Genomic DNA, 55,125 nt, shown 5'->3' with positions numbered 1-55,125 from the left:
AAAAAATAGAGAGTTCGAGTCTTAAATTTTAGATTTAATTGCCTATATTCCACAGAGAGAGATAGAAACCAGTCTTTAAAAATACGTTTATTTAGTATGCCAGCAAATCTAGCAATGAAGGGTTCCCCTGATATACAAACTAAATCCTTTAGTTAGGTGATTTATCATCCAGTATACCAGATAAAAACAAACTCTGTTATTCCTTAACCCTTTAATACCCAGCGTATCAGATATGCACACCTACATGATATACATATTATTATAATCCCTATGGAATATTTTAATTATCACTTATTCCCTGTTAAATAAAAATCGGTCACCAGGTGCAGCTGTACAACTTTAAGGACCCTGGCCTCAAGTGTCTGGGACCAACTCTACACTTTCTGAAATGCCAATAAAAGCTCTTGAATGATTTCAATTAAAAAAAAAACAGTAAGCAAAACATCGGAAATAAGTGGTGGGGACGCGTCCCGGTGTCCCCACCGGGATCTGCGCCCATGTGTACTTCAATAACAACATCCATAAGATTGTCCTGTATCCCGAACCTGTTAAAGGCTTGGACAGGATCCTCATCACCCTTCCGACTTCGGAAGGAATTTAATTTTGAATTTTGAGGAACGCCTTTACCAGAACGTTCCTTGTTGTTTTTTGGTGGATTTCCACCTTTTGCTGGAGGAGTGTGTGTAGGGGGGGGGGGGGGCACAATCTCCTCTATCTCAGACACTCCAGACTTTTTAACAGTCTGGGTGCTGAAATAATTATTTACAGGTTTCGGAGGAATTAGAGGTTTTCTTGTTGTGGGGATTCTGTCTCAGCTGGCCAGACAACAGGTGTTTGGAAAGCAAGGACATTGCAAACGTTGATCTTATGCACAACTTCCGCTACCATTTATAATTACGGGAGATTTCAATGGTCATCATTCACTCTGGGGTAGTCCAGACGATAACAACAGAGGGAAACAAATAATTACGGGAGATTTCAATGGTCATCATTCACTCTGGGGTAGTTAAGATGAAAATAACAGAGGTAAACAAACAGCGGACTTCATTAACATTAATAATGTGTGTTTGTTAAATAATGACTCGCCTACTTATCTACATCCTGCCACGGCTTCTTTGTCTTCCCTCGATCTCACCATTTGCTCTCCGGCCCTGTTTCAGGATTTTACATGGAGAGTCAATGAAGATCTGTGAGGCAGTGACCATTTTCCTATCTTGATAAAAACTAATGGACCCTCTCCGGTTGAACGAACACAGAGGTGGAAGTTGCATAAGGCTGATTGGGCTCTTTTTGAATCTTTGTGTCTCTTCTCTTTTGACGCAAAGGAGCTAGAAGATGTAGATGAGCCAATGGCCATATTCACTTCAATTCTTCAAGATGTAGCTGAAGAGGCGATTCCAAAGACCACGACTGAGTCCAAACGTTTCAATAAACCATGGTATAATAACGATTGCATATCCACTCTGAAGGAGCGTGATCGTATTTTAAGACGCCTTAAAAATCACCCTTCCATGGAGAATCTTGCAGCATACCAAATGGTCCGGGCTAAGACCCGTTGAAACATACGCCAGGCAAAGAAGTCTTCGTGGCAGGGTTATGTCTCAAGGATAAATTCCCGTACGACTTAAAAATTGGTATGGAGTAGGATTAAAGGTAAAAGTAGTGCATTTTCAGTTAACCATCTAAATGTTGACCCCCCTGGGGTGTAGGGGGTGATAAGAATATACCCTTCGTATGTCCTGCGTGTCGTAAAAGGCGACTAAAAGGATCCCTGTAATGGGGCAACGTGTTTGCCGTGCGTTGCGACCCGTGTCGGTGGAGAGTGGAATCCTGGTAATTGAGTGGGGATTTGGCTTGCGAGCCCTTTCTCTGCAACACATTACTTTGGCCCATGGTTCACCTAGACGGGAGGTCAGAGTGGCCCACTCTGATCAATCGGCTTTGGTCGTTTTTAGCTCTGTAGAATGTATATTTTTCCAATTTCATTGCTTCGTTGTTTATTCACTCAGCAATTACTACCTTTGTGTCCTGAGTACATTCTACAGAGCGGCGGCTTGGGTCAATCAGGTTAGACAAGTATTTTTACTTTCTGGCTTGAGTATACCCCTCGTCGGGCCCTGAGGCCATGCGCCGGATATCCGCGCTAGTCCTCCCCTTAGTAGGCAGGGCAGTAACGAGGGGTGAAACAAAAATATATTATACATGGATTCCCCAATCCCCCCCCACACCACCTATTAATAAACAAAATAAAATAAAACAGAGACGTCCTAATACTGAGGACGTTTCTGACTTATTTACAAATAAATTAAAAATATCAAAGGCATGGCCGAGGTTTCTCTTGATTGAGAGTCCCTCTACCGACCTTTCTAAAGTTTCCCCATTTCTGATAACCAAGGGTATCGCTGGCTTGGCCGGTGAACCCAAGGCTATCAAAAAACTTAAGAATGGAACATTATTGATAGAATGTGCCAAGGAGCAGCATGCTACCATGCTGCTTAAATCAACATCTTTGGCAGACATCCCTATCAAGGTGTCTCCACATAGGTCATTGAATTCAAATAGAGGAGTTATTCGTTGTCGGGTTCTTGAAGGCAGCAGTGAGGATGAAATGGTGGAATACCTTTCATCTCAAGGCGTCCAACATGTTAAAAGAATAAGTGTACGCCGAGGAGACAAGGTGATTGCAACCAGCACCTACATCCTCACTTTTAATCGTCCCGACATTCCAAAGACTCTCAAGGCAGGTTATTTGAATATTCCTGTTGATGCTGATGTAGCTAATCCTCTTCGCTGCTATAAATGCCAAAAGTTTGGACACAGCAAAACTGTCTGCAGAGGTAAGGACACCTGCGCTCTTTGTGGCCATGATGGCCACGAGAGCGCTACCTGCCAGGCTGAGTTTTGTTGCGTAAATTGCAAGGGTAAGCATTTTGCTTATTCCCGCGAGTGTCCAATATGGCAGAAAGAGAAGAAAATTCAACAGATTATGTCTGAGCGGAAGATATCATACTTCGATGCCAAGAAACAGGTAGAACTTACTGCACCTTTTCCCATTGCACCACAAGGGAAAACTTTCTCAAGTGCAGTCAAAGCATCTACAAAATCTATTTCTGTTCAGACAGATATAACCTGGCCTAGAAAAGAGAAAATGCCTAGAACAATAACATCAGATCATAATAAAGGGGTATCGAGCTCCTCTCAAACAAATGAGAGCTCGACCGAAACTATTATTTCTTTGACTGGCGAGGGTTCATCCTCCTTGCCTCAATCCGAAGTTGTTGGGATCATTCCTAACACTTCCTCTCAGAATGGCAAGGGGTCATCTCCCTCGCCTCCCCTTGAAGCTGTTATCCTAGATTCCAGTTCTACTGGATCAGGATCGCAGTTGAAGGGTAATACTTCAAAGAAAGATAAATTAGCAAAGTTTCGTGAGGGAGGGAAGAAGGGTTCAAAAGACCCAATCTCTCTCTATAATAGATATGGGGATTTTCTGATGGACGGTATTGTCGTCGTGGATGTCCATACGGACCCACATGGTAAGCCGTCAAAAAATAAAATTCCCTCACAATGGTAAATTCCATTATTCAATGGAATTGTCGTGGTTTAAAACCAAATTTTAATGAAGTCCAATTATTAATTCAAAAGCACAATCCTTTAGCTATTTGTTTACAGGAAACTTTTTTACGGAATTCTGACACTTTGTCTTTTAGACAATTTGTTGGTTACCATCATCATTCAGCTGGTGATGGTAGAGCTCATGGGGGTGTCTCTATTATTCTTAATGGAGATATCCCTCAAAGTAAAGTCACACTCAACTCGCCTTTACAGGCAGTTGCAGTAAGGGTGACTTTGCATATTCCTATAACACTCTGCTCTGTATATCTTCCACCAAGTTTACATCTTAATCCCAGAGATCTTGATGACCTTGTTGCACAACTTCCTCTCCCATTTATTATTACGGGAGATTTCAATGGTCACCATTCGCTCTGGGGTAGTCCAGATGATAACAACAGAGGTAAACAAATAGCGGACTTCATTAACCTTAATAATTTGTGTTTATTAAATGACGACTCGCCTACTTATCTACATCCTGCCACAGCTTCTTTTTCTTCCCTAGATCTCACCATTTGCTCTCCGGTCCTGTTTCAGGATTTTACATGGAGAGTAAATGAAGATCTGTGTGGTAGTGACCACTTTCCTATCTTGATTGATAATAATGGCCCCTCTCCGATCGAAAGACCCCAGAGGTGGAAGTTGCATAAGGCTGATTGGGCTCTGTTTGAATCTTTGTGTCTCTTCTCTTTTGATATAAAGGAGTTAGAAGATGCAGTTGAGCCCATGGCCTTATTCACTTCAATTCTTCAAGATGTAGCTGAGCAGGCGATTCCAAAAACCACGACTAAACCAAAACGTTTCAATAAACCATGGTATAATGACGATTGCAAATCCGCTCTAAAAGAGCGTGATCGTATCCTAAGACGACTAAAGAACCATCCTTCCATGGAGAATATTGCGGCATACCAGATGGTCCGGTCGAAGGCCCGTAGAACCATACGTCAAGCAAAGAAGTCTTCATGGGAAGGTTACGTCTCTAGGATCAATTCCCGTACAACATCAAAATCGGTATGGGATAGGATTCGTAGGATTAAAGGTAAAAGTAGTGCATTATCAGTTAACCATCTAAATGTTGATAATACCACCTTAACAACATTTCCTGATATTGCTAATCCTCTGGCCAGTACATTTTCATACAATTCATCATCCAATTTCTCCTCCAATGCCTTTCTAGGCATTAAACAACAGCAGGAGAAAAGGCGACATAATTTCAAGTCCCGTAATGATGAATGCTATAACGATACTTTTTCCATTGCAGAACTTCGGGATTCGCTAAAGCGAGCTCGGGACACTGCAACTGGTCCAGATGAAATACACTACCAAATTCTAAAACATCTACCTTTTTCCACTCTCTTAATTTTACTAGATCTTTTTAACAGGATTTGGGTTGATGGGAAATTCCCCCCTTCGTGGCATGAAGCCACAATAATTCCCATCCCTAAACCCGGTAAAGATCATACGAATCCTACCAATTATCGTCCGATCGCTTTAACTAGCTGTATTTGCAAAACCATGGAGAGATTGATCAATCGAAGGCTTGTTTGGTAGCCTTGAGTCCAACAACCTTATTACAGACCTCCAATGTGGATTTCGGTTCCAAAGGAGCACTCTTGATCATCTCGTTCGATTTGAAACGTTCGTCAGGGACGCTTTCATCCAGAAGCAACATTTAGTTGCAATATTTTTTGATCTGGAGAAAGCTTATGATACTTCATGGAAACATGGTATCATGCGCGACCTCCATAACCTCGGCCTACGAGGTCGCTTACCTATCTTTATTAAAAATTTCCTGGAAGATAGGTCATTTAAGGTCCGACTCGGATCAATCTTCTCTGACCCATTTCCTCAGGAAATGGGGGTTCCTCAGGGAAGTATTTTATCTCCAACATTATTTGCAATAAAAATTAATACTATCCCAGCGTGCCTTAAACCAGGTACAAACGGGGCTCTCTATGTTGATGACTTTCAGATGTGCTATGGTTCTACAGACATGCGGATAATCGAACGTAAGTTGCAGCTTTGTTTGAATTCACTTCAACAATGGGCAACCGAAAATGGATTTCGTTTTTCGAAATCCAAGACTGTCTGCATGCATTTCTGTCAGAAACGAGGTTTACATCCAGATCCAGAACTTTTCTTGGATGGCAACCGCCTTCCAGTTGTGGATGAAACCAAATTTCTGGGGCTGATATTTGATATCAAATACTGACTGGGGAGCAGACCGTAAGGTCTTGCTCCGATTATATCGAGCACTTATAAGATCAAAACTCGATTATGGGTGTTTTGTGTATGGGTCTGCCCGCGAGTCTTATCTCAAAGAGCTCGACACCATACACAACCAGGGACTTAGAATCAGTTTAGGAGCATTCCGTACATCTCCAGTGGACAGTTTATACGTCGAGGCGCATGAGCCCTCACTGCACAACAGACGTGATAAACTGGCCCTGCAGTATGCTACGAAAATTGCATCACTTCCAAACCATATTTCATTTAACACCATATTTAGACCTCTTCGGTATTCGCATTCAACCCCTTTTGTCTGAGGCTGGTATCAGTCTGGACAGTATCGCGAATACCCCTCTCTTTGAGACTCCACCGTGGGCTGTATCTCCCCCAAAGATCGATTTCGATCTTTCGCAACATAAAAAGAGAGATACTAGCTCGACGGTGTTTCAGTCTCTCTTTCGAGAGCTAAGGTCTAAATATGGTTATTATGCTCCAATATATACAGATGGTTCGAAAGATGATGATCGGTTAGCTTCGGCTACTGTGACACCATCTGAGACAATTTCTGTCCGCCTTCCACCTGCTTCTTCCATCTTTACAGCTGAACTCCAGGCCATTATACAGGCCTTGGAGTTCATTCAATCATCATCTATATTTAAATATATAATATTTACTGATTCTTTGTCCGCCCTACAAGCAATAAACAACAAACAGCTTGATCACCCATTAGTGGCAGGCATTTATCGTCTGCTACTATCATTCGAGTGTACCAGCAAGGACATTGTCTTTTGCTGGCTCCTCAGTCATATGGATATCAAAGGGAACGATCAAGCAGACTCGGCTGCCAAGTCTGCCTTAGATCTTCCCATATCTGAATTTTTAACGCCATATAAAGATTTTAAATTTATTATAAATAATTTCATTTATGGCCGCTGGCAACGGTCTTGGGATCTTGCACGCACAAATAAACTTCATCACATTAAGCCTCTTTTAGGAGATTGGCCAAGCTCCTATAGAACTAACAGGAGAGATGAAGTTGTTTTGTGTCGCTCTCGTATTGGTCATACTTTTTTAACTCATATTTTCATTTTAAAGCGAGAGCCTCAACCAGAATGTGAACACTGTCATCTTCCTTTGACAGTTAAGCACATTTTGATTGAGTGCAAGCATTTCAAGGATATTAGATCGAATTTTGTCAGTCACTACAGCACATGTTTGCCCAACCGGGTTTATATGGTAAAGTGTTAGACTTTTTAAAGGAGACAGGTTTTTATAATAAATTTTAATTGTATATATATCATTTTATTTTTGTATTTAATATTTATATGCATAAAAGTTGTATTTTATTTTTAATTTTATTAACTGTTGTTGTCTCCATTATGCATGATGACCACTTTTTTTATTTTGAGCAATTTACTAGTAATTAATGTGTTGGTGGGCTAGAACCGAAGCTCTGTCAGGTTGCTTAGCAACATAGCCATGTTGAATTTTTTGTGGAAATCAAGGCACCAGCACTGTTGAAAGCCTTTGTTGAAAATTGTTGAAAAAGATGAATATGAATATGTTTTAAGTTCAGAAAAGTCACCAATTAAATCGAATCTCACTACCTCACTCACTACCTCATTCACTCACTCATTTACTGATTCACTCGTTAAGCTGTTGAAAGATGTTATGTTTATTGTAGAAAGACGTTATGTTTATTGTTTGAAAGATGTTATGCTTATTGTTGAAAGATGCCGAAAGATAATAAAACTTGAATTTTTAGTGAGATCTCGAATTTTTGGTGATTTATAAGATGAAAACATTGAAACGAATATGTGTTTATCCGAATGAACAGGATTGCACGTAACCGAACCTTACAATTCGATTTAATTGACTCTACTGTTCGTTAAAATGTCATCCCAAGAGCCATTATTACCGAAAGACGGCGAAAGCAGTAGACATAGTTCCCGTCACACAGAAAGAAAGTTGAAAGAAATTGAATTAAGGAAGTTAATGTTAAGACAAACAGAAGAAGCTTCCTTATTCGAATTAGAACTGCAACATGTCAAGAAGGAACATGATTTAGAACTTAGAAAGTTAGAAAATGAAAGACGATTACGCGAAATAAAATACAAAACGCGTCTAGCTGAATTAGAAATGCAAGAACTAGACGTGTGTTCAAAAAGTGATATAAGTTCAAGAGACGAACGCTTGCCTGCTAGTCCAAATCCCATAGACCAAATCAGAAAGACAGAAGAATGGGTGAATTCTGACTTTACCCCAGAACTAGAAACCAGTAAAATGAACACAAACCCATTTACAAATAATGACTTTACTCCCAATCCCATTACACATGGCGACCCATCAAGGAGTAAAATTAGAATGAATACGAACCCTTTTATAAACAATGAATTCACTCCCAGTCCCTTTGTGAATTTTAAAATCAGTTCAAATCCTTTTGTTGATGTGAATACAAAAGAACCAAAGATAGAGCGAAACGTAGAAAACAATTCGCAAGCTGTCATGATGAAATTAACCTTGTTACACGCTATGAGACCTGTTAAATTCTGTGGCGATCCAGCAGATTACCCCATCTTCCGGGAACGTGTTAGGACTCACCTTGAAGATGGTCTGCTTGCCGAAAGTCAAAAGGTAGAATTCCTAAATAAGTTTATAGAAGGTGAAGTAGTCGAAGTGTTGAAACGTGTTTCTGGTTGTCCGTATGACAAAGTAATTTCTGTTCTTTATGAGAGATATGGACACCCTGCTAAGGTAGCTGCGGCATGCTTGAAGAATATAATAAACGGCCCCAAATTAGCCAACACAGATTATACTGGACTACAAAATTTCGCTGAAACACTTGAATCAGCAACAAATAGATTAACTGGTGAATATGAACAAGAGGCAAGTACCATGTCAAATATGAAATTAATAATCGCCAGATTACCTTCTTACCTAATCAATAAGTGGGGTGATAATTCCTATAATCTGCGAATGAACAATGCGACTCCGAAATTAAGAAATCTTTGTGAATTTGTGAAGAAACAGGCCAAAATTAAAAATGATCCTTTATTTTCTGCTGTTTCGTTACAAAGTACCGTGGAGAGAAAACCTGAAAGACAAAAACAATATACTGGTTATAGTTATAAACCAAACAGAGAGAAACAAACTTCTACTTTTTTGACAAACACTAGTAGCAGTACTCAAAGAGACAAATCCACATATGTTCCAAATAGAACACAAAATGATAGCTCGAAAACAAAACTCAAATGTCCATATTGTTGTGGTAATAATCATTTAGTACCACAATGTGGAAAATTTCAGGACTTGGACATACAAAATAGATGGGACTTTGTGAAAAAAGAAAGGTTGTGTCATGCGTGTCTTTTGGCAGGACATTTTAGAACTGCTTGTACATTTCAAAACTATTGCACTTGTACAACAGAAAGAAAACATCATCCTTTGCTTCATAATGACAGGGGAGTGCGAGAACAATATAATCAAACATTTGAAAAACAGAAACCTGAAACCAAGTCAAATTATGCCACATTCGTACATCCATTAAAAAAAGCTGTATTATTGCACGTATCAGCTGTAGCGCTTGTCTCTCCCGATGGGAATATAATAACAACATACGGGTTAATAGACAATGCTAGTCGAGGGTCGATTATTGGGCGAGATATGGCTCGACATATGAAACTAAAGGGTAGAAAAGAATTAGTGTCGATAAATACCATCATTGGTAGCGAGACCCAAGAATACGAAATTGTTAACTTTGGCATTCAATCTGTTTCTAATGATTCGAAACTGTATGGTGTGGAAGCTATTATTTCGGATAGTTTCAATATATGTGAAAAATACCTCCCGCACGACATAAATTTACAAGACTATGAACACTTGGCTGATATTAAATTACCAGATGTGGACATAAAAGAAATATCAATTTTAATCGGAAAGGATGTTGATGAGGTACACGACATATATGAATTTCGCAAATCTCCAAATTCTGACAAACCCTTGCATGGGATTCTAGGACCATTAGGCTGGGTCATTACTGGAACGCTCGGTGAACCTGTAATGAACAAAGAAGTTAATGTGAATTATATTGACTACAATCATGACTATGATTTAAATGACATGGTTAAGAAGTTCTGGAAAATTGAAGACTCAGGAATTAATAGATCAAATGTCTCTGATAAATCTCTATCTATAGAAGATAAACGTGCCATAGACATTATGGAAAAAACTACAGTATTGTCTGATGGACACTATGAAACTGGTTTATTGTGGAAAAATGACAATGGAAAACTGCCAAACAATAAACCACAAGCTGAACATAGACTAGCATCTTTAAAACGAAGATTCGAACGCGATTCTGATTACAGAAAAACATACTTTGATAATATGAATGATAGTATTTTCAAAGAACATGCAAGAAAATTAAGTGAATCTGAAGTTTTCTCCACGTCAGACAGAACTTGGTATCTACCTCATTTTGGTGTTGTGAATCCTAAGAAACCAGGGAAATTGCGTATTGTGTTCGACGCTGCTGCACAATATCAGGGAACTTCTTTAAACAAGAATTTACTTCCAGGACCAGATAGAACAAATAATCTTGTGGGCGTTATTCTTAGATTTAGGCAAGAAAATATCGCTCTATCGGCTGATATACAGGGAATGTTTCATCAGATCAAGGTTCGCGAACAAGATCAAGACTCCCTGAGATTCCTTTGGTGGGACTCTGATGACATAAACTTAAAGCCCTCAGAATACGCATTTTGCAGACACATTTTTGGGGCTACTGACTCGCCCTGTATTGCAACGTCAGCACTAAGAAAAACAGCTTCAGACAACAAAAAACTTTATAATGAACTGACTATAAAAAACTGTAGGTAAAGATTTTTATGTTGACGACTTATTGACATCGGTGCCAACTGTAGGCATGGCGATAGAATTAGGACACAATTTAAGTGATTTATGTGAAAAGGGTGGTTTTAACCTAATAAAGTTCAACAGTAATAGCAAAGAAGTATTGTCAACATTTCCTGCAGAAAAACTAGCAGAAAAAACCATTGATTTAGACTTTGAGGAATTATCGAAAACAAAAGCTTTGGGAATTCAATGGAATGTAGAAAACGACACTCTGGGGTTCGACGTTTTTGACCCACTGAGTATAATTGCGCCAGTACTGCTACCGGCAAAATTGATAATGCAAGAACTGTGGAGGAAACAGTGGAAGTGGGACAAACCTTTAGAAGGACAATTACTGGACAGATGGTTAAAGTGGAAGAACAATTTATACAAAATAGAACATGTAAAAATTCAAAGGTGCTATTTTAGTAATATTGAACATTCTAATTGTACTATACAGTTACATCATTTTTCAGATAGTTCAGAATTCGCATATGGATCTGTGTCCTTTTTACGTATCCAATATGACAATGGCGAAATAGAATGTAGATTTATCATTGGCAAATCACGTAATGCACCATTAAAAGTTGTTAGTATACCACGCTTAGAACTACAGGCAGCAGTACTTGCTACCAGAATGAACACATTTATTGTAAATGAACTTGAATTAAAATTTGAATCCATAACATTTTGGACGGATTCTATGATCGTTCTAAATTACATAAATAATACCAACCGAAGATTTAAAACTTTTGTAGCTAACAGAGTAACTGAAATACACGAATCAACTATAACTGATCAATGGAAATATTGTCCGGGTACTGAAAACCCCGCTGATGATGTCAGTAGAGGAATGAATCCAGAACAGTTAAATATTCATAACAGATGGTTATCTGGACCGGAATTCTTAAGAAAACCGGAAAGTGAATGGACACATTCCCAACTTCAGGACATTCCTTTAGACAAGTTAGAAATTAAAAAGGAAGTGAATTTTACAAACATCGATTCTGAATCATCATTATTATACATGTATGTAATTCAGAAATATTCAAATTGGACAAAATGTTTACGTGCCTTTGCTTGGCTGATTAAATTTGTCGATTGGATTGGATTGACGAACGTTGAACGATCAAAAATCAATAAAACTTTGTCTTTAAAAGAAATAGAATTAGCCAAACGAAAAATTATAGGCTTGGTTCAAAACGAATGTTTTGGCGAAGATATGAAAGCGTTAAAAAGTAATACTTCTGTTAAGTCTTCTAGTTCTATTATTAGTCTAAAACCTGTGTTAAGAGATAATGTAATTTGTGTTGGTGGACGCATTTCAAAGGCGCCGATTTCTCTAAGTGCTATGCATCCAATGATTATTCCAAGAAAAAATCATTTGACAAAAATGATTATTCGACATATACATGAAACCAATGGACATTGTCCCCGCGAAGAAACGCTATCAATTATTCGTGAAGAATTTTGGATTGTGGGAGGTAGGGCAGCTGTTTCAGAGACTGTCGGCTCGTGTATAGTTTGTAAGAAACATTTATCTCCTACACTGAGACAACAAATGTGTGAATTACCTAGTTCGAGATTAACACCCTTTGAACCCTGTTTTACGTATACCGGAGCAGACTTATTCGGACCGATCCTAGTAAAACGTGGACGAGGACGAGTAATGGAGAAACGTTGGGGTGTATTGTTCACGTGTATGAACTCACGGGCAGTGCATTTAGAAGTAGCTCGTTCGCTTGAAACAGACGATTTCATCCTGACTTTAATTAGATTTTTGAATCGAAGAGGACATGTAAAGGAACTAAGGACCGACAATGGATCTAATTTTGTTGGTGCCGATAAGGAATTGCATGATTTATGTAGAAATTTGAAAAATGAACAGATTGAAAGAGACTTAAGTAAACGCGGTGTAAAATGGATTTTCCATACGCCTTTAGCTCCTCACACGTCAGGAGTATGGGAGAGCTTGGTAAAAGTGGTAAAAAGGAGTTTAAAAACTGTCTTAAAGGAACCAGTAACAGATGAAATTTTACAGACTGTATTCACTGAAGCGGAATACATCGCAAACAATCGACCTTTAACAAAGAACCCAATGACGCCTTATGACTGTGAACCCCTAACCCCAAATCATTTTCTAAACATAAGACCTTCTTTAAATATTCCTCCAGGAATAGTAAGTCAGTCAGATCGATTTCATAAAAAGCGATGGAGACAGGCACAATTACTTTCGGAGCATTATTGGAAGCGATGGCTGAAGGAGTACATACCTTCGTTACAAAACAGACAAAAATGGCATCAAGTTAAAGAGAATTTGTGCAAAGGAGACCTAGTACTTTTAGTCAGTGAAAATTTGCCACGGAGTAAATGGCTCCTAGGACGTATAACAAATGTTTTTAAAGGACCTGATGGACTTGTCAGGTCAGCAGAAGTTAAAACAAAAAATGGTATTTTTAAGAGACCGATAACCAGGCTGTGTTTTTTAGAAGCCCATAACTCTGATTTGTAAAAAAAAAAAAACAAAAAAAAAAAAAAATTGTTGAATTAGAATGTTGAAAGTTTGAAAGATTTGTTTGAAAGATTACTTTATAAGATGTGTTTGAAGATTTGTTCAAAAGATTATTTTATAAGATGTGTTTTTAAAAATACATGGTTAGAAAGATTTGTTCGAAACATTACTTTGATACGTGTTTGAAATAATTAGTTTGAAAGATTTGTTAGAAAGATTTAATTTGATATATTATATTAGGTGATGAAGCTGTCTTAAGAGAGACCCTTCATGGGGGGCGCAATGTTGTCTCCATTATGCATGATGACCACTTTTTTATTTTGAGCAATTTACTAGTAATTAATGTGTTGGTGGGCTAGAACCGAAGCTCTGTCAGGTTGCTTAGCAACATAGCCATGTTGAATATTTTGTGGAAATCAAGGCACCAGCACTGTTGAAAGCCTTTGTTGAAAATTGTTGAAAAAGATGAATATGAATATGTTTTAAGTTCAGAAAAGTCACCAATTAAATCGAATCTCACTACCTCACTCACTACCTCATTCACTCACTCATTTACTGATTCACTCGTTAAGCTGTTGAAAGATGTTATGCTTATTGTAGAAAGACGTTATGTTTATTGTTTGAAAGATGTTATGCTTATTGTTGAAAGATGCCGAAAGATAATAAAACTTGAATTTTTAGTGAGATCTCGAATTTTTGGTGATTTATAAGATGAAAACATTGAAACGAATATGTGTTTATCCGAATGAACAGGATTGCACGTAACCGAACCTTACAACTGTGATATTGTTTTTATTTATGCATATAATGTTTTTCTGTGATATAGTTTAGCCTGTCTTGTGATTTTCACCATATGTTTGGCGCAATATAGCCCGGTTGAAGCTGACGTGCCATAAAACCACATTTCATTCATTCATTCTAAATGTTGATTATACCACCTTAACAACATTTCCTGATATTGGTAATTCATCATCCAGTTTCTCCTCCGATGCATTTCGGGACATTAAGAATCGGCAGGAGAAAAGGCGACTTAACTTTAAGTCCCGTAATGATGAATGCTATAATGACAAGTTTTGCATTGCTGAACTCCGCGATACTCTTAAACGGGCCCGTGACACTGCAACTGGTCCAGATTAAATTCACTATTAAATTCTAAAACATTTATCTTTTCCAACTCTCCTAATTTTATTAGATCTTTTTAACCGGATTTGGGTTGATGGGAATTTCCCTCCTTCGTGGCATGAAGCCACAATAATTCCCATCCCCAAACCGGGTAAAGATCATACGAATCGCTTTAACTAGCTGTATTTGCAAAACCATGGAGAGATTGATCAATCGAAGGCTTGTTTGGTACCTCGAGTCCAACAACCTTCTTACTGACCTCCAATGTGGATTTCGGTCCCAAAGGAGCACTCTTGATCATCTCGTTAGATTTAAAACGTTTGTCAGGGATGCTTTCATCCAGAAACAACATTTAATTGCTATATTTTTTGATCTGGAGAAAGCATATGATACCACATGGAAATATGGTATCATGCGCGACCTGCATAACCTCGGTCTGCGTGGTCGTTTAACTATCTTCATTAAACATTACTTAGAAGATAGGTCGTTTAAGGTACGAAAGCCCTCAATATATTGAGTCTTATCAAAAACTGACTGGGTAGCAGACCGTAAGGTCTTGCTCAGATTATATCGAGCACTGATAAGATCTACACTCGATTATGGGTGTATGGGTCTGCTCGCGAGTCTTATCTCAAAGAGCTTGTCACCATACACAACCAAGGACTTAGAATCAGTTTAGGAGCACTTCGAACATCTCCAATGCAGAGTTTATACATCGAGGCGCACGAGCCCTCATTGCACGACAGACGTGATAAACTTGCACTGCAGTATGCTACAAAAAATTGCATCTCTGCCATCATTCGGTATTCGCATCCAACCCCTTTTGTCAGAGGCTGGCATCAGTATTGCGAATACCGCTTTGTTTAGTACTCCACCCTGGACCATATCGCCTCCAAAAATCGATTTAGATCTAACGAAAAACAAATATACTAGTTCCACAGTGTTTCAGTCCCTCTTTCGAGAACTGAGGTCTGAATATGGTGATTATGCTCCGATTTACCATCTGGAATCATTTCTGTCAGACTTCCACCTGCTGCATCCATATTTACTGCTGAACTCCAGGCCATCTTTCAGGCACTGGAGTTTGTTCATTCAATCATCTTTTACTGTAAAACACGTTATATTTACTGATTCTCTGTCTTCTTTACAAGCAATAAACAGCTTGTAAACCCATTAGTAGCAGACGATAAATGTCTGCTACTAACACACGAGTTTATCGGCAAGGACACGGTCCTTTGCTGGCTCCCCAGTCACGTTGATATTAAAGGGAATGATCAAGCAGACTTCGCTGCCAAGTCTGCTTTAGATCTTCCCATATCAAAATTCCTTTTATCATTCACCGATTTTAAATCCCCCATTAATTCTTTTATATATGGCCGCTGGCAACGGTCTTCGGATCTTGCAGGCACAAACAAACTCATCACATTAAGCCTCTCCTAGGAGATTGGCCCAACTCCTATAGAACCAACAGGAGGGATGACAGTTAAACACATTTTGATTGAGTGCGAGTATCTCAAAAATATAGGAAAAACACACTACCGTTGCCAGACTTTACATAATCTATTTGCCCAACTGGGTTTATTTAATAAAGTGTTAGACTTTTTAAAAGAGACAGGATTTTATCATAAATTTTAAGTGTATATATTATATTTTCATTTTTGTATTTTAAATATTTATATGCATAAAACGATTTATTTTACTTTTAATTTGAATTACTACTGTGAACTGACTGTTAACCGCATCCATCCAAATCAAGCAGACGATACAAGTACCGGTAAAACTTCATCCTCACCCTATATTATAGAGTGTGCCCAATCCACAGAATTGTTGCAGAAAAGATTAAAAGTATTAACAGTGGTACAAAAACACTAAACAACGGCGATAAGTGACCGATAATATTACTAATGGATCAAGATTACCAAAACGCAATGATGCATGGCGACTTACAGGGAGACAACACAGTAATAATAATCCCAACCGCACAAAATAATCAGCACATGGAAAATAGCCCCTGAAGATCACCCCGAGACGTTTACAGATAAGATTCCACACGACATGGAAACCGCTTTAAAAAAAATCATCTCGGTGCCTAAGCTTATAACCTTGGGGGGGGGGGGGGCGAATGCGCTGTATCTTAAGATATGTCATCGAGTCAACTGGCGTTGTTTCGATTCCTAGGTTGTACGTGACAAGTAGTAGGGTCGCCTGTCCAACTTTATGGGTTTTCTCTGGGTCCTCCGGTATCCTCCCACTGGTAAAGACCCCTACGCGCAAGCGAATTATTGAAATAAAAATATTGAACTATGTGTTAATTCCCGAAATGACCTAGTTTGTGTTGAGTGGACGTTAAACCCTATTTTTCTCTCTCTTTTAACCTTTTACTCTAAAGGACCCAGGTATATTTACATTCTACAAATTCCATATTATCTGTATCCAAGAAAGTTTCTGGGACGAAGAAATCGTGTACATATGCAACACATTGTGAAACGGACAAATTGTTTTTATTTAAGCATAAATTTTCTTTTCTGTGATATAATTTAGCCTGTCTCGCAAAATTCACCATATGTTTAGCGCAATATAGCCCGTTTGGTGCTGACGTGCCATAAAATAACATTTCCTTTTGTATATTCTAGAGAGCCTGGCATAGTCGTTTGAATGGGACGAAAAACCGAAATTCCGTGTACGAACACTGGACAGGTAGAATTCGAAATAAGATTATGCCGTAACCCCACTGTCCAGGCTAAAGTTTCCTCATAGCATATTGCATAACATATGAGCAGGCTAAAGTTCCCTCATAGCATAACATATGGGGGATCACGTGGCTAAGTCGCTGGCTCGCTAGCCTGGAGGTCGGGTGTTTGATCCCTGCATTGGCTGAGAAAGTTCATCCTGATTTTCCAGCGTGGTTTCTCCTTGTCAGTGATGCAGGACGGAGGGCCCGACAAGGACAGCTGTCTAGTCAGTCGGATGGGACGAAAAACCGAGGCCCCATGTACATATTGGCGTGCACGTAAAAGATCCCTTGGCAGTTAGAATTCAATATAAGAGTAGGCCGTAGCGCCTCTGCCCGGGCAAAATTTCCCTCATAGCACACTGTATGGTGTATGCCCGTCTTCATTAGCCCAGTTTAGGAGCAGAACAGTAGGACGTTAAACCCCATTTCATTTCATGTTTTGCATAACACATGCCCGTCTTCATTAATCCCGTCGGTGCAAAGCAGTGGGAAGGTAAACTGCAATGCATTTCACTCTCTGAGGTCGGTGATATTATATTTTATGTTCTAGATAATATCCCAAATATAATAACAAATCTAATTTGCAAAGTTTATTCCCAGTGAAATAAGAGCAAGTTTCTAACTAAATTAGATAAAGGTTCAAAATAAATAATACAGTAAATTTCTAGGTAAACAAGATAGATTAAAGTTTATATATAGATAATATTAAAGGCTCAATACCACTCTTGTTGTAACTGAATAATATGTCCCAATCTTTATTCTGGTCAACAAATTGTACTATTTTACAATATTCCAATTAATTGATGATACAAATTCATCTCAACACACCTAATTTAAAAAATTGGAAAAATTCAACTAAATGATTTGAAAAGCCTAAAGTAAACCTTTTCAAATGTGACTTGGATTTAAAAATATTTTCGAACCCTCTGGACAAGTAAAATAGGATTTAATGGATAATTTACACAACAGGTAGGACACTAACACATCTAGTACTTAGAATAAGGATATTTTTTTATTTTCTGGAGCTGTCAAGCCAGCAAGAGTGTTATTGTCCCTTTAAACTAGTTTTAGAATAAGACAAGAATAATTTGAATACAATAAACAATATGGATAGCGCAGAAAAAAAGGGGACGTTGAAAATGAATCTATGCTTTCCGATATAAAGGAATTTGGTGAAAAGTATAAGTGAAAACTGTTCAAAAGGCTGCGTATTAGAAATTGCTTAGAATATTTAATTGATATTCATATCAGGGCAGTGAGATCACCAATGTACTGAAAATAAAACAAAACATTATTACATACGAAGACTGTGATACTCTACCCTGGACATGTTCTACTTACATGGAGTGTTATTTCGTATTTACTTTGGTTTTTATTTTCAATTCGAGGGGGATTTTGCTGCGAATACGACATGCAGTTTACTCGTATTTGATGACAACTGTCAATGTTGTTGTTCGTCCAACCCCAGCGACTATACATACATATCATTTCCCAGAAACCCGAGTGTTCTAGTCTAAATTGGCCTAATCAATATCAGTAGCTAGTATTCCTGCCTGGGCAATGTTTCTATCAGTTTAATGCCTTGACCAACTTGCTATTTATTACACCACAATTTCTCATAGTACCCTTGAAGCTGTTGATTGTTATCTAAAGCTTTTCCCCCCACCCCAACGCATTCGCGTACTACGATTTGCTAACCCCGAGGCCTTTATGCCGCTACTGTTCATCAGGAAGCCCCATGGTCCCACTGCCTCCAATCACAAAAGACTTAAACGAACCAATGTCAGAAGGTTTATTGTCAAGTCTCGTTTAATTAATGGGGTGTGTGGTTAACTTGGGTATCGTGTACGGGAGATAATAAATAATAACTTACTCAGGCGAAACAGGTACCAACATTTAGTTAACAGCCTTCTCTACAGGACTTGGGGCATTCCTGATGACAGGAACCATCCTTTCCCCAATATCCTGGTTTGCAACCATTCAAACAAATACCATCTGATCGTTGACATGCATCTTTACAGTTAACACACGGCTTATCACAGTTGGTACCGTAATAGCCATTAGGACAGTTTTCTAAGGGGTAAAAGATAATGCCATATAATTTCATTTTAAACATACATTATGCAAGAGCTAAATCGGTCTATTGCAGGTGTTTCTTTAGGCCTATTAATTAGACATTTATTAATATGACAGACAAGACCATAATCAATTCTCGATTTTAAACAGTTTTGAATCCGATCTGCGATACCACGGCTGTTCATGATTAACCATAAAAAGGGATAATCAAGACTTTCGTAACAACGGTAACAATGACAATCGAGGTTACGGTGTTTTTGAAATTCGGTATTCTCTGCTCAGAGGCAAATTATTTGACTGATATTTTCAGCAAAACGTTATCTATTTTGTGGCAGAACCGTTAGCTCATATATATTCTTCCATAATGTCTGCTGATTGAGTGCAAGCATCTTAAAGATGTTAGATCCAAATACTGCCGTTGTCAGTCATTACAGAATTTATTTGCCCAACCGGGTCTATATTGTAACGCCGCGCGTTAGATCTTTTAAAAGGAGACCCGTTTTATAGAAAGTTTTGTTTTTATATATTATACTTGGTTTTTTTTCAAATCTGATTACAACACAGATCCTATTTCGTTTCGATTTTTATAGTTCAAAATTTTGTTTAACTTGTCTTTACTACACTAGAATCAGGAAGAGTTGCTATATAACCTGCGTTCGGATTGATGTGAGGGATTAGCGAGTTACGGTGAGTACTTGGCGCGTGTTGTATTTCAGTAGAAACATCATCGCTGATTGGTTAATCAAATGTCTGATGTTATAGGGTCCACTACCGGTCAGATCTTCATGTAGTGCAGGTTATCGAAAGTATAAAAAATACGAAACAAAATAAAGATCAGTATTTTAATCAGATTGTTTTTTTTTCCATGTTTTATCTTTTAAATATTTGATATACAGAAAATAATATTTAATTTTAATAGTGTTAACTGTGATATTTGTTTTTATGTATATTAATATTTTGTGATTTCATTTAATGTGTCTCGTAAATATCAACATATGTTTGGCGCAATATAACCCGGTTGGAGCTGCCGTGCCATTAAACAATATTTCATTCATTCATTTTACCTGTAAATATTTGTAGTTCACATACGGTCAATATTGGAGGTTGAGGAGATGATTTTCCAACGGATATATAAACATATCTGCCAGCAAATGATGGTAAATCTGCCACATTACATTTCTTTATGGTATATGTTAGGTTTCCTGGTGATGCTTTGTCGTCTTTATAGCATTGCGTAGCTGATGTAAATCCGGAACTATCACACTTACCACTAGAACTCAACCTAACCTCAAATCCATCCAGACGATTTCCATAATCTGATACGGAAATGAAAAAAAAAATTTACAGCTACCTAAATTAGATAATGACAGTTAAGGTTACACTTGACTGAAACGACAAATATTTAAAAAAAAAATCAGCGACAGAAGCAATTCTGCTTGCTTTCGCCAACCTATTAATTAACCGATAGTCATTTACACGACGCACAAATCCGGGGGGGGGGAGGGAGGGTCTTCGTGTGACAAACCGAACAGTTTCATATTGAAATCAAGTTTTCGGTGACACGAGCAATAGTTCCGCATAGGTTCTACCTTAATCTCAAAGGGCGTAAAAAAGCGGATAATTAGGCTTCTAAATATCTCTGCATAAACTGATTAAGGATTCTGCATATTTATAGGATTCCTCATTATGACCAACTTGAATCCGTGGATAGACGAAGGGGCCGTCAGAAAGGTGTATTTTTACATACCTTTTCTGTTAAATATCTTAATGCTACCGATAGTAAAACTCTGCTCTAGATCAACACACAACCATTCAGTATCCAGTTTCAGGTTTTCATCAGTGTGCGCGCAACTCAGGTCGTCATAGATAGGACTAGTATTGCCATCTACCGCTCTAGAGGAAACACCGTCCCATCCAACTGAACTGAGAGTCGTTGGTTTATTGAGAGCCGCATTAAAGGCACCTGAAACAAATATGAAGAAAGTTACATTTTATCATTTTCATTACAGACTCTCAATTATTGTAATTACATCCATTTCCTCGTACAAACTGTGTGAGTTGTAGACGTATTTGGACGAAAAACAAATTCAGTCTAATTTATCCATCAAACGTTTGCTTCTAGTCCCTCTTAAATCGTTTTAATCATCCGAAGACGAGTACCCCAATCTATTTTAGGCAATTTTAATTGTCTCGCGACTTGCCATGTATTGGTTGTTAGTCGATGTCCATTTACCATAAATATCCAGGCCTAAATAATCTGCCGTTTATAATAGCAGAGTCAACTGGACGTATAATTTCTTCAATGTTTTTACACCCGTTAGCTATTAAATCAAACCATAAGAAACGATTCTTAAGTCTCTCGAATTGACAGGCTGTCAATCTAGGACACCCTTACATTTTTGTCTTCTGGGGAGCAGACCGCAAGGTCTTGCTCCGATTATATCGAGCACTTATAAGACCAAAACTCGATTATGGGTGTATTGTGTATGGGTCTGCCCGCGAGTCTTATCTCAAAGAGCTCGACACCATACACAACCAGGGACTTAGAATCAGTTTAGGAGCATTTCGTACATCTCCAGTGGACAGTTTATACGTCGAGGCGCATGAGCCCTCACTGCATTACAGACGTGATAAACTTGCCCTGCAGTATGCTACGAAAATAGCATCTTTACCAAATCATATTTCATTTAACACCATATTTAGACCTCTTCATGAGCATTTATATCTGCTCAAGACCAAAGTCATTCCATCATTTGGTATTCGCATACAACCCCTTTTGTCTGAGGCTGGTATCAGCCTTGACAGTATTGCGAATACCCCCTTTTTTAGGACTCCACCGTGGGCTATATCTCCCCCAAAGATCAATTTCGATCTTTCACAACATAAAAAAGAGATACTAGCTCTACGGTGTTTCAGTCTCTCTTCCGAGAGCTACGGTCTAAATATGGTGATTATGCTCCAATATATACAGATGGTTCGAAAGATAATAATCCGGTAGCTTCGGCTACCGTGACACCGTCTGAGACCATTTCTGTGTGTCTTCCACCTGCTTCTTCCATATTTACAGCTGAACTCCAGGCCATTCTACATCATAAACACATTTATTTATGATCGCTGGCAACGGTCTTGGGATCTTGCAGCCACAAATAAACTTCATCACATTAAGCCTCTCTTAGGAGACTGGTCCAACTCCTATAGAACTAATAGGAGAGATGAAGTTTTTTTGTGTCGCTCTCGCATAGGTCATACTTTTTTAACACACATTTTCATCTTGAAGCGAGAGCCTCAACCAGAATGTGAACACTGTCATGTTCACATGACAGTTAAACACATTTTGATTGAGTGCAAGCATCTCAAAGATACAAGATCAAGATATTATCGTTGCCAGTCACTACATCATTTTTTGCCAAACCAGGGTTATATTACGAAATGCTTAACTTTTTAAAAGAGACAGTTTTTTATTATAAATTTTAATTTGTATATATATATTTATGTGTAATATTTTCTATTTTAAATGTTTATATGCATAAAGGGTTGTTTTTTATTTTTAAATTTGATACACTGTGATATTGTTTTTATTTATGCATATAAAATTTTGTGATATGATTTAGCTTGTCTCGAAAGAATCACCATATGTTTGTCGCAATATAGCCCGGTTGGAGCTGACGTGCCATAAAACCACATTTCATTCATTCATTTTTGTCTTGTGTGCGCTCCATGTCTGTATTTCCTTATATCGAAGCAGACGGTATTTACAAAGCACCCGCTCCATAACACATGACGTCATTTCCGATGAAAATTCCCTGTTATGACCACGGTAAGAATTGTATGAAAATATAATAACAACTGACTCTTTCAGCTATACGGCCTCGATGACAGTTGTGGGGAGGGGGCAGATTCCGAATATCCCGAAAACAATTCATAGCATTTAAAAAATGGAGAAAAAAATATATCACAGTTCTAATTATTATCAAAAAAAAAAACCCATTCAATGATATATTATTCAATTAAAATTTATAATAAAAACCCGAAAATTTCTATGTTTTTAAAAAAATATAAAACCGGTTGGTCACATAAATTCTGCATTGACCGGCAACGATAGTACTTATTAGCCAAATGAAGCTTACTGGCATAAGTTATGGAATAAGCTAATTGCTAAATACTGCTTATTGGTGTAAGTATGAAGCGAAGGAAATGGGGTTAACGTGATACCTTTCAGAATCAACCGGGATAATGTAAATTTTGCTACAGCAATGTAAATGAACATGCGTAAAGCTAAATAAGCCACTCGTCAGCCCTGTGGGGGTAATAGGTTGAATTATAAATATGTGAATGTTAGTGCGAGGGTTCACTATGCAGGTCAACCCACCAATCGACGCCAGTACACCGTGACATCGTTCACATTATCAGTTACTGACCATGCATTAATATTACATAAAGTAATGTCATTTAATTTGGAAATTTTACAATAAATCGAAACTATAAAAGTTAGTAAAATGTAATAGATGTGCCAACAACCGTTCGGTTCTCAGTGTTTATTTTTGCATGATAATACGTGTCACGATATTACTACACATAGCAAATACCCACTACACTGGATTTCTCGTTGTTGATTAAATGAAGACAGGACTTTTGTTAATATTTCTCTATTCTTTGGTTAACAATAATCAACATAACTTACAGCAGACAATTAATGTAATAATTATTGGTTCAATGCTTAATAGTAAATAAGCTCCAATGCGGATATGGGAATTGACATAAACTTGTGTCTCCAAATTAAGGTAAATCAAGTCTGTCCTTAGGGATGTGATCTGAAGTTGATCTCATTGTGACAGGTTTCTAGAAAGCTTCATCTAATTCTGTTATTTAGGTCTATATCTATATATCTCCATGTATCTCCTAGGGCATTAATCCTACAAATCTGTCGTGTATGCAAACAATACACCATGGTAATTTAAAATGCTTTAGCCCGTATAGACGTTATCTACAAAGTTTAAGGTCAATTTAAAGTGTAAAACAAAGAATACTAGAGACAGGCGATTAAATAAATGTTTTAGACAATATGAAATAGATTAAATAAATGTTTTAGACAATATGAAATAGATATAACTGAGGGGTTAAGATCGATTAAAATATATTATACTGAATTGAGTAATACTGTGCGGATTAGCACGACGTATTAAACATTTACTATCGGGGCATAATTCACCCTACTGCAGTATGCCAAACGAGACACGGTAAAGAATGTGCGTTAGTTTACATGAACATATTTACCTGATGTCGTGTCTATTAGAACAAACAAGATGGGTACCATAAAAACCTTCATGATGAGCGTCTACTTCTAAATATACACCCGACCGTTTGACGAAATCAATGTAAGGCTGTATGTAGAGAATATAAAATTGTAGCTGTTTATATATCTTCGGTGGAAGCTGACGTTACATAAAAATATTTCACGCATAAAATCATTTTGGCTGCTGATTTATATCTTTACCACGTGGACGGATCTGTTGCAATTTAAACACACATATTTCTGTTTTAATTAATTTTCATATCGTTTTAAATTAATCTTAATATCGCAAAATAATGTATATAAATTTTAAATTAAATTCCTTATCGTTGTAAATTAAATTTTAAGTATTGATTAGAGTTGCATGCCCAAGCTCGTGGGTTTTTTATTCTCCCCTTAAAACAGATGGGGTGGGGTGGATGGCCGAATGGTTAGCACGTGCGCGCTGTATCATAAGGTCTGTCATCGAGTCAACTGGCGTAGTTTCGATTCCCCGGTTGTACGTGGCAAGGAGTAGGGTCGCTTATCCAACCTCGTAGAGGGGGGTCGGTACGTGGCAAGGAGTAGGGTCGCTGTTCAACCGCGTGGGGGGGGGGGGTAGTGGTGATGAATGGCCGAATGGTTAGCACGTGTACGCTGTATCATAAGGTCTGTCATTGGGTCAACTGGCGTGGTTTTCATTCCTTGGTTGTACGTGAGAAGGAATAGAGTCGCCTGTCCAACCTCACGGGCTTTCTCCGGGTCCTCCGGTTTCGCCCCACTGCTAAAGCCCCCTACGCGCAAGCGAATTGATGAAATGAAATTGAACCATATGTTAGTCTCGAAATGACCTACTTTGTGTCGAGTGGACGTTAAACCCCATTTCTCGCTCTCTTTACACAGATGGTGACGGGGTAGTTTCGGCTACCGTAACGCCATCTGGAATCATTTCTCCCAGACTTCTAGCTGCTGCTTTCATATTTACTACTAAACTTCTGGGCCCGGTTCCTAGAAAATTCTTAGAGTAAGCACAAAGGCATGCTTCACTTTTTCTTACGTAAGAAACTTATAAAAATAGCGTCCCAAGAAAATTCTTAAGACCATTCTTACGTAAGCACAAATCAAGTATAAGTCTAAGTACATTGTGACTGGTAAAGTTTACCATAAACTGAGACTACGATGCTCTTTAACGTCATAAAAACAACTTTGGTATGCGAATTACGTCATAAATTTATCGTCCGCTTCATTGACGTCATATTTATATGGTTGATTTAGATGCACTTGACATGTCCCCTATACACATAAAATGTGCCACAAGATAAAAAACGCAGACACATACAAACTAAATGAATAATTGTGAAAGCGCCTGTGTGTTTGTAGCCTATTGTTTACTAATTGGCAAATAAATAAAATGGTTTCAGGGTAGAAGCGAAATTTCCTACACCATTCTTAATTTTTTCTGGAGAAGGGTTTTCTCTGTCTTGTAACTGTCTGTTTGGTATCAAAAGGTGTCGGAAATGCCGTCGAAAAACTCTACGGTCAGTCATCTTTTTGAAGCAGAAACAGACTTCAGGTTGGTAAGCAAGCCGTATACCTTGCTTGGGACTTGTGCTTAGATTGACTATGTTTAAGAACGAAGTTGTGCTTAAGTTTTTTCTTGGAACGCATAATAACGTTCTTGTGCTTCAACGAAGTCTACTTAAAATCTTAGCACAAGAACGTTCTTAAGAATTTTCTGGGAACACAAAATAAGGTAAGTTTACTTAAATGCAAAGTCTACTTAAATCTAAGCACAAGAACGTGCTTAAGAATTTTCTAGGAATCGGGCCCAGGCCATTCTTCAGGCTTTGGAGTTCATTAAACCCTCTTCATCTTTAAAACACGTTATATTTAATTCTTCTTTATCCTTTTTACAAACAATGAACAATACCAATTAGTAGCAGATATGTATAGTCCGCTACTTTCATACGAGTTTAACAGCAAGTCTGCTTTAGATCTTGACATATTCACAATTCCATTCCCTTTCGCCGATTTTAAATTGCCAATTATTTTTTTTATATACGAGTCTCTTAGTAGACTGTCTAAACTCCTATAGAACCACCAGGAGGGATGAAGTTGTTTTGTTACGCTCTCATATAGGTACTTTTTTATCTCACATTTTCATATTAAAGCGAGAGCCTCAACCAGAATGTGAACACTGTCATGTTCCCTTGACAGTTAAGCACACCGATGCCTAGTGCTTGTCCCGTGGGTATTTTTCAGGGAATCCAGTATTTGTCAAACTAGATTGGGGTCTCTACCTTCCATATAACTACCCCATACAAACATCTTTAAATTACATGGCTGATAAGTTTCGTTGTCAAAACCCCGCGTTGTGTTGTTTTGAGCACATTAAAGGTAAACGAGCTTGTCACTTAATTGAATCATATATATTATTATTATTTCTAACTGAACGGAATTTCCCCATTTCAATGCTCATATTTTAAAATGAAATGAAATGTTTTATGGCACGTTAGCCCCAACCGAGTTATATTGCGCCAAACATATGGTGATTATTTCGAGACCGGCTAAATTATATCACAGAAAAAATTATATGCATAAATAAAAACAATATCACAGTAAGAAAAATTAAAAAGAAATAAATCTTTTATGGATATAATTACTTTAAATACAAAAATATATATAACTGATGATAAAAACCTGTCTTTTAAAAAGTCTTAACACTTTATTATATAAACTCGAGTGGGCAAACATGTGATGTAATGACAACGTTAAAAATGAGATGCTTGCACACAATCAAAATATGCTTAAAGATACATTATGTAAGATTTAGATAAAGAGATAGCCATTCTTGCTATAATAGTTCGAAAATAGATAATATAAAATGAATAATTTGAAAATTTCATTCAAATTACTCTATTGCGAGCGAAGAGATTAGCCTTGGAAGATTTGACAACACGTGTGCAAAAATTTGAATCACCGTACTGGTTGTTCGAAGCCAAGTCTCGCTCCTCCATTTTTAGCTTAAATCAAAATAATGGCTGAACTGTTCAAATCTATTTAATATCAGAGAAATCCGACGCCATCGAGAGTTGATTATTGCCTGGATAAGTTAATTAATGTCTTATTAATAATTTAGAAAACATTTCAGGCCTAACAAAAAGTGATTTAATGATGAAATATCAAAACTCCAAGCAAGCAAAACGATCAGCAGAAAATAAATGGCGGAAGAATAAACTCGAAATTCAAAGGCAAATATATAATCATCATAGAACTATCACCAATAAATTAATAAAACAGACTAAAACTGCATTTATTAAAAACAAGATAGAACTAAATAAAAATAATCCTAAGCAAATTTTCAGAATCATAGATAGTATATCTAAATTAGTAGAAAAAAAATTGATTCCCCCAGTAAAATGTGCTAAAACACTGTCCGAGCAGTTCTCATCATTTTTCTGTGAAAAGGTTACTAAAATACGATCTGGGCCCGGTTTCTCGAAATCTTAACAAAAGATAAAATCTAAATTTTAGTCGATACTTCAATTTTGATTGGCTAAGCACTAAAATCAATCTAACATTATCCAATCAAATTACTAAAATTTGGATTTTATCTTAGTTAAAATTTCGTGAAACAGGCCCCTGATTTGGAAGATTCAATATCTACAGTCTGAAACTACAATGAACCATCTATACACAATTTACTGACAAGTTTTGAGCCAACAACAGCGTCTGATGTGTCCAAAATTATTTCAAAATCTGCAAGTAAGTCATGTGATTTAGAACCGATACCCACATGGTTATTAAAACTTTGCTCATCTGCCGTCTGTCTTGTTGTTACACATATTGTGAATCGCTCACTAGAAAATGGGGACGTTTCTGCATCCCTTAAGAATGCTCTTGTGAGACCCTTACTAAAAAAAGACACCTCTTGACCTAGAGAACTTAACAAACTACCGCCCTGTCTCCAACTTATCATTTTTATCAAAAGTTGGTGGTCGCTGCAAGGTTCGAGTCTCACATTGAAATCAGCAAACTCATTGAAATCAGCAAACTTGATGAACTATTTCAATCGGCTTACAAGAAATGCCACAGCACGGAAACTGCACTCGTACGAGTACACAATGACATTGTCAAAGGAATGGACAACAATGACTGTGTGTTTCTGGTACTACTAAATCTCAGTGCAGCCTTCGACACAATTGACATTTTGATACTCTTGCACCGTCTTAAACATCGTTTTGGCATTGATGGATCTGCTCTATCTTGGTTTTCGTCTATTTGGAATGTCGCAAACAGATGGTAGTTATTGGTGATTGCCAATCTGACCCACAGACAATCAAATATAGTGTCCCACAAGGCTCCGTCCTTGGACTCTTACTTTTTACGACATATACTTCACCTTTGGGTGACATCATTCGGCAGCATGGAATAAGTTATCATTTATACGCTGATGACACCCAGCTCTACATTGCACTGAACGGTTGCAATGAAGAACAAAATATTATTAAACTTGAAAAATACATCGCAGAAATAAGATTGTGGATGAAACAAAATCTGTTAAAGTTGCTCAACCTGCTACAACACTAAACCACCCCTTAAGACTTGTACAAAATAAAGCAGCAAGCATTGTCTCAATAACCCCATCTCGCTACCCTATTTCCCCAGTTTTAAAGCAGCTTCACTGGCTCCCTATTCCCTAAAGGATTGATTTTAAAGTTCTCTGTCTCAGATATACATCGTTACATTGGAAAACTATTTTTTATAATTTTACTGATATACTTTTACATGTCTTTTTACATGTCTTTTATATGTTGTTGTTTCTTTATAAGTTTACTGAAATACTTTTACTTGTCTCTTATATGTTATGGTTTCTTTGCTAGACCTTATTTTTTTTTTATTTTCTAAAGAATCTATTCGCTTGTTCGAATTGTCTCATTGTAAAAGCGCTATAGAGCAGCTGTTTCCAGCTGGATTTTGGCGCTATGTAACTTTAATAAATTTTTATTATTATTAAGAAAGACCTGCAATAGGCAGATTTAGCTCTTGCATAATGTATGTTTAACTGTCGAAGGAACACGGTAGTGTTCACATTCTGGTTAAGGCTCTCGCTTTAAAATAAAAATATGAGTAAAAATGTATGACTAATACAAAAGCGACACAACAGAATATATATTTTGATGTAGTCTCATTATTGATTTCAGTATGGTATGCAATTTAATTTCCTATAGTTAATTACTTTTCATATCACTAGATTTCAAATTATATTAATAAGTGTATATCAATAATGTTCTCCGGAGTAATATTTAGATAAAATGATATGCAGCATTTTAATTAATTTCTTTATCCATTTATTCGTTTTGGCTTAACATGCATAAAATAACTGTTTGAAAGACAAATGGTTTGACCCTCGTTTCATACATGTTGTTGCAGTAATTTGCTAACCTAAAATTGTTTTTTTCTTTAGATTGGTTCATGTTTGTGAGGTTCTCGAACTCTGTTGGGATAGACTGTTTCGGGAGTGGGGAAAAGGTGATCAGTGCAATATGGCTTCTCGTTATGTGGAATTTTGTCATGGTAGTGGGAATGAAATGAAATGAAATGAAATGTGGTTTTATGGCACGTCAGCTCCAACCGGGCTATATTGCGCCAAACATATGGTGAAAATTACAAGACAGGGTAAACTATATCACAGAAAAACATTATATGCATAAATAAAACCAATATCACAGTTAATAAAATTAAAAATAAAAAACGATTTAAAATCGGTGAAAGGTAAAAGAAATTGTGACATGGGAAGATCTAAAGCAGACTTGGCAGCTAAGTCTGCTTGATCATTCCCTTTAATATCAACGTGACTGGGGAGCCAGCAAAGGACGGTGTCCTTGCCGTTAAACTCATGTGATAGTAGCAGACGATAAATGTCTGCTACTAAAGGGTGTACAAGCTGCTTATTATTTATTGCCTGTAAAGAGGACAAAGAATCAGTAAATATAATGTGTTTTAAAGATGAAGAGGATTTAATGAACTCCAAAGCCTGAAAGATGGCCTGGAGTTCAGCTGTAAATATAGAAGCAGCAGGGGGAAGACGAACAGAAATAGTCTCAGATGGCGTAACAGTAGCCGAAGCTACCCGATCACCATCTTTGGAACCATCTGTATAAATTGGAGCATAATCACCATATTTAGACCTTAACTCTCTGAAGAGAGACTGAAACACTGCGGAACTAGTATCTTTCTTTTTATTTGTTGTAAGATCGAGATTAATCTTGGGAGGAGATATAGACCACGGTGGTGTCTCAAAGAAAGGGGTATTCGCAATACTGTCTTGACTGATACCAGCCTGAGACAAAAGGGGTTGAATGCGAATACCGAATGATGGAATAACATTAGTCTTAAGTAAATATAGGTGTTCATGATAGGGTCTAAATATGGTGTTAAATGAAATATGATGAGGCAGAGATGCAATTTTTGTAGCATACTGCAGTGCAAGTTTATCACGTCTGTCGTGCAATGAGGGCTCGTGCGCCTCGACGTATAAACTCTGCACTGGAGATGTTCGAAATGCTCCTAAACTGATTCTAAGTCCTTGGTTGTGTATGGTGTCGAGCTCTTTGAGATAAGACTCGCGGGCAGACCCATACACAATACACCCATAATCGAGTTTAGATCTTATCAGTGCTCGATATAATCTGAGCAAGACCTTACGGTCTGCTCCCCAGTCAGTGTTTGATAAGACTCTCAATATGTTGAGGGCTTTCAGACATTTCTTCTTGAGTGTTTTTATGTGAGGGATAAATGATAATTTCTTATCAAATATCAAACCCAAGAGTTCGTTTCATCTACAACTGGAATGGGACTACCATCCAGTGTAAGATCCGGATCAGGATGTAAACCTCTTCTTTGACAGAGCGCCGTTTGTACCTGGTTTAAGGCACGCTGGGATTGTATTAATTTTAATCGCAAAAAGAGTAGGAGACAATATGCTTCCCTGAGGAACTCCCATAGGAAATGGTACATCAGAAAATGGTACAGAGAATATTGATCCCAAACGTACCTTAAACGACCTATCTTCTAAGAAGTTTTTAATGAAGATAGGTAAGCGACCCCGCAGACCGAGGTTATGCAGGTCGTGCATGATACCATATTTCCATGTGGTATCATAAGCTTTCTCCAGATCGAAAAATATAGCAACTAAATGTTGCTTCTGGATGAAAGCATCCAGATCGAAAAATATAGCAACTAAATGTTGCTTCTGGATGAAAGCATCCCTGACAAACGTTTCAAATCTAACGAGATGATCAAGAGTGTTCTTTTGGGACCGAAATCCACATTGGAGGTCTGTAATGAGGTTGTTGGACTCAAGGTACCAAACAAGCCTTCTATTGATCAATCTCTCCATGGTTTTGCAAATGCAGCTAGTTTAAGCGTAAAAGAAAAGGTTGCCAGGCAACAAAACATACGCCCACAGCAGATAAATCGTCCGACGGTCGACAAGGGTTGTCGCATATTTATTTTTTTGTAGGTAATTAGGGGCATTTAATAGACAATTTCATACAGATGACATTATAATTTTCGTCGTTTGAGGGTTCACAAGGTTCTAAAAACTTAAACAAGGGCCGTAACTCTGGAAGTAATCTACAAAAATTGTTGAAATTCGACAGGCTTTTTCGTTTTACTAATTCAAATAATGGATATAAATATCATACAGATCGGATGATCACTTTTGTCATTCGAACGTTCACAAGGTTCAACAAAATAAGACAAGGGCCATAACTCTAGAAGTAATTGACGGAAATTGCTGTTATTCAATGGGCTTCCTCATTTTACTAATTTAATTATGCATAAGAATTTTATACAGATTTGGTGATAACTTTCGTCTTTCAAGCGTTCACAAGATTCAACAAAGTGAAACAAAGGCCATACCTCTACATGTAATTAACGGAAATTTGCTGAAACTAAATAGACTTGTTCGTTTTACTAATTTAAACGTTACATATAAATTTCCTTTTGTCATTATAGTGTTCACAAGATTCAACAAAGTGAAACAAGGGCCATAACGGAAATTGCTGAAATTCAATAGGCTTCTTTGTTTTACTAATTTAAAGTAGCTTAGTCTCTAACTCAATATCATCCAAAGTCTTCGGCATTGAAAACACGAATTATTTGTCAATTTAAATCAATATTGGTGTTGTTATCGTATCGTGAAAAGATGGGCTTCTGATATCCAATATTTAAGACAAAATAAACATTTTACCCTTGGTACACGAATCGTGTACCATAATGCGTTTCAGCGCCATTTGTAATAAGGGGCTCGAAAAACGAGGCAAGACATATTCCACAAGTCATGTCAAACGGCGAGGCCATATTCTTATCTGGAGAGCATGCGTAATAAATACTATCGGTGTAGACTAGAATAACCAGACGCCATTCGATTGACACTTGTGGCGTATTACGCCGAATTTAACTGATTTGAAATTAGAGTAAAACGGAAACGATTGAATGTAAATCAAATTATATACATTCATATTACATCATTATATGCGTTGCGACCCATCTGTGTCAATTTCTAGGTCCCAAATATTAGCGATTTAGCTCCTTTAAATGATGCATATAAATTTCATACAGATCGGATAATAACTTTTGTCGTTAGGGCATTCACAAGGTACAACCAAGTGAATCAAGGACGATAACTCACGGCGTAATTAACGGGAATTGCTGAAATTCAATAGGCTTCTTCGTTTCACTAATTTAAATGATGCATATCAATTTCAAACAGATCAATAAATGATAACTGTTGTCATTAGAGCGTTCACAAGATTCAACAAAGTGCAACAAGTGCCATAACTCTATAGGCCTCTTTGTTTTACTAATTTAAATGATGCATATAAATTTCATACAGATCGGTTGATACCTTTTGTCGTTAGAGCGGGTGCAACAGAGTGAAACAAGGGCCATAACTCTAGAAGAATGAATGAATGAAATGTGGTTTTATGGCACGTCAGCTCCAACCGGGCTATATTGCGCCAAACATATGGTGATTCTTTCGAGACAAGCTAAATCATATCACAAAATTTTATATGCATAAATAAAAACAATATCACAGTGTATCAAATTTAAAAATAAAAAACAACCCTTTATGCATATAAACATTTAAAATAGAAAATATTATATATATACAAATTAAAATTTATAATAAAAACCTGTCTCTTTTAAAAAGTTAAGCATTTCGCAATGTAACCCAGGTTGGGCAAACAAATGATGTAGTGACTGGCAACGATAATATCTTGATCTTGTATCTTTGAGGTGCTTGCACTCAATCAAAATGTGTTTAACTGTCAAGGGAACATGACAGTGTTCACATTCTGGTTGAGGCTCTCGCTTCAAGATGAAAATGTGTGTTAAAAAAGTATGACCAATGCGAGAGCGACACAAAACAACTTCATCCCTCCTGTTGGTTCTATAGGAGCTTGCCAGTCTCCTAAGAGAGGCTTGATATGATGAAGTTTATTTGTGCCTGCAAGATCCCAAGACCGTTGCCAGCGGTTATAAATAAAATGATTTATACATGATTTAAAATCTTTATATGGTATTAAAAAGGGTGATTGGGGAAGATCTAAAGCCGATTTGGCAGCAAAATCTGCTTGATCATTCTCCCTTATATCAACGTGACTGGGGAGCCAGCAAAAGACAATGTCCTTGCTGCTCAACTCCTAAGATAGTAGCAGACGATAAACATCTGCTACTAATGGGTGTTCAAGCTGTTTATTGTTAATTGCTTGAAGCGAGGACAGAGAATCAGTAAAGATGATGTGCTATAGTAAATGTGATGATTGAATGAACTCCAAAGCCTGAAGAATGGCCTGGAGCTCAGCTGTAAATATTGAAGCAGCAGGTGGAAGACACACAGAAATGGTCTCAGTTGGCGTCACTGTAGCCGAAGCCACCCGATCACCATCTTTAGAACCATCTGTGTAAATAGGAGCATAATCACCATATTTAGACCTTAGCTCTCTAAAAAGAGATTGGAACACCGTCGAACTGGTATCTCTCTTCTTATGTTCAGTAAGATCGAAAACGATCTTTGGGAGAGATATAGCCCACGGCGGGGGCCTAAGGAAAGGGGCATTCGCAATACTGTCAAGGCTGATACCAGCCTCCGACATGAGGGGTTGTATGCGAATACCAAATGATGGAATAACCTTAGTCTTTCGCATAAATAAATGCTCATGATAAGGTCTAAATATGGTATTATATGAAATATGATTCGGAAGTGATGCTATTTTCGTAGCATACTGCAGGGCAAGTTTATCACGTCTGTTGTGCAATGAGAGCTCGTGCGCCTCGACGTATAAACTTTCCACTGGAGATGTACGAAATGCTCCTAAACTGATTCTAAGTCCCTGGTTGTGTATGGAGTAGAGATCTTTGAGATAAGACTCGTGGGCAGAACCATACACCCATAATCGAGTTTTGATCTTATTAATGCTCGATATAATCTGAGCAAGACCTTACGGTCTGCTCCCCAGTCAGTATTTGATAAGACTCTCAATATGTTGAGGGCTTTCAGACATTTCTTTTTTAGGTTTTTAATGTGGGGGATACTCTAGAAGAAATTAACGGAAGTTATTGAAATTAAGTAGGTCTTCTTCACCTCATTAATGCAAACAACATTATCAATTTCGAAACAATCAGATGATAAATGTAGTCTGTAGAGTGTTCACAAGAAATTGTGGACGACGGACGGATAGGAGCGACGGCAATATACGACCACATTTCCATGTGGGCGTATAAAAAGCTACCTGACCAATTGCCATTAGAAAGTATAAAAATAAAACAGGGCTTTATTATTTTGATACTATGATGTGACCTCCAAATACTGTTCACTTCTTTACCAGACTTTCAAATAATTATTTATAAATACTATAAGATCTGTCCATTTGTTTTTTTTTTCAGGCTCGGCGAGACATGCTCACATATTGGTGCCCGTTTGTTCAAGATGGAAGCAGCTGTTAAATTGGGACATCATCTGCCTGAAATGCTTGTGAGACTTCCAACATTAAATTTTACAAAGCTGAAGAAATCCAAGAAGAAACTTAAAACCACCCCAGAAATGTCAACTGCCGATGAACAAAATCAGTTCTTAAGTTCCTTATCTAGTATTAGTGACAACTGTGTTGGTTCGAGTCTCTTCAACGACTATGCAGACAGATTTCTAGCTCTAGGGCCAGCACCATCTACAAAGCTACGCCAGTTATATTCTAACTCTAATGAACGTTTGAATGGCCAAGAATTGGTGGATATGTGTGATTCGTTGGTCCAAAAAATCCAAGTTGACGACAAAGAAATTAGTTACATTGAAGATCCAATCAATCCAGCACCTTCTATTGTCAAGAAGATGTGTTCCAAAGAACATCCATTGGGGCAACGAGCATGAAGAAGACGCTTTTCGTTTATATACCAATTTATGTTGGAGGTGCAAATCCAGGTATCATTCCTAGTGGTCAAGTAGTTTTTACTGTCAAGTGTGGTCATAAGGGCAGTGTTGTGAATTAGTCGGGTTCGTTGATTGACAGAGAGTATCCTAGTATCGGTGCTTCTCCGGATGGTGTTATAACATGCGACTGCTGTGGTACAGGTGTGCTTGAAATTAAGTGTAAATACAAATTAAGAGAAGTACCTCTATCTGATGCGCTAAAAGACAAGAATTTCCATTTGCATGGTAAGTACTATTCCCAGGTTCAAACACAACATAAATCTTACCGGTTATAAAGTGCGCCGAACAAACGGAACAATGAATTGACTGAGGTGACCAAAGCTTGTTCTTGTTAACACCCCCACCGCCATTTAACTCGGCCCTGTTGGTTGATGCAAGCCATTTAGCCCTTCGTGATTTTTCAGATTGAATGGTATAAAATTGAAGTTTAGGATTTTTCTTCTTGTTGGCCTTACAGCCGTGAATACAACAACTTTTAGGCATTTTGATAGGGAATTCGTTCGTGTCTGAAGTTTAACGTCAACGTGCACTTGTTGACGGTTTATACCATGTTGCTATGGACATCACGTCACAAGTGCCCGGATGTCCGACTTCAAGAATCTCTTGCAATATGTGGGCCTATCTTGCACAGCAACCGCTTGTTAACAATAACACGTATCTACATTGATTATCATGAAGTTCAGGGCATTACATGTGTACTGATTTTATATCCACCGCTATAGGTAATCGTATCTGTATTGGCCGAGCTATTTCGCTATCAATATTGGCAAAAGTCTCTATTGTTATATGCAAACGGTTCAAATTGGGAAGTCTGAAAATACAGCTAAATTTCATTCATTGCATGTGTGTATTGTTACAAATACAGGTCATATTCTAATACCTACGAGAACGTAGCTAAAAACGTTGAGATATACTGATGCTTGTTTTTAGCTACGATTGGATGCCTTTAGTTCCAAGTGGCAAACTCAATTTCTTTATTAATGCATGTAACATCTTTAAAATAGATAAGTTTATGATATTATGATTAATTAAACTTATAGAGAGAGAAATGGGGTTTAACGTCCACTCGACACAAACTAGGTCATTTCGGGACTAACATGGTTTATTTTTATTTACATAATTCGCTTGCGCGTAGGGGTCTTTAGCAGTGGGAGGAAACCGGAGGCCCCGGAGAAAACCCACGAGGTTGGACAGGCGACCCTATAAACTTATAGAGGCCAATGTAGTGGCCCAACTGTCGCCTTACTCCAAATATTCGCGTTTAAATTAATGAAGCGTTGTTTTTGTCTGACATTTCACCGCCATCGAAATCCATTCATAGTTACTGTGCTTTCGATTGTCCTTTTGATTGGCTGTTATAAAAGCCTTATATTTAGCCCCGCCTTCATGATGACAGCGTATCGTTTAAAAAGATGGCGGTCTTAGTAACGGCTTAATGCCTCGATTTTAAAAAACGACGATTTGTACCCGTTTTAGGTAGGATTATATGCTTAATTGTAGTTGGGCGTTGTAGAAATATTATAAATAACAATAATCAATCGTTGTTTTGATTAAAACTATTGTCAATTTTGTTTAAAAATGCCGGGTGTGAATCGCTCCTGCAGGTGCAACGTTATAGGTAATGGCCTCATGTCTTATCTCGAAACACGGAGGGCTGAGAGATTAAGGTTTGTTAAGTGCAAAGAGCAACTGTAAGGCAGGAGGTACAGGACTATGTGCTCACGTAGGTGCTATACTCTACACACAAGTCAAGACCAAGAATGCATGCATGTCAAATGAGTGTACCTGGGACAGACCAAGACCGTTACAAAGGAAACCAAGTCCAAAAAGAGTTTACGATATAAACTTTGTAAAGACTGAAGTAGAAAAGGTGAAGCCTTTCCCCAGGTACCTACATTGCAGGACCACATACAGAATGCTCATTTTTAGACATTTAAGATTGCCTCAAAGATGTTCAACCACAAGCAGTCTTATACCAGGCATCGAGGTGATGATTTTAAAATAAACTCATTACTGTCTACATATCAGCCGTCCTCCATGTACATGGAGTATTGATTTGAAATCCATTATGTGTACTGGTGTCTTTGGGTCATTTTTAGACAACATTAATTTAACTTCGAATCTATGCCAAGCATTAGAACGATCAACAGAGTTCAAATGAAAACTACTTAAGGCAACGACTTATCTAATAACATTATCTGCCATGGGAGACGTGTATCGTGGCACTAAAGTTGCATCAGACAATTTATTATAAAAAAAAATGTGGCTATATCATTGTTCCAAAATATGTGAGGGCATTGCATATGGCCAAGTACATGCAAAGTCATCTGCAGACATGTGATGATGTCTTGGTTGATACTTGTGGCCTATAGTATTAGGGAATGCGACATATGCATTCCTCGGTTGAAGTTAAGTGTCTTTACGGGAGAGGCGCGGTCGATATGCCCCCAATCGACTGTGCTGGTGACAAGAGGTGGAAAGACGCGTTCTTATTTTTTTGAACGGTAATAGATTTTAGTTTTACTTAAAGATACTTTGGTGGTATAGTAATTTTCACTGGAGAAATTTATTGGTAAATGTTATTTGTAGCAATATTTTCTTAGATCGACAAAACTTACTAACCAAGCGTCTTATTTGTGTGTAAATTGTTTACATGCTTGGATGTTCATAAGTAGGTCAGCGCACGTGTTTGTAGTGAGTGTCATCAGCTATGATCGGGGGTTTAGACAAGTGGGTTTGACAATGTGGCGTGATCACTAAGTCCCATTTTTCGTATATCTGTTTTGTTGCTTACATTATCGGTGTAACAGTTTGTATGTTTCTAGATGAGATCTTTCTTACCGCCTTCCCAGTGGATTTTATTCATCTGGGCCAGGGGGGGGGGGGGGGACCCAGTCTCCTTGTGTGATTTGGTCTGGTTTAGTACTAGTATTTTCAGATGTTTCATAGAATGAATTTTATTATCACTCCAGGGAAATTATTTACAGTATCCGTGTTTATTTGTACCAGAAAGTCGTATTTTCGATCCTACTTTGTGTAGTAGGGTGTTATATTCTCTTTAAATATTGTAATATAGTCTTTTATTTTCAGTGGTTATAATTATAGTTTAAAGATGCTATTTTAAGATGGTGAGTAGTAATCCGTAACTTAGATACTGTTTTAAGATCCCGTGTAGCAATATTGTCGTTGCGACATTGTTTTCAATTTATAGGCTAGGAATAGAGCAATAAGATGACATTATATGTGTAAGATCAAATTATCAATATTTGGTTTTATTTTTTCATTGGCAGTGTCCACGTCTTAAATTAGACTGAAGTTATTAGTTTGAAAGAATTGTTATCCAGAGTTCTACTCTTTAACTAAATTGTATGTTAATTTGAGTCTGGTTGACCGTGTCTTGATAGGTCGCCATTGAAGGAGCATGGCTGCTGCAATGCCGCTGGTTTATTTTCATTGTGGATGACATAAAATACGGTGAGCACACTAATTATTATGTAACTGTTGAGCATAGTAATCAGGGAAAGTATTTATAGAACTGGTATTATGGTTGTCACATTCATAAATACTGGTTTTGGAAGAGTTTAAAATTGTCACATTATAGCGTCTACTCGGCATGGTTGCTGGGTAAAGGCCCGCTCATAAAGTATGATGTTCGCATGTAATGTTGACGCCTGTTTAAGCCAAAAACTTATTTTTGTAGTCATTTCTTGTATTCTTATGTCCATGGTATATTGAGCAGATAAATATGTATGTATGGTTGTACATTTTATCATGGAAATGTAGTAGAAATTCAATTAGTGGACTGAACCCGAAGCTGAGATGGGAACTATTTTTTTAGTAGATTCCTACGCCAGAGAGCAGGACATATATATAGCCGGAGTTGCACGTGAAAAGGCACGAGATGTTATAGAAAGCTACAGATATAATTACAAGGTATTGTTGTTTGTTAATTAGCGGACATTCCGAAGTGGGACTTCGGTGATAAACACTTTATTTGGTAGTACCGGATAAAAATTTAAGTTTACGTTAATTGAAAAAACGTTTTTATTCTGTTAACGGGAGGAGAATTTATAGTGTGTATTTATATTGTTTAATCGTTGATTGATATATTGTTGATATTATACACGTGGTCTATTGAGAGTAACACAAAGGAGCGTGTGCATTGCACGTGCAGATTAGCACGTGTTCACATTTTGATAACCTCAGTGTCTAACTAATTAGTGTGTGTTTATAAACAAATAAAGGGGTTTAAATTATAGTTGGATAGTTTGAAATGTCGGTAAATATTAATACCGCTTCATTAATGTAGGTTAGTTCTCCTACTCCAAGTAAAACCCGATCGAATGCGGGTACAAGTAGGCCTCCTAGATCAGAGAATACCGCACCTGTACGTAGGAATACAGCGGTAATTCCTAAATATCTCAGTAATGATGGTCAGTCTAACTGGCAAGCATTTGCGAATAAATTCATGCGATATGTTACTATGAATTCCCTTTTCTGATCAAGAAAGTTGTGATAGTTTGTGCTTTTGTTTAGAAGGCAAGGCAAGTGAGTATTATTGCTTGGTATCTGATATGCCCATTTGACATTATTCGAATTATTGGGAAAACTGAAAAAACGTTTTGGAAATCAGGACTTGCCTGAAACTTCAATGCTTTTGTTTGCAAACCTGAGACAACATCGTGATGAGTCTTTGAATGACCGCGTCTTGACGGTCGCAAATAAAGCTTTCTCCGATTGTACGGAAGCCCATATAAGTAGACAGGTTGTCTTGAAGTTCTGTCAAGGTTGCTTTGATAAGGAAGCAGGACAGTATGCTTGCAATATGCGTCCTCCGAATATAGAATCGGCTATTCAGTCAATTAAATGGTTTAGGCATAATAACATTGCTATTCTATGGGAATAATTCACGTGGTCCTAGTCGTGAATATGAAGCACGTGTTCAGACTTTAGCTACTTCTGCTAAAAATACTAAAGCGCTAACTTCTAATCAATCAAAAAAATGATGATAGAGTGGAACAAGTTTCATGCTTTCATTGTGGAAAACAAGGTCATTATAAGCGGGAGTGTCCGAATTTATTTTCTCCTAGGAACAGTACACCTTTGTCCGGTAAAACGGATGCCGACAAACACGTGGCTTTCGTTGCGGATTTAAACTAAAAGGATCGTACGAACGGGCGAGCGTCCGGTCCCACCTAATTATGATTCGTCTTTATTACTGTTTGACGAGACGTTAAGCGATGCCGGTCTAAGCGGAACACATAAATGCAGGAGTTAGCTTCTTGTTCCGGTTTGTGATACCACCGTAGCTGTCGGTGAATCAACTGAAAACACCGTTGCCCCGGAGGTCGGTGTCAATACTGATCCAGCTGATACCGTTGATAATGGTGTCATAGGTATAATACCCGAAACTCCTGTATTCGCGTCTGCGAGTATTCGTCGCGTCAATACTGATGCTATGTATAAATTAAAGTAAAAGTACAGGGAGAAGATATCTTATCTGTCATAGATACTGGTAGTCAATACACTATTCTTGGCGATAGATGCTATGAAATACTTAAGAAAAAACCGCCAAACATTACGGATGTTAAGCTGTATACTGCTAGCCGGGAAATGGATTTTCCAGGCTTTATCGTTGGTCCTGCTGTAGTAGATCTTGGATCTTTCCAAATGGAACTAGATCATTTGTATGTCCTCCAATCGAAGACGACATGTTGCTAGGATTAGATTTTATGCGTGCCAACTAAGTCCGAATTGATGTAATCGGACAAGTTGCAAATAGATGTTTTTGACTTGATTTATAGTGAAAACTACGAATGTGACGAACATGCTGATATTGCTGTTGTGAAACGAACTCTTATACCACCGTTAACTGTAGCGCGTGTGCGATGTAGTCTAAGTAAAAGCCTATCGCGATATGTTATAGAACCCATAATTCATCCTAATTTGTTGATAGCTCGATCTGCTCATTCTCACGTCGAAACGGCATTTCCTCGGACATGTTTAATCAATCCGTCACAAGAAATGATCTGTTTTCGTGTGGGGAAGTGGTAGAAGATTGGGAGAAGGAAATAATAGATATTAACTTGTCATAAGTCAAGGGAGGGCTGTACATAGATTTTAAATATTTGTTTGGTTTGAATGGGCGTGTTTGGGTGAATGTTACGGTGTAAATAAGATACCATCGCCTGAGTGTATGGTGTGTGAATGAATAATTTCAAATTGGTTTTTTTTGTAGCCCGGGAGAGGCTAGCCTCCTGAAAGAGAACGAGGAGGAATGTAGTAGAAACTCAATTAGTGGTCTGAACCCGAAGCTGAGACGGGAACTATTTTTTAGTAGAGAGCAAGACATATATATATAGCCGGAGATGCACATGAAAAGGCACGAGATGTTATAGAAAGCTACAGATATAATTACAAGGTATTGTTGTTTGGTAATTAGCGGACATTCCGAATGGGACTTCGGTGATAAAAACTTTAGAAATGTAAAGGTCGAATAAGTAGGGTGACCCATGTACTCACAGAAATACAGTCCACCGCTGATAGTTCGAGACTACCACTGAAGCGTGCACATTCGCCGTGCCGAGACCAACTTTCTGACAGTATGATACTATAAATAGCCATGGCACGTGCAATTCTCTACAAATCTATCAACTATTACAGCCGTAAAAAATTTATTGTTGACGATTTTGAATAGCAGTTAAATTAAGCTTCTTGGTTATTACAGCAGATTTAGAAATTACGTTCGTTTCATTTTTTAAATCGCTTTATCATTAACTGTACCGTTAAGAGCGGCATCTTTTGGTTTAGTACAAATAACATCTCTGAATCACTCGGGTTAGGCAGGAACATGATACTAGCAGTAGTTTCATTTTACTTTTACAAGCTTCTTAAAACGATTGTTGAGCTACCTAACGTGCTTATTTCTAAATTCAATTTCTTGTTGTAGCTTTCTGTTACGTTTCGTAAAAAAGTAGTCTTGATTATCCCGACCTGTCAATCAGACGTAGAATGGTCGATAGACTGGTTAAGCGAGACTAATTTCAAAACAAGGGCACGTAACCTATCTTTTACTCAAAAGTGTCTGGATGTTATGGACGACTCTTGGAACCAGTTTTCAGTCTATTATTTATAGATGATTAATGGTCATAGCTTATTAAGTACAACACGATCGTTTATTTAGTGACTATAATTGTGTGAAACTGATTTGAGGCTTGGCATATATATAAATATTGTGGCGTAATTGTCGAGATATATGGAGATATTTATTTATGGTGGGTCACCCTAGCATAAGACAGTTAGGTAGAAATTTGTACTGAGCTTATGAAAGCTGTCTTTGTATTTTCAGCCAATCACCACTTTTGTCATCGCTCTTTCATCCTCATCTTCATTGTTGGTTGTCAGCACTTTTGGTTCTTTGCTATAGTGTACTAAAAATACTTAAATCAAAATTAGTGAACGAATGACATATTGTTATATAAAAGAGTTATAGAACCAAAACATAGTGTTCTATATGTCAACAACATGATGAACATATCTCATGGGAAGTTTCTCTAGTAAATTTCCATTTAACCATATAAGCGTGGGTTTCGACGTCATGTGACTTAATTAACCAATAGCTATAATTATTTACATCATATTTGACCAATTAGATAATTGAACGTCCAAAACCCACAGCTACAAAACTATCATACTTGTGAGAATTCGTTAGACAACAGATTCCACAAGGGAAAAGATGTAGCAGTTTCTATCAGCAGACGCGCCCAGCGAGTCTGGCTTGATAAGGTTTAAGAGAATGACTTTAGTATTGTAGTCTCTATTATGCATTGTACCAGATGTAATCAGCTATAATATACTATTCAAAAAAAGTAGGGGATATTTGATTTAAGTGTTATTAAAGTCACCTAATGAAACTGACGAAGAAACAAATGACAAAATGAAATGAAATGAAGTTCACATTCATCGATTTATTCCAAATGATCGTTAGACTAAGTAAGGCACAGACTGGCCATTATAAGGGTAAAATGATACCCGGGGTCAAACAGCAAAGTTACCACAGCATCACAACCAAGTCAGTAACGGGTAAATCCTCCTCTGTTTGCCAAACAAGCATTGATCCGACGTGGCATACTCCTAATGAGACGTCTAAGGTCATTTTGGTCCAGATTGTCCCATTCCTGTTGCAACGCAGCAGCAAGTTCTTGGACTTTGGCAGGACGTTGTTGACGTTGACGTAACCTCTGTCCAAGCATTTCCCAGACATGCTCGATGGGGGAGAGGTCGGGACTCAGTGCTGGCCAAGGTAATGTGGTGATGTTCTGTTGTTGGAGGTAACCTGTAACGATCCTGGCCCTGTGACATCTTGCGTTGTCATCCTGGAAGATGAAACGGCGGCCATGACGTCGTGCGAACGGCACAACATGGACTGCCAAGATGTTGTCCCGGTAGTACTGGCCTGTAACACACCCTGCAACAACATGTAAAGCCGTTCTTCCAGCAACAGTGATGCCTCCCCACACCATAACAGAACCACCCCCAAATCGATCATGTCTGATGACGTTCACGTCTTGGAAGCGCTCGTTTCGACGACGCCACACCCTGTATCACGGTATCTGGACCATAGCCTGCTTATGACAGACTGAGAAACATTCATCGTCCGCGCCACAACCGCCTGTGTTGTGCCGATCTGTAGCATGCCAAGGGCACGTAACCTTTCATTTTGGGTAAGCCGACGCATATCAAAATTTGTTTTCTGGTCACTAAAACAATTAAACTGATGTTTCCACCCTGAAATTCAATGCCACAATGACTGTAACATTCAAAGTCAGAGTCGTGCAAATCTTGGGTTGGACCCCCATGATGATCCCAAGCATCACCTGCATTCCATGCGGTAGCTATTGGTGTGTTTGGGCGTCACATGTAACTGGAAATGTTTCTTCTGTTAGGTTCTATAGTAACTTTTTTTCGTAGTCATTTGCATATTTTAGTATTATGCCACCAAAATCAAATATCCCCTACTTTTTTTGAATAGTATATATAAAATGTAAAAACGAACTGTTGCATTGTTATAACTATAACTGAGAAAAAATGAAATGAAATTTTGTTTAATGACACGTCAGCTCCAACCGGGCTATATTGCGCCAAACATATGGTGAATCTAACGAGACAAATTAAAACAATATCACATAAATGAATTTATATATGTAAATAAAAACAAATATCACAGAAAATATATTAATTAAAAATAAATATAACAAATCTTTTACATATATAAATATTTAAGATAGGTTGCCAGGCAACAAAACATACGCCCACAGCAGCTAAATCGTCCGAGCGGTCGTCAAGGGTTGTCGCATATTTATTCCTTTGTAGGTAATTGGGGGCCTTTACAAGACAGATCAGATTATAAATTTTGTCGTTTGAGGGTTTACAAGGTTCTACAAACTGAAACAAGGGTCCCAACTCTGGAAGTAATCTACAGAAATTTGACAGGCTTTTTCGTTTTACTAATTTAAATAATGCATATAAATGATCACTTTTGTCATTCAAACGTTCACAATTGCCATAACTCTAGAAATTATTGAAGGAAACTGCTGAAATTCAATAGATCTATTTCACAAATTTAAATTTCATACATATCGGATGATAAATATGATCAATCGAGCATTTTCAAGGTTTAACAAAGTGAAACAAGGGCAATAACTCTAGAAGTAATTATTGTAAATTGCTGAAATTCAATAGGCTTTTTCGTTTCACTAATTTAAATCATGCATATAAATTTCACAAAGATCGGGTGGGTGATAACTTTTTGCGTTAGAGCGTTCACAAGGATCAGTAAAGTGAAACAAGGGCCATAACTCTAGACGTAATAAACGGAAATTGCTGAAATTCAATAGGCTTCTCCGTTTCAGTAATCTAAATAATGCATATCAATTTCCGAAAGATCGGATGATAACTTTTGGCGTTAGAGCGTTCACAAGGTTCAATAAAGCGAAACAAGGGCCATAACTCTAGACGTAATAAACGGAAATTGCTGAAATTCAATAGGATTCTTCGTTGCACTAATTTAAATAATGCATGTAAATTTCAGAAAGATCGGATAACTTTTGGAGTTAGAGCGTTCACACGGTTCAATAAAGTGAAACAAAGGCCATAACTCTAGACGTAAGAAACAGAAATTGTTAAAATTCAATAGGCTTCTTCGTTTTACTAACTTAAATATTGCATATAAATTTCACAAAGATCGTATGTTAACTTTTGGTATTAGAGCGTTCACAAGGTTCAACAAAGTGAAACGAGGGTCATAACTATAGAAGTAATAAACGGAAATTATTGAAACTAAATAGGTTTCTTCGTCTAACTAATGTAAACAACATATATCAATTTTAAAACAATTGGATGATAACTTTTGGCGTTAGAGCGTTCACAAGAAATTGTGGACGATGGACGGACCGACGGCAATATACGTCCACATTTCAATGTGGGCGTATAAAAACGATATACATGATTAAATATATACAATTAAAATTGAGAATAAAAGTTTGTCTCTTTTAAAAATTTTAGCACTTTATCATATAGCTCCGGTTGAGCAAATGGCTGACGTACTGACTGGCAACGGTAGTAATAACTGAGAAGACAAACGTCTTAAGAAAACAGTAAGAAGTAAATACAGCTCGAGACAAATTCTAGACGATCACAAGGTTACTAAGATATGTAGTAAGAAAAGATGCATGGGTCGAACGAAGGATGTGGCGACCGGAATTAATGGCCCGCTCTCTACGTCGGACAGAAAGCCCATGGTACTACACCTGTTTCACCTTTTCTTACATCTCCATCTTGGATGCATCATTTTCTTCCACAGCACCGAATTCACTAACTCAGGTCGGTTTATATTTGTTTAACTTGACTTTATTAAATATGACAATTCGTTTCTAATTTGGATTCCCCTTGTCAGTGGTGCAGAACGGGGGGCCTGACAAGGACAGCTGTCTAGTCCTTCGGATGAGACGAGGTCCCGTGATTGGAATGCACGTAAAAGATCCCCTGGCAGTTGGAATTCGATACAAGAGTAGGCGATAGTGCCGCTGCTCGGGCAAAATTTCCCTCATAGCACTGTATGGCGTATGCCCGTCTTCATTAGCCCAGTATAGGAGCAGAATAGTAGGACGTTAAGCCCCATTTCATTTATTTCTAATTTAGATACTGTTTTATTCTGGTATAAATTACAATGAGATAATACAATAAAAATACATAAGTAATAATTTAAGTTAAATGTCAAAATGTATGTCTAATTTGGTGTTTGCTTTATCTTTTAGTGTTTCGATCTTTTGTAAATCTGTGTGGTTTTCCTAATTTTATATTTACTATTTTTCTTTTTATACTAAGAACACCTTTTTCAGGGTACGTTTCTTATAATCTTATATATTTCATTATTATATGTATTACGTCTATAATAATCCTAAATCTGTTATTGTTACCTGCAATAGGCAATATATCTCTGTTTTATAAAATTAGTTAAGTCATTATAAAATATATGTATACCACATACTGATGGTGTTAACTTTTCTCCCTCTTGTATATAATCTAATTTCGTTCTTTTTTATTATTTCAGTTCTCTTTTGAATATACTCCTGTCCTGTGTAAATAAACTGTTTTGTGGTGTTCCTGTTGTCTGTCTCTTTATGGGTTTAACCCACGACTTGGAAAGGTTGAAGTCTGTCCGTCAATCCTGCTACATTTTAATTCGTTTGCCTCATAGTAAAAAAGACCCGGAAAAATGCAGCCTTTGGGTTAACGCGTGTCGCAGAAAGAAATTCGACGAATTCAAGGTCAATGAAGATACATACATATGCAGTATCCATTTAGATGAGAGGAAAGGGCCTAAGTGATGTTATGATGTAAGTTTTTTTTTTTGCTTCTCGATAAATGTTGTAGCGTGGGCCCGAATCAATTCTAATGATTGTACTCCACTATCACTAACCTAATAATAATAATGGCTAGACACCAACAGAACAGTAGAACGTTAACCGCAATTCATTTCATTTCTTTAGCATCAGTTTATGCCATCACATTAAATACATAATGTGAATCTTAAAATGTTGTTATTCAGCTGGAAAAATTAGAGAAAAAAACACCAGGAAGAGTGAAGAGACATTGGTTCTGTCACATTACCTATGACTAAAAAAGATAACACCATCCAAGATTTCAGAGTCATTAAATAATATAAAACATAATGTCTTTCAAGATACTGAGCCACCAGATACACAAGAACTTGCATCAATTCTTTTATCGTCTAGTGTTTCGGCCAAGGTAAGTCTCCTTATCGTTTAATATTGTATTATTTATCAATAGCACGTAAAGCAAGTGTGGCATTTTACACAGTATTTATGAAGCTGAAATACAATTATGGGACTAATTCATCATCATTATTATTTATTTTTTCAGGCTGATGGTTATAATATGGAGAGGAAAAGAACTTGTATTTAGAATGAATTTACACAGGTAAAAATAACAATCTGTTTTGGCGAGGCTTTTTCCCAGCGCCATTTATTAAGATACAACATGATAGTTATGAGATCTAAAAACAAGCTATATATACAAAAATATATACTAATACAGCAAATGTACTAAACATGGTCGAGTACGTATGGAGTGGCTGGCTGATCTATTAATATCGTCTGTTGCTTTTTATAATGTGGGCGTCTCGTCCAAAGGGTTATGAATTATGTTGTGTGGATTTTGACTTTACCTATTATCAATTAATGAAATGTTGGGATAATTTAAATGTACGGAAACTGTTCCAAACTGTTGTGGTGAATGTCACGTGACCACCTGAATTAGTCACCTTTACTACGAATCTACAAGGTACGGTTGCTAACCACGCTAATAAGTTGTCGGACACGACTACACTTGGCGTAAGCCGAATCACGGATTTGTAAATGTCGGTATTTAGTATAGTGTATCGTGAGTATTTTGATTCACAATCTTTATATTTGCGATTGCATTATTATTGTCAAATTTGACACTTAAAGGAAGGGTTGATGAAAACTGCCGCGTGCTGGTTTATCTATCGATGTTGGCTTTCCTATCGGTTCTTGCATAAGATTTACTGGGTAGCGTGAGTTACGTTTAATTTGACCGGGAGACGTGTTGGCACTGCAAGAGGAGTGGGACGGATTGCCTCAAATCGTAATTGGACGGTTGATTAGGAGCATGCCACGACGAATTGCTGAATGTCTGAGGATTGGTGGAGCAATTACTCATTATTAAGACACAAATCAAAAACGTCCAATTTCACTTTTGACGGTGCATTTCTTTGCGATTGAAATGGGGTCGTCAGATAAGCCGCCCAAATGAACTGTTTATGTTCATGTGTAGGCAATTGGTCTGTTATTAATATACACTGGTTACCTCTAATAAAAACAGCAGTGCATTTCGTCAGGTTTCTATTGTTTCTGAATATCCCCTACTTTTTTTTTTTGAAGAGTATATATGCACATCACGTACTAGCTAACGTTTTGTTGGTTCTATTTCCCGTGTGTGGTGCAATATGTGGTATTGCAACTATCATTTGTTCTGTATATGATTACTTAACATTTAAAGAGTTTTGTCCAAACATTGATAATACTAATTCTGTAAATAGTAGTGTAAATTACTTAAGAAATATTTCAGATTAGACAGATTATTGAAGACTAGTAATCATTAACTGGCTAGTTGTAAGTCAAGTTTCCCTTGATCAAATAAAAACTGTACATTGTCCAGTTCATCATTCTAGACCCCACTAAAGAAAATCAAATCATTAATTCACATGGTACCCCTGAGAAAAAAATATAAAAAACAAGCAAGACTTGTTAAACTGGCTATATCAAGATAAAAGATTTGTTTCAAGGGAAAATTAACTTATTTTTTAATATAAAAGATAAATATATACGTTTAACATATTCATACACAACCAAAAAATAAAAAGTTTTAATAAGTTTAAATGCAGCCAATTAGGATTTGCTTATATTGAATGTCAAAATAATATAATTTTTTTTTATTGGTAGTGAAAAGGCTTTGAATTGGATTACTGGTAGCTTGGGAGAAACTATATTATTAAAACCTTCATAGCTTTCTCCTGAAATTTAATTGTAAAAAAAAATCCAAATTTTTATTTCATAAAGGGAGTGGATGGCTGAATGTTTAGCACGTGCGCGCTGTATCATCAAGTCTTTCATTGAGTCAACTGATGTGGTTTCGATTCCCCGGTTGTACGTGACAAGTAGTAGGGTCGCCTCTCAAACCTCGTGGGTTTTCTCCGGGTCCTTCCACTGCTAAAGACCCCTACTCGCAGGAGAATTATGGAAATAAAATTTAACCATGTTAGTCCTGAAATGACCTAGTTTGTGTCGAGTGGACGTTAAAGCCCATTTCTCTCTCTTTCATAAAGAAACGAAATCAGTATCATCTGAGATGCACATTAAAATCTGGCAAAAGAATGAGCAAGTTTTTTCATGTTAATGCAAATCAAAAATCGCAACACTATATTGATAACTATTTGAGCGATAACAAGCCAACAGTGAGGCTGATGTCTCCCGCCGAAATTGCAAAATAAATAGATGACACATATTAATTAATCGCACATTTATTTTTTTCACTAAGTTTCATCACTCTCTATCAGATAGAATCAAGATTATCTTGTCCCAAACCATCGACAAATGAAATCGATTAGCTCTGCTTAGCTTCAGCTCGAAATGTTAATTATTGAACTCAGTCAAGACATTCACCTAATGAACATCTACATATACATCAAGTTTAACCATTCACCTAATAGACACCTATGCCAAGTTTGAACATTCTACCTCAATTAGAAGGAGAGTTATTGTGTTCCAAAGTTTCTACCAATCAAATTGCTTATCACTCTGCTTACCCTCAGCAAAAAATGTTCATTATCGAACTTAGTAAAGGTATTCATATAATAAATCTATACACCAAGTTTCATCAATCTCACTTAATTAGAACTAAAGTTATCGTGTCCCAAAGCATCAACCAATCAAATTATTTATCTCTGCTTACCCTAAGCGGAAAATGCTCATCTTCGAACTCGATCAAGGCATTGACCTAATCAACACATACACCAAGTTTGAACATTCTAGCTCAATTAGGAAGAGAGTTATCGTGCCCCAAAGTATCAACCAATCAAATTGCTTATCTCTGCTTACCCTAAGCGGAAAATGCTCATCTTCGAACTCCATCAAGGCATTGACCTAATAAACACATACACCAAGTTTGAACATTCTAGCTCAATTAAAAGTTATCGTGTCCCAAAGCATCAACCAATCAAATTGCTTATCTCTGCTTACCCTAAGCGGAAAATGCTCATCTTCGAACTCCATCAAGGCATTGACCTAATCAACACATACACCAAGTTTGAACATTCTAGCCCAATTAGGAAGAGAGTTATCGTGTCCCAAAGCATCAACCAATCAAATTGCTTATCTCTGCTTACCCTAAGCGGAAAATGCTCATCTTCGAACTCCATCAAGGCATTGACCTAATAAACACATACACCAAGTTTGAACATTCTAGCTCAATTAGGAAGAGAGTTATTGTGTCCCAAAAAGTGTGACGGACAGACAGACGGACAGACAGACAGACAGACGAACCCATTTTAATAGTCCCCTGCTTTCTTCGAAAGGCGGGGGACAAAAAAAAATGTTTGAATTGGCTTAATGATGGAAATTCATCAAAATGGACATTTTTAAAAACTATAAACACTGGCATTGACACAAAAAGATTTATAGATAATATACAGTTTGATGATATAATTGAGTATTATAAAAATTACTACACAAATATACGGTGACGATGCACCTAAAGCATGGGTTCATAAGCAAAGTTTTATGTAAAATGCATGAGCCCTCACTGCACAACAGACGTGATAAACTGGCCCTGCAGTATGCTACGAAAATTGCATCACTTCCAAACCATATTTCATTTAACACCATATTTAGACCTCTTCATGAGCATTTATATCTTGTTAAGACTAACGTCATTCCATCTTTCGGTATTCGCATTCAACCCCTTTTGTCTGAGGCTGGTATCAGTCTGGACAGTATCGCGAATACCCCTCTCTTTGAGACTCCACCGTGGGCTGTATCTCCCCCAAAGATCGATTTCGATCTTTCGCAACATAAAAAGAGAGATACTAGCTCGACGGTGTTTCAGTCTCTCTTTCGAGAGCTAAGGTCTAAATATGGTGATTATGCTCCAATATATACAGATGGTTCGAAAGATGATGATCGGGTAGCTTCGGCTACTGTGACACCATCTGAGACAATTTCTGTCCGCCTTCCACCTGCTTCTTCCATCTTTACAGCTGAACTCCAGGCCATTCTACAGGCCTTGGAGTTCATTCAATCATCATCTATATTTAAATATATAATATTTACTGATTCTTTGTCCGCCCTACAAGCAATAAACAACAAACAGCTTGATCACCCATTAGTGGCAGGCATTTATCGTCTGCTACTATCATTCGAGTGTACCAGCAAGGACATTGTCTTTTGCTGGCTCCCCAGTCATATGGATATCAAAGGGAACGATCAAGCAGACTCGGCTGCCAAGTCTGCCTTAGATCTTCCCATATCTGAATTTTTAACGCCATATAAAGATTTTAAATTTATTATAAATAATTTCATTTATGGCCGCTGGCAACGGTCTTGGGATCTTGCACGCACAAATAAACTTCATCACATTAAGCCTCTTTTAGGAGATTGGCCAAGCTCCTATAGAACTAACAGGAGAGATGAAGTTGTTTTGTGTCGCTCTCGCATTGGTCATACTTTTTTAACTCATATTTTCATTTTAAAGCGAGAGCCTCAACCAGAATGTGAACACTGTCATCTTCCTTTGACAGTTAAGCACATTTTGATTGAGTGCAAGCATTTCAAGGATATTAGATCGAATTTTTACCGTTGTCAGTCACTACAGCACATGTTTGCCCAAACGGGTTTATATGGTAAAGTGTTAGACTTTTTAAAGGAGACAGGTTTTTATAATAAATTTTAATTGTATATATATCATTTTATTTTTGTATTTAATATTTATATGCATAAAAGTTGTATTTTATTTTTAATTTTATTAACTGTGATATTGTTTTTATTTATGCATATAATGTTTTTCTGTGATATAGTTTAGCCTGTCTTGTGATTTTCACCATATGTTTGGCGCAATATAGCCCGGTTGGAGCTGACGTGCCATAAAACCACATTTCATTCATTCATTTATGTAAAATGTTCCGGTAAAACCACAGCTTTCAAAATTGGTTGTGTTTTTCTCTTAACATAGATTCCCGTGTGTTAATATGTGTAACAAATGTGAATACCAACTTTTAATTAAAAATTGTAGGAATTGCCATTCATGCAACAGCATTTCATGTTTTAAAGATGAGGCTGATTTAGATATCTGTAATGCCCGTTTTCAATATTTTAATAAACATAAACACCATGGACCACAGGAAATTTAAAATATAAAAAAGAAATAAAGCGACATATTGTTTAAAATTGGTACTAATTATATTCAGTGTATTGGCCTTGAAACAACCCCGGAGGCGTCATGTCTAAAATCCGTACCAGAGTTCAAACAACTGATGAACATACAGATCCTGTTGCGATTTCAGGTAGCCGTCGCCAGACACTTTAATGTCCACCCATCGACCATTGCTCGCATCCGACAACGCTTCCACGCCACTGGAAGTGTCGCCGATCGACCCGCACCTGTAACAACCGCTGCTCAAAATCGCCACATCCAACTACAGCATCTGCGCAATAGGTTCTCCAGTCAGCTACTGCCAGGGCATCGTCAGATCAGCCCTCGAACAGTCCGAAGGCACCTGACTGCTCTTGGGTTACGCTGCCGTCGACCTTGCCAAGGTCAAAGCCTTTTGCATCATCGACTTGCCAGACAGCAATGGGCCGCAAATCAGGGGTATCTGCACAACACACCATGGCGAAATGCATTCAACCTCAGTTTTCCTGATTGACGCCCCCCCCCCCCGTATCTACCCGACATGCACGCTTTGCTCGTAACTTCGTGCTGGAAAGGGATCGTGTCGGGGGATGTGGCGTTATGGTTTGGGCCACTATCAATGTCAAGTTCCGATCCCCGTTGATGGTGGTCCAAGGCAATCTCAACATTATGATGACTTCGTCGGGTGTTGCTTCCATTGCAGGCTCAACATGGCGTCCGTCGACAGATGGTTTTCCAGCATGACAACGCTCGACCCCACACTGCCAGGTTGACAAGAGACTTTCTGAACAATATGTCCTTGTTGTGGATTGGCCCGCTATGTCTCCCGACATGAACCCGATCGAACACCTTTGGGATGAACTTGGACGACGGGTTCTTACTCAAGCCGTGCCACCACGAACTGTTGCAGAGTTGGCACAGGCACTCCAAAATAATTGGCAAACAGTCCCACAGCTTGTATCTGTGCCAAGGCGACTTAAGGCATGTGTAAGAGCTCAGAGTGGACATACCCGATATTGACTTCAGCTGACCCCTGCTTTGTTTCATGGTTCTCTGACGTTTGTAGTGAATTCTTTCGTGAAATTATCCACAGATGCTTGTTATCTTGATTTTGTCAATTGTTATGTACATTTGTTAAAAGTTGTTGCAGTAATTCAACTTTAAATTTGGCATTGCGTTTTTAATGGCTTTGAGTGTAGAATGTCATTCATACTGTTCAAAATAAGCCCACTCTCTGGATCATACACATAATCCGAAAACAAGTACACCAACAAAGACCATAGATTTTTTTCTTATTAACGTGACACCGATTACCAACCTAGTCAAGGTGCTGCAGATAGCTCATTTTGTTCAAGTAACTGTAGAGTTGCCAGTGATGATGCAAGCCCTAACATCTGTTTAAGTAAATTAAATACAGTATAACCACATGAAGATAGAAAATATATTGTTTATGTCAGCTTTTTAAATTTTGCCAAATTTGTGATAGTAACAATATTAATATAACAACCGTTATTAAAGGTAAAATGTGTTGGTGTTTTTGGACAGAGTTGTACTTGAAACTCACAAGCATACATCCGGAAAAGGCCTGCTAGAAATTTACTTAATGCTGCAGCCTTACTTTATGCTGGGTGATCTTATGCTAAAATGAAAGAGTTTGCAGATTTATTAAATCT

The 55,125-nt window shown here is 37.6% G+C and overlaps 1 long non-coding RNA gene across 1 annotated transcript; it reads right to left on the bottom strand.

The window, feature by feature from the left end:
• Positions 1-17,705: 17,705 nt before the first annotated feature.
• LOC126822264 (uncharacterized) lies at positions 17,706-24,558 on the bottom strand. Its single transcript, XR_007680754.1, has 5 exons — positions 24,453-24,558; positions 20,926-21,141; positions 20,243-20,494; positions 18,976-19,175; positions 17,706-18,374 (listed from the first exon to the last, which is right to left on the bottom strand). It is a non-coding gene; the product is annotated as an uncharacterized LOC126822264 (long non-coding RNA).
• Positions 24,559-55,125: the final 30,567 nt, after the last annotated feature.

This window comes from Patella vulgata, chromosome 5 (assembly GCF_932274485.2).
Source record: "Patella vulgata chromosome 5, xgPatVulg1.2, whole genome shotgun sequence".
NCBI lineage: Eukaryota > Metazoa > Mollusca > Gastropoda > Patellidae > Patella > Patella vulgata.
The sequence above is the reverse complement of the archived record's forward strand: the minus strand, read 5'-3'. Positions and strand labels throughout refer to the sequence as shown.